The 72089-nt window shown below is 35.1% G+C and overlaps 1 protein-coding gene across 1 annotated transcript; it reads left to right on the top strand.

The window, feature by feature from the left end:
* Positions 1–33130: 33130 nt before the first annotated feature.
* On the top strand, positions 33131–33743 carry LOC122735270 (microsomal glutathione S-transferase 3-like). The gene has a single exon (XM_043976653.1). It carries the CDS (start codon positions 33169–33171, stop codon positions 33625–33627), a length of 459 nt encoding a protein of 152 aa, XP_043832588.1. The 5' UTR covers positions 33131–33168; the 3' UTR covers positions 33628–33743.
* The last annotated feature ends 38346 nt before the right edge of the window (positions 33744–72089 follow it).

The following is a 72089-nucleotide window of genomic DNA, read 5'->3' as shown; positions in this document are numbered from 1 at the left end:
GTGTTTTCTCCCCATCTTAGAATGAGTTCTCCCAAAATCAGGGACTGTGTCCACTTTCCTATTTGTATTTCCAGAATTTAACACAGTGCTTAATAAATAATAGTGCTTAATAAATGCTTTTTCATTCATTCATTCATTCATTCATTCATCATTTATTCTTTCTAACACTGGAGTTCTATACTTTTTTGTTGTCAGGAACTGCACTGGCAACCCGGTGAAACCTGTGAATCTCTTCTCAAAATAAAGGTTTTAATTGCAAAAAGTTCATAGGATTACAAAGGAAATCACTTGAAATATAGTTATCAAAATATTTTTAAAAGAAAAAATGTTCATGAGCACTAAGTTTAGAACTTCTATTCTATCGGGATAGGCAAGCTACAAACAGCATTGAGGTAAAAATATAATCAGAGAAAAAAATTGAGCATAAGACCTTAAAATGCATTTCTTAAATGTTAAGTAATGTGATCAAAACTAACTTATCATCAGTCTTTCTGGTATTGTTACTTAATGGTATTGTTCACAACATTTGACTGGCTTCATTTGTTTCTGTTTTTGCTTTCTTTCAATTAATGCAGTTTTCTGAAGGATGGATGGTATTTACATATCATTTCAGAAATCAAAGAGTCTTACTGTTGTTTGTGTCTTGCATTTGTTTCACAGTACACAAACTATTATCCATGCTTTTTCATGAAATAGCGGTCCTTGGAGCTCTTCTTGAGGACAGCTTTGGTTTTGAACTCAAGAGCAGGTTGAAAGGATGGAAACAGGTGACGTGAAAGAAGTGGATGAATCATTGAACTATTTCATGGGACCTGCATCTAGGGGAACTATACTTTGTAAGGATGCAAACAGGAATGAAGAGTTCAAGGAAGGTTTAGCTGAACATCTACTTATATAGAAGAGAGGACTGCTGATCATAAGCAACATTTTCTTTATGAAAAAAGATGCCATATTTTAGTCAAACCCGGTGTTGGTTGTGGAAGTGAGAGATCATCACAGTACCCTCCTCAAGGGGTCACTGCTACTGAGTCAAGAGCAAAGACCCGGAATCCTGGCAACCACACTAATTATTTTAATTACATTGTCATCATAGGTTTTAGATGAAAGTATTTGAATTTCAAAGGGACATGAGAAACAATTTAATCTGACTCCTATGATGCAGTTAATGATAATATCATTATACTACTCCAATAATGGAAAGACTACTTGATCTCATCAACATGGGTAGTAAATTCACTAGGTTAGATCACAAGTCATTCTTTGCTGTACATCCTGAAAACTCTTCCACCTTTTAAACCTATTCATTTTCCATGACGTGACCTTTCCAGGATGTTGGACAGCTTTGTTAAGTTCACTTTAAATCACAAGGTAACTAATAAAGCCCAAATATCCCCGCTGTATATCCCTCACACTATCCATGTACTCATTTGGTTTCTGAATTGCACATTTCCTCAGCAATAACCTTTATGTCACTTTTCCTTTGTGATTCCTTCTTACTGTGGACTGCTCAGTCCACCAAGGCCCCTTTCATTCTACTGCAGTTGATCTTCAATTTCATTTCCCTGGAAATGGATATTCCATGGCTCATTCATACTACTACAACTTGCATTAACTTACTCTTTAAGTTTTGTTTTTAATTTTTTTAAAAAAATATTTATTTGTTTGTTTGTTTATTTGTTTATTTATTTATTTATTTGGGAGGGTGGGCAATGAGGGTTAAGTGACTTGTCCAGGGTCACATAGCTAGAAAGTATCAAATGTCTGAAGCCAAATCTGAACTCAGGTCCTCCTGAATCCAGGTCTGGTGCTTTATCCATTGTGCCACCTAGCTGCTGACACTTTAAGTTTTCTTTTCTTTTCTTTTCTTTTTTTTTGTGTGTGAGGCAAATGGGGTTAAGTGACTTGCCTAGGGTCACACAGCTAGTAATTGTTAAGTGTCTGAGGCCGGATTTGAACTCAGGTCCTCCTGAATCCTGGGCCAGTGCTCTATCCACTGTGCCCCAGACATTTTAAGTTTTGAAAAGCACTTTCCTCACAACAATTTTGAATGGGACATAGGTATGGATCATATGGTTAAGTGGATACTTCCAACAGGAGGGACTACTGAGTGGAATTTCCTGAAAATTTCTTTTCTTAGCTTTCAATTTGTTCATCTTCCTCATCCATCCCAGTGGAGTGAAAGACATGTAGCTGCCTGCCCTGCCCATGGATACCTTCCTAAAAAAAAAAAAGAAGGCCTCAAAGGTTGAAGGGACCTTCTGCAAAGTATGTTTATCTTGCCCTTTAGAAAATGTCATTCAGTATGGCTCTTAAAGTCCTTTGACTGGTCAGAAACATTTGATATTTTATCTTTTTACATATCATCTTACTAATATGTCAGTCAATTCTTTATCAGTTCCAGCTGTTTTTTAATCCTATTTTAATTGTTTGTTGGTGAGATATCAATATACCAGAATTTAGATCAAGAAAGGATAGTCTTAGTTATAAATTCCAAATCATTCATTTTATGATCAAAAACTCTAAAATACCCAGTTAGGGGAAGCGATTTATCCAAGTTCACTTAGGTCATTTGGTCAGTCAACAAGCATTTACTACATGGGTAGTAAATAGTAGAGATGTGATTGTAAACCAGGTCTATTGTAGAGCCATAATTCTTTGCACTATACCATTCTGATTTTCACTTATCAGTTTAGGGATTGATTTCAACATATTTGAGGGAGTCCTTGATACAGAATCTATGATTATTCTGTATTTTTTAGTTTGGATTCATTGAAGAGTATGCTTATATGTATACATACACAGACATTGTTGTTGTTTTGAGTCATTTTTAGTCATGTTTGATACATTGTGATCCCATTTCAGGTTTTCTTGGCAAGGATATTGGAATACTTTGCCATTTCCTTCTCAAATCATTTTATAGATGAGGAAATTGAGGCAAACAGGGATAAGTGATTTACTCAGTGTCATACAGCTAGTAATTATCTGAGGCCACATGTAAAATCAGGAAGAAGAGTCTTCCTGACTCCATGTCCAGCTGCACCTTACACATACTCACATATTTTTAAAAAGCCTTGTAGGTAATAAAAAAAAAATAACCAACACTCATAACAGAGACTAAATCATCAATATGAGGCTAAATGATCACTCAGTCTTGCTTATTATTGAGAAGCACATGTCACAGTGGAAAGTATGTTTGATTTTATATGGGGAAGCCCAGGGTTCAGCTATTATTTCAGAAACTTACTATATGATCTGTGGCCACTTAGTTAATCGTAGTTTCCTTAACTGTGAAATGGGAATAATAATAGTACTCACCTTAAAGAGTTGTTGTGTGGATCACGTGTGATAATAGATAAAGAGATTATGTGATATATCAGTTATCTTATGACTTAGCAAATTACTCAATATTTTATTATTATGTAAAGTTAAAAGTTTTCCAAGAATTTTTTTTGCAAGATATCATTTGATCCCCACAATGACTGTGAAGTAGGTGCTACAAGGGAGAATAATGTTTTCTCTTAATTGTTTGAATGGTGTTATAAAGAAAATCCACTTATATGGAATACTCTGTTGCCCAGCAATGTCAGAATAATGAAGAGCCATAGTACTAGGTTTTGATGTCTAGAATATAGAAATGACTGTGCGGTTTTTATTAGAAACATTAGATTCCATGTGCATAACACCACCTCACAATTTACTCCAAGGTATTCTTTCTGACAGAAGACTGGAAAGCCTATTTCTTTTTTTTTTTTTTTTTTAGTGAGGCAATTGGGGTTAAGTGACTTGCCCAGGGTCACACAGCTAGTAAGTGTTGTGTCTGAGGCCGCATTTGAACTCAGGTACTCCTGACTCCAGGGCCGGTGCTCTATCCACTGCGCCACCTAGCCGCCCCATGGAAAGCCTATTTCAAGGAAATTCTTATAAAAAACAGTTCATGTCAATAAGGTGTCAATGCTAAAAGAGTTGAATTTTCAACTATTCAGTTATATTTCTCCATGATAGACAATGCTGGATGACTGAAGTGTTACGATAAATTGTTTACTATTTTTTAAAGAAAGACATAAATAGTGGGCCTTTCATTTCATTAGCATAAGTAACACCATGGTGAGGGAGCTCCTTCCCTCAAAGCAGATCTGGACCTTTTGTTTTTAGAGAATTACCTAGAGTAATGAGAAGTTATGTAATTTTCCCAGACTCATTCAGTATGTGTCAAAGTGAAGACTAGAACTGAATTATTTTCAACTCTGAGGCCATTTCTCTATTCCCTCTTCCATGCTGTCTCTTTTTAAAAAAAATTAATACAGCTCTGTTTTTGGTGGCTAAGAATTGAAAGTCAAAGAAATGTCCATTGTTTGGGGAATGGCTAAACAAGCTGTGGTATATGATGGTGATGGGATATTATTGTGCTATAAGAAATGACAAGCTGGATGATTTCACAAAGTCCCAGAAAGACTTGTATGAATTGATATATAGTGAAATGAGCAGAAGCAAGAGAACATTGTGCACAGAGAGCAATATTGTTTGATGAAGAATCGTGAATGACTTAACTATTCTCAACAATACAATGATCCAATATAATCCCAAAGGACTATTGAGGAAACATACTATCTACTTCTAAAAAAAAGAACTGATATTGATGGAACACAGGTTGAAGCATGCTATTTTTCACTTTCATTTTTTTCTTTTATCAAAGTTTTCTTGTACTAAATGACTAATTTGGGAATCTTTTACATAATTGTACATGTACAACCCATATATAATTACTTACCACCTCAGGGAGAAGGGAGAGAAGGAGGGAGAAAAGTTGGAATTCAAAGCTATAAATAAAAATGTTTAATTTTTTTAAATAAAAAGAGCTTAATAGATATTCACCAAATTATGATTATTTTATGATAATCAGATAAATCAGCTGGACTATTTTTTTGTTTGTGTGTGTGTGTGTGTGTGTGTGTGTTCCAGGGCAATGAGGGTTAAGTGACTTCTTGCCCAGAGTCACATAGCTAGTAAGTGTCAGGTATCTGATGCCGGGTTTGAACTCACATCCTCCTGAATCCACGGCTGGTGCTTTATCACAGTGCCACCAATATGGCCCTGGATTAGCTCTTAAAACACAATTTCCCAAAAGGCCTGTACACTGATGATGCTTAGAGATGTCCTTTATTGGATATTGTAAGTATAAATGATAAATTGATATAAGTGATTTTGGAATACAAATATACATGTTTTATTTGTCAAAAATCCAAATTCAAAGCACTAATGTAGATGAAAATTTGGGGGATGATTTTATGACAATATATTTTAATATAGTGTCTTCAAAAAATTTTATCCATTTGTATTTTTCTTCTACAAAAGAAGTAACCTTATTTTTATTCATGATAGAAATCGACAAAAATCCCCTAATTGGCACTGGGTTCATTTTTCCTGTTTTTCTGGTAATAAATTAAAAACTAATTTTCATGTCCATTAATGTAAATTAAGGAAAATGTACTTTAAAATACCTAATAGCATTTTAATGCTTCATGTTATTTTTCTCCTTAATTACATATGTACATTTTTAAAATACAAATCATTAGTAAACAATTATACCAATATTTTTTTTTCTAGCTCCATGGGGTACAATGGTGGCAAGAACAGAACTCTCAAAAGAAGAAGGCCATGTCTTTCCTTGCTTTAGAACTTCTAAGAATGTGATCTTTGAATAAAACCATTGTTTTCACATTATTCTTTTCTGTGAGTGAACAACTTCACCTTTTAACCTGTGTGTCAGAGGATCAGGCTTATTATTATTATTATTAAAGAAGTGTGCCAAACCTGGCCATTTATCACACATTTTATTGATAATGACTGTATTCATAAGCCACTTCTATATGATGAATAACAAAGATTGAAATGCAGTTAATCTAGGCTAGTTTAAGGACCTAATTAAATGTTGCTTTGACTCTTCAGAAGTTGGTTAATTATATATTTAAAGAAAAAAAAGTCTAGGCTAAAAGAAGGATTCATTAGATTTTCTAATTTTTAATTCAATTCAGTTTGACCGAAATTTATTGAATCCAGTCTGCACAAAGCCCTGTGCAGGTACTAAGCACACAGGATCAAAATTGATATCATGGGGCAGATAGGTGGCACAGTGAATAGAGCACTGGCCCTGGATTCAGGAGGACCTGAGTTCAAATCTGGCCTCAGACCCTTGACACTTACTAGCTGTGTGACCCTGGGCAAGTCACTTAACCCTATTTCCCTCACCAAAAAAAAGAAAATTTATATCTCTTTACTTAGGAAACTTTCATTCTATTGGATTCAACACGTGCATAAGTAAGTAACTATAAGACACTTTGGACTGGGAGGGAACCCTAAAAATTGGCCTAAGATGAATTAAGATAGACTTTGAATAGGTGATACCTGATTAATCTTTGAGGAAGATTAGGGTTTCTAATATTTGGCATGAGGGATACTTCATGCAAAGAAGCAAAGATGGAAGATGAAATGTCAGTTTCCAAGAATAGCCATTTTGTCTAGAATACAGATTTTGTTGAGGATGAAAACATGAACTGTATGGAAAGGTATGTTGGAAAAGCATTATGGAAACCTTTAATCAACAGATTAAAGAATTTGTACGATATTCTAGAAGCAATAGTGAGTGAGTCAGCTGTTTTTTAGTAGAGGAGGTACATGAACCAGCCTTTGTTTTAGGAGAGTTATAATTTTTAAGCATTGCAGTGGAATATTTGGAGAATCTAATGACTGTGAAATAGAGTGTTTACAATAGCAAACCCAGGTGAAAGGTGATGAGGTGCTGAACTAAGTGTTATTATGTGGAGAGAGAAAGTCAGGAATGTGTAAAATGTTGTGGAGGTGGAATTTACAACACTTAGTAACTAATTAGGCATGGAGTGGTGAAGCACTATAGTCTTTTCACATAATTTTTTTCTTTTTGTTTGTTTGTTTTTGTTTTTATCTTTCAGCCATTTTAATTTTCCCCAAGGCTTATTTCATTCTTTCTAGTAACCTGGAGAACAGAAAAGAATTAATCATGCCCTTTTACCTTCTTTTTTAGAAAGGTAATAAATTACTCTTTAAGTATATACTGTCCTTCTGTGAAGAAGGGAAAATAATTTAAAAAAATGTCTTCTTACTATTCTCTGCAATTATTTTCTTGACTTTGATATTTGTTACAAATTCAATTCTCATTCTTCAGAGGTCTGGCAATCTTGTTAGTAGCTAGTATAGGCAATTCCCATGTCATAGTGTCCAGAAAATAGTTATACATAGAGTGTATTCTATGCAAGTCAGATTTAGTTGTGCTGAGAAGCAGAGCCAAAATGGTGGAGAGAAGCTAGGAAGTTGCCTGAACGCACCTGAATTTCTCTCAGAAACAACATTAAATAAAGCCTCTAAATGGATTCTAGAGCTACTGAATGGACAAAAGCACTCATTGCTATGAAAAACACTGGAGAGAATAGGAATAAATGGAGCTTTCCCTTAAATGATAGGTAGTATCTAACAAAGACCATTAGCAAACAATATATGTAATGGAAATATGTTAGAGACATTCCCAATAAGATCAGAGCTAAAACAGAGATATCCATTATCACTTCTGTTATTTAATATTGTACAAAAAAATGTTTCCTTAACAATAAGAGAAGAAAAAGGAATTGAAGGAATTAGAGTATGCAAGGGGAAAACAAAACTATCCCTCTTTGCAGATAATATGATGCTATATGTGGAGAATCCCAGAGAATCAATTAAAAAACAGTTTTTGCAAAGTTACAGGATATAAAATAAATCACATAAATCATCACCATTTCTATATATGACCAACAAAACTCCTCAGCAAGAGATAGAGAAATTACATTAAAATAACTGTAGATGAAATAAAATATTTTGGAGTCTATCTACCAAGGCAAAGCAAGGAATTATATGAGCACAATTACAAAACACTTTTATGCAAATAAAATGAGATCTAAATAATTGGAAAAAATGTTCACAAATAGGCCAAATTAATATAACAAAAATGACAATTCTACCTAAAATAATTTATTTATACTGAGCCATACCAATCAGACTACCCAAATTATTTTCTGAGATAGAAAATAGAATGACAAAATCCATCTGTAAGAACAAAAGGTCAAGAATATCAAGGACATTAAAGAAAAAAAATACAAAGGAAGGTAGACTAGCCATACCAAATCTGAAGCTATATTATAATGTGTAAGAAATGAAATGGTAGATCAATATTATAGGTTAGGCACAGGAGAAACAGTAGTAAATTATTTTAGTAATGTACTGTTTGATAAACCCAAAAACTACAGTGTCTGGCATAAAAATTCACTATTTGACAAAAACTACTGGGAAAACTGGAAGATAGTGTGGCAGAAACTAGGCATAGACCAACATCTTACACTGTATACCAAAATAAGGTCAAAATGAACACATGATTAAGATATAAAGGGTGATCCCATTGGTAAATTAGGAGAGGAAGGAATAGTTTATCTCTCAGATCCATGGAGAGGAGAACAATTTTTGACCAAACAAGAGAGAATATTATGAAATGCAAAATGGATGATTTTGAATACATTAAATGAAAATATTTTTGTACAAACAGAAGCAATGGAGCCAAGATTAGGAGGAAAGCAGAAAGCTCAGAAACAATCTTTACTGATAAAGGCCCAATTTCTAAAATACACAGGGAACTAAATCAAATTTATAAGAATGCAAGTCATTCCCCAATTGAGAAATGGTCAAAGGATATGAACAGGCAGTCTTCAGATGAAGAAATCAAAGCTATTTATTACCATATGAAACGATGCTCTTAATCACTACAGATTAGAGAAATCCAAATTAAAACTATTCTGAGGTACTACCTCACACCTAGCAGATTGGCTAATATGATAAAAAAGGAAAATAATAAATGTTGGAGAATTGGAAAAATCTGAACACTAATGCATTGTTAGCAGAGTTGTTAACTCAATTCTGACCATTTTGGAGAGCTATTGAGATCTATGTCCAAAGGGCTATGGGGCTATGCATACACTTTTAACACCATAATACCACTTCTAGGTCTACATACCAAAGAGATCATAAAAGGAGGAAAGGACCTACATGTACAAAAATAGTTATAGCAGCTCTCTTTGTGGTGGCAAAGAATTGGAAATTGAAGGCATGCCTATAAATTGGGTAATGGCTAAACAAGTCATCATATATGGATGTAATGAATACTATTGTGATATAAGAAATGATGAGCAGGCAGATTTCAGAAATAAACAAACACATGGAAAGACTTAAGTGGACTGATGCTGACTGAATTGAGCAGAGCCAGGAGTATATTGTGCAATGTAACAGTAACATTGGGTGATTATCAACTGTGATAGCTTTAACTCTTCTCAGCAAAATGATGATCCAAGCCAATTCCAAAGGACTCATGATGGAAAATCAGATTTCGATCAGACATCTGCTTCCAGGATGAGATGATTAAGCAAAAACACAAACAAACAAACAAAACCAGCAGAAAATATACAGCTTCTTTGTGGAAAAAGTAGACCAGAGTACAGCTTCAGAAGAAAATAATAACAAAGTCAACGTGCCAGCATGCAAAGGTTCCAAGAAAAATATGAATTGGTCTCAGGCCATGAAATGGCTCAAAAGGGACTTTGAAGAGAAATTAGGAGAGATAGAAGGAAGATTTAGAGAGGTGGAGGAAAGAATGGAAAAAGAAATGACAGCAATGCAGGAGTCATGAGAAAAAAGTCAACAGTTTGAAAAGCCAAATGGAACAGGAGATACAAAAGTGCTCTGAAGAAACTTATTGCCTAAGAATTAGGAGTGAACAAATGGAAGCTAGTGACATTATGAGAAACCAAGACAGAGTAAAGCAAATCTAAATGAATAAAAAATAGAGGGCAATATGAAATATCTCCTTGGAAAAACAACTGACCTGGAAAATAGATCCAGGAGAGATAATTTGAAAACCATTGGACTACCCAAAAACCATGACCAAACTAAAAGTTTAGACAGCATCTTCCAAGAAATTGCCAGGGAAAATTGTTCTGATATTCTAGAAGCAGAAAGTAAACTAGAAATGGAAAGAGTCCACCAATCAACTCCTGAAAGAGATCCCAAAAGGAAAACTTCCAAGAATATTATAGCTGTTAAGGGCTAAAATTCTAGCTAGTCTGTCTAAAATATTTAATGAGTGGTCGCCAATAAATTATAAGCTTTAGCAAGAGTTAGACTTTTAAGCATTTATTAAGGAGAATAAGAATTTGGTAAAGAGAGAGAAAGGCCTAGATTCCTATCTATTAAAGGGAGAGCACATTTCTAGCTCCGCTCTCCACCCGAGTCCAGAGAAAAAAGCCCCAGTCTCTTCCTTCCTCCTCCCACTAGCCCACGTCACTTCCTGACTCCTGGTCTTGCCCTCAAAGACCTTCGCTTCATGGGCAGAACTCTTCTACAGTGTCTCCAGCAGGTGGTGTCATTCCAATCGTTACATAGCCAAATTTCAGAACTCCCAGGTCAAGGAGAATATATCGCAAGCAGCTAGAAAAAAGGAATTCAAATACTTTGGAAGTACAATAAGGATAACAGAAAATCTAGGAACATCTACATTAAAGGACCAGAGGGCATAGAATATGATATTTCAGAGGTCAAAGGAACTGAGACTACAGCAAAAGATCACCTACCCAGAAAAATGGTGTATAATCTTTCATGGAAAAAATGGGACTTCAATGAAGAAGAGGACTTTCAGGCATTCATGATAAAAATTCCTGAACTGAAAAGAAAATTTGACTTACAAATACAAAACTCTAGAGAAGCATAAAGAGTTAAACAGGAACAAGACATCATGAGGAATATTAAAAGATTAAACTGTTTACATTCCTACATGGGAAGATAATTCTTTTAACTCATAAGAAGTTTCTCAGTATTAGGGCAGCTGAAAGGAATATACTTAGAGGACACACAGGTCTGAACTGAATATGAAGGGAAGATATCTGTAAAGCATTTATTTCTTGTTTATCCTTGTTTTTTGTGGGTCAGGCAGGGTAGGGTGGCTTATGTCTGGGGCCAGATTTGGGTTCAGGGCCTTCTGAGTCCAGGGCTGGTTCTTTGTCCACTATGACACTTGGCTAAACCATGCTGGCATCTTTAAAATAAAGTTAAGGGGTAAGTGGAATGCACTGCAAGAAAGGGAAAGGGAGAGGTAGACTGGGGAAAAGTAGCACACATAAAAAAAAAAAAACAAGAAAAAAGCTTTCGGTGGTAGGAAAAGATGGGGAAAGAGTGGAAAAGAGAGTGAACCTTACTTTCATCAGAGTTGGCTCAAAGAGGGAAAAACAAACATACTCAAGTGGGTATAGTCATTTTGCCCTGAGAAAAAGTGGTAGGGGAAGGAAATGAGGGGGGAAGATGCAAAAGAATGGAGTGCATATTGGGAAAGGGGGCAGTAAAATGCAAAACACATCTGGGAGGTTGAGGGTGAAGGAAGATTGAAAATAGATTACATATCAAGAGGAGGGAATTTGATGGAGGTTAATACAGTTAGCAATAGTAATTGTGAAATAAATGATGAGCAGGCTGATATCAGAAGGATGTATGAAAAATGCAAACCATCAACAGACAAGAACTGATGGTATCTGAATACAGATTGAAATATAATTTTATTTTTAGCTCCTCTTTATAAAGGTATTTTGTCTATTTTCTTTCACAACCTGAATAATGAGAAGATGTTTTGCATAATTGCATATGTATGACTTATATTGAATTGCTTGCTTTTATAGGGAGGGTTGTGGAGTGAGCGAAGAAGAAAATTTAGAACATGAAGTTTTAAAAAATCAATGTGAAAAGTAATGATGAGTAGCAGCTAGGTGGCACAGTGGATGAAGCACCAACCCTGGATTCAAGAGGACCTGAGTTCAAAATCCAGCATCACACTTACTAGCTGTGTGACCCTGGGCAAGTAACTTAACCCTCATTGCCCTGAAAAAATAGAAAAGAAAAGAAAAAGAAAAAAGAAAAAGAAAAAAGGGAAAAACAAGTAATGATGAGCAGGAGGAATTCAGAAAAAACCTGGAAGGACTTACATGAACTGATGCTGACTTAGAGGAGAAGAACCAGTAGGACATCGTGCATAGTAACAGCAACATTGTATGATGAACAATGGTGGTAGATAGACTTGGCTCTTTTATGCAATGCAACAGTCCGACACAATTTCAAATAACTTCATGATAGAAAATGTTCTTAACATCCAGAAAAAAGAACTGTGATTTATGATTGCAGATTGAACCATACTGTTTCTACTTTGGGGCTGATTTTTTCCCCTTCTTTTTTGAGGTTTTTCCCTTGTGCTCTTATTCTTCTTTCACAATATGACTAATGCAGAAATATGTTTAATGTGATTACACATATATAACCTATATCAGATTGCTTTCTGCTTTGGGAAGGAGGGAGGGAAGGAAGGGTGGGAGAAAAATTTGGAACTGAAAATCATATGAAAACAAATGTTGAAAACAGCCCTTATATGTAGCTGAAATATAATAAAATACTAAATAAGAAAAATGTAAAAATAAATAAATTAAACCCGATGTCAAGGCAAAGTCAGATGATTTAATGTAACATAATTTTATGTTTCAAGTATAGATTGTACTAGATAACATTTGGGGTCTACTCTAACTCAGAGATTTTGTGATTCTGCAGATTCACTAGTATTGTAATTTGGAGACTTCTTTTCCTTTTTCCAGGTGAATTTTTAGTGATGAAGACTGCATTGTTGGGAGGCCTAATAATTCTGTTTCATAAACATATCTTTCTGACTGCTTCTCATGAAAATGCTTTCAGCATCTAGTGAACTATGACTATGCTAATTACCACCCTATTAGAAGGGCATCTGCTCTTCTATCTTGGGCAAATCTACTGAGATAAGGCCTTCCTGAACTACCCCAGTAGTTTTCCTCTAATGGTTACCTAATTCTCCACACTATTAACTCAGAAAGAAAATTACATTGAGAACTTCATTAATTTAAAAAAAGAGTATATATTTATATTTGAATCTTTCTCAAAAAAAAAAGACAAAAAGACATAAATGTCATTATGATTTTACTCCCATTGTCTATTTGTCATCCCTTATATTGTATCTGTAACTAAACTTCCACCTTCTTCCATTATTCATGTCTGAGATGAAATGCTTTGAATTACATCTAATTGCTTATAGATGTCATCATTGGTAATAGATAATAGCCTGCCTATTATGTTCCATAAATGTCTCTTAATTACCATTTAGTTCACCTATATCTGTTTCTCCAGAGATTGTGGTGTTTCCTAATTTATAGCCATATCATTTTGCCAGAAGTATATTGGTGTTTAAAAAAAAAGCGTGCTTGGAATTTAAAAAAATGGTTTTAGGGAAATTCTCCTCTTACAAGACACATCGACCATTAATATTTTAAGATCATACAATATTCCTTAATGGATGTAACAATGATGTTGGTTTTTTTACTATCCTTTGACTATCAATTTCAAGTGAAGCATAAAAGAAAATTATGTATGATCATCAAGGTATTGTCCATTGTCAAGTCAAAATTATAAATATGAATATTGAAAATGTAAGCAGTATGTTATGTGGTATCAGTGATGGGGAGACCAAAAAAGAGAATTCAGAGATAAAAACTAATGTGGAAAATTAGAAGGTTTTCCATTTTTATTTTTAATATATGGAATAACACTAGAATTCCCATAACATAGTACAGTAAAAATTACTGCCCAGGACATTCCAGCTATCAAAAAATACTATGCCATTAATATTCAGAGAATCAAAACTTAAATCAACTTTGAATTCATTGAAAAATCAAGTATCAGATTGGCAAATGATAAATGAGGGAATTAACAAATGTTAGAGGAGCTGTGCTAAAAGAGCTACCTACAATAGTGCACTGTTGATGGAGGTATGGTTTGGTCTAATATAATGCAGAACAATCTTAAACCTTGGTCAGAAAGTTACCATTATGGCTATACTCCTTGACCCAACTATGTATCAGTGAAAGAGGAAAATATTCTAGAAGGCCAAACTATTTATAACAGCTCTTTTGTTGTCATCAGTAATAGAAAACTAAAGAGGTGTCCCATTAGGAATGGTTAAAAAATTGTGATATGTAAATGGAATGAAATATTATTGTGCCTCAGGATAAAATGGATTATTTCAGATCAGTTTGTATGTATGTGTGTGGGGTCATTAAGAACTGATGCAAACCAAAGTGTTTGCAAAGCAAACATAGATACCATAAACAATATTTTGATTGCTTTGATCCTCATAATTGAATCTGCAGTGTTGTATGATAACATCTATTTATATAATATTCTTACACAACCTGAAGAAATTACCATTGATGGTGTGAATCCCCCCCAAATATGGTTATTTGTAAATACTCTTATTTATGTATACTCTTTAAATACTTTTATATATACTCTTAGTGGTATATGACAATTCAATCTGTTAGAAATATATCTTGAGGGGCAGCTAGTTGGTGCAGTGGATAGAGCACCGGCTCTGGATTCAGGAGGATCTGAGTTCAAATCCAGCCTCAGACACTTAACACTTACTAGCTGTGTGACCCTGGCCAAGTCACTTAACCCCAATTGCCTCACACCAAAAAGAAAGAAAGAAAGAAACGTATCTTGTTCTGTTCCTTCTTTCTTATTACCTCCCAAACAATATTTCAATAAGGCACTTCCACAGAGCCATTGATGCAATGTGTGATCCTCTAGGAAGTTTTTTTTTTTTTTGAAGAACACACACAAGTATCATTAGAATAGGACTGTATGATAAATAAAACAAGTAAAATTTACAGAATTATAGAATCAATATAGAGAAAAAATAACAAAGATTTTAGAACTCTAATCAGCACAATAATAAATCATGAAACCTTCCAGTCACATGATAGAGAGCTGATTAACTTAAAATTCAGGAGTAAACATATATTTAATTTTGGACATGCTTATTCTGTGAATTTGTTTTCTCAGATTATGTAGATATACAGAGAAGGATTTTTTGTTGTTTATAATTTCCTTAATGATTGGAATAGTAGAAGGTACAGATATATTTTTGAAAATCTGTTGCTTATTTTTGAATAAAAGAAATATATCTGAAAATGAATACATAATATTACAGATGCATTTGGATATAGCAGTGGTTATAGAGGATAACTAACTAATCTATATTATTTCCAACACTTACAGGATAGGGAGAAACCTTATAAACTTCCTGAATCATGTCTTAATATTTCTTTTCTGGGGATAAAAAAACTGAAGAGTGTTTATTTAATATTAAGATCCATTGTTTAGGGGACAGCTAGGTGGTGCAGTGGATAAAGCACCAGTCCTGAATTCAGGAGGACCTGAGTTCAAATCCAGTCTCAGACACTTGACATTTACCAGCTGTGTGACCCTGGGAAAGTCACTTAACCATCATTGTCCTGCAAAAAAAAAAAAGAAGGAAAAAAGAAAAATAAATATAATCCATTGTTCAGATAATGATAGCTAAATATATATTAAATACATTTTTGTAAATAACCTTCAAATTTTAGGGATCATTTCTTATAAGTTGATCCATGTTGTCAAATATCATAAAATATTTATAAGTATAATTATAAACAGACTTTTCTAAGACTTATACATGGAATTTGTTTATAGAGTTCACTAGTATTCCAAGAAAAGAAGATTGAATATATATATGTATATATATACACACACACTAAGTTGAACACATGTTAAAATACATTATTTCATTAACAAAGTAGTATATATTTTCTTGAGAGGTACATACTACTCCTTAGTAATTTACTTTCGGTTATAGATGGCTTAATCAGAAGAAATCTTTTCCCCATTTTTTTAGGGTTTATGCAAACATGGATATCATTAGCAATGTTTTGATTACATTGATCCTTATAATGGATTCCATCATATTCTAGAACAATTCTTCCATCCTATTCTTACACAATTTAAAGATACCACCACTGACAATGAATTTACCACAATAAAATATGGTCATTGGTAAATGCTCTAGTAATAATACAGTACTATTAACAACAGAAAAGTCTATCAGGTTCCTGTCCTCCTATCCTCTGCCCTACTCAAAAATATTCAGAGATGCACTTTCAGAAAACCATTGCTGTATTATGTGATGGTTTCTCTAGAAAGAGTTTTTTTTTAAACACATATTATCAGAATAAGAAGGCATGAACATACTATAAATGACACTGACACTGATGAAATGGTATAGACAAAAAATTTTCAGAAAATATTAGTAAAACATGTTTTTCCCTTCAAATAAACTGACATTTTGAATTTAAAAATAACTTTTCTGAATTGAAAAGCAATGCATTAATGATAAGTCGAGTGCATATTAATATTGTTATTATTGAAAGATATTTTGTACCTTTTGGATAAACTTATTATGAAAAGATATAGTGAAATGCCCATCCTAAAAAGAGAAAGAATGTATCCTAAGCAGTATGTAATCATAAAGTTCAACAAAACACATGACATTTTATTTTTATTTTTATTATTTAGTTGGGAAATATATGTTGATATCATTGAGAGTGGATGCCTGCCATGTGGCTTGGTAGTTAAGGAACTCTTCCTCTATAGGAGCACCATTGCTTTTTCTTTATCCATTTTGGCAGAAAATCTATCACCAACTATTTGGGTTGGATGTTATTCTAGGTTATGAGAATGCAAACAGAAATGTTGTTTTAGTTGTTTGTCCTTCATTCTTTAAGAGGAGCATGTCATTGCGTTTTTGTCATGGCTTTCAGTAAATTGGATTTAAGTGAAGGAGGGATGGGCAAAGTCATCAACCTCACTCTCTCCTTCAGAGCCATATGGGTCCCACTGGCAAGATATCAAAATGACTGGAGATGACCCTGTATGTTTAAGATAATTGGGGTTCAGTGACTTGCCCAGCATCACACAGCTAGTACTTGTCTGAGGTCGGATTTTAATTCAGGTCCTCCCAATTTCAGGGCCAGTGCTCTATCCACTGTGCAAATTAGTTTACCAAATCTCCATGGAAATGAATAGTGTATTATTTGAAACTCATCAAGACTAAGATCATAGGGTGATTTATTTAGATGTGCAAGGGACCTTACAGAGATGGCTGTTTTATTTTACAGTTGAGTAAACTGAGATACAGAATAATTAAGTGATTTTCCCAAAGTCACACAATTCAATGACATAATATCCTCATCTGGAGGGATTTTGAAGTTCAAGTCCCACCTTCTCATTTTACAAGTGAGAAAACTGAAACCAAGAGAATTAAAATGATTTTCCCAAGACCACAGATAGAATAAGAATCAGGAGCTGAGGTCCTTTGACTATGAATCCAATGCTCATTCAAGAATAGATCTAGCAATGTTCCATAATTTTTGTTTCTCTAAGATTGTAAAAGTAATTATTAGCTACTGCCCGAGGCTTAGAAATTTCTTATCTGTACTAGGCACTAAGGCTAGCTTACATTTGATAAACAAAACTGAAACATAGAAGAGAGTCAGAACTATGACCAAAGAGCTATCAAACTGTGTACATCCTTTGATCCAGCAACCCTACTGCTAATTTTATATCCTAAAGATATCCCCCCAAAAGCGAAAAAAGACCTATTTCTACAAAAATATTTACAGCGGATCTTTTTGTGGTGGCTAAGAATTAGAAATCAAAGGAATGCCCATCAATTGGGGAATTGTTAAACAAGCTGTGGTATATGATGGTGATTAAATATTATTGTGCTATAAGAAATGACAAGCAGGATGATTTCAGAAAGTTCTGGAAAAAAAAACTTGTTTGAACTGATGTATATTGAAGTGAGCAGAACCAGGAGAACATTGTGTACAGTGACAGCAATATTGTTTGATTAAGAACTGTGAATAACAACTATTCTCAGCAATAAAATGATCCAAGACAATACCAAAGGACAGATGATGAAACATACAAACCACCTCTGAAGAAAGAACAGATATTGATTAAACAGAGTGAAGCATGCTATTTTTCACTTTCTTTCATTTTTTTCTTCTATTTGTTTTCTTAAAGAAAGTGACTAATAATGGCAATGTTTTATATAATTGCACATTTGTAACCTATATCTTATTGCTTACTGCCTCAGGGAGGAGGGAGAGGGGTGAGAATGAGGGATAAAATTTGGAATTCAAAACTTTTAAAAAAATGTTTATTATTAGAAAAGAAGAAGAAAAAATAAACGAAAAAAAGTTCTAGCTAGGCATTTCTTGCCATGACTGGATTGCCATCAATTTTCCATGACAGGAAAAGTCAAGTTAGGTTGTTAGAAAAGCTGAACCCTAGGAGGGTAAAACATGTCTTTTCTAAGATGATATTGTTAGGTCAATCAACAATGAGAGAAGATGATTGTGGAATTTGTCAGTCAAAATGTGATAATATAATGGGGTACTATGAGACCCAGAGAGCCTGGCCAGACCTTTCTTACAGAGAATTTCAAAGGAAATGGGTTTGGACCTTGGACTGTGAATAGGGATTAAAACCACACCTACCTGAAGTTATTTTTTTTTTTTCTCTTGGAAGGCTCGCTACTCTGACATCAGCACACACTCTGATGGACCACCTTCAAATCCAGTAAAACAATAGATTTGAATGATGCCAGCCAATTAGCTTTGAGTAATATGTAAGGGCGGGTTCTCTTCAACCTGCAAGAAGCTTACACAGTCACCCACTCTCTTTACTCTGGTGCAGCCCATCCAAGTGGCCCACTCTCAGGGGCTCTTGGCTTTTAATGCTCAAGGAGGAAGGCCGCAGATTTTTCTCTCTCCCCTCTATTCTAGGTATTTAGGGCTTCTCATCTTTCTCAGCAATGTACTATCTCTTTACTAATATTTAATATGCTTTAATAAATGCTTAATGCCAGAAACTGGTGCAGTAGACTCTAATTTCTCAGTAGCTACATATAAGAACCCCAGCTAAGTTTCCCTAAACTTGGGACAGTATATAGGGCAAGCCCATATAATATTTTCTATATAAATATTTTATTATTTTCCAGTTACATTTAGAGATAGTTTTCAACATTTGTTTTTATAAAATTTCTAGTTTCAAATTTTTCTACCACCCTCCCCTTCCTCCCCCCTTCCCAAGACAGACTCCAAACTATTTTATATTGTCACCCATTAATTTAAATGGAATTTCTCTTTCTATCTCTTGCTGCTGGATTTTGTTGGTCATGTATAGAAATGCTGGTGATTTATGTGGCTTTATTTAATATCCTGCTACTTTGCTAAAGTTGTTAATTGTTTCAAGTAATTTTAGAGTTGATTCTCTAGGATTCTCTAAGTATACCATAATATCATCTGCAGAGAGTAATAGTTTTGTTTCCTCCTTACCTATTCTAATTCCTTTAATTACTTTTTCTTCTCTGATTGCTAAAGCTAACATTTCTAGTAAAATATTAAATAATAGGGGTGATAGTGGACATCCCTCTTTCACCTCTGATCTTATTGGGAATGCCTCTAACTTATCTCCATTACATATAATGCTTGCTGATGATTTTAGGTAGATACTGCTTATTTTAAGGAAAGCACCACCCATTCCCAAGGTCTCTAATGTTTTTATTAGGAATGGATGCTGTATTTTTTCAAAAGCTTTCTCTGCATCTATTGAGATAATCATATGATTTTGACTAGTTTTTTTACTGATTTGGTTATGTTAAGAGTTTTTTTTTAATGTTGAACGAGCCCAGCATTCCTGGTATAAAGCCCACCTGGTCACAGTGTATTAACCTGGTGATCAATTGCTATAATCCCCTTGCTAATATCTTATTTAAGATTTTTACATCAATATTCATTAGGGAAATTGGTCTATAATTTTCTTTCTCTGTTTTGGCTTTGGCTGGTTTTGGTATCAACATCACATTTGTGTCATAAAAGGAATTTGGTAGAACTCTTTCTTCATCTATTTTTCCAAATAATTTGAATACTATTGGAATCAATTGTTCTTTAAATCTTTGGTAGAATAAGGCATACACACTACATGTATATGTATATGTGTATATATCTGTATATTTCCCAAATATCACTGATTTTATCACATTTTTAATTTTATTTATAATAAAATGGATTTAATTAAGTCTAGAGATTGTTCCCCTTTCTCAAACATGTTCAGATTATCTATCTTCAGCCAAGTAAAGACACTTCCTTGAAGTATCAGAACTTCACCTGGCACAAATTATGTGGGGATAATTGAAAAGATAGTGGAGTGTGGCAGGGCAGATAATGTTTCTCACTTTAGGGTGTAGGACATCCTAGGATGTGACATCTTGTTCCATAAAAATCCTTTAGGGGTGATTGTACCCATGTCTCTGGATGATCTGAAAATGAAGTGGGGAAGACATCTCTCTGTTGAGCAAATTACTAATTTATCAATATAACAGTCAGAATTAAACTATGTATTACAACTAGTCTAGGACATTCAAATTATTTTAAATTGCGCCACTATAGTGGTCTTTAATTCCTTACATTTTCTCTTAACATTCCAATCTATACATTAGACATTTTTATAGGAAATATGAAAATAAAGTAAAAATTGAATAGTTCTGTATTTTCCTTGTCACAAAATCACTGAATATTAGACTTCAAAGAAAATTTAATGACTATCTGTAATTATTCATACCAGAAAAGAATCCCAATTATAACAGGAACTTTAACTGGTCATTCAGCCTCTGTCTGAAGACTTCCAATGACGGAAAACACATAGCTTCCTAGGAAACTTGTGTGTTACCTTTGGACAATTTTAGTTGTTAAGAAGTTTGTTGGTTTTCCAGGTGTTATTTTTTTCTTCAGGGCAATGGGGGTTAAGTGACTTGCCCAGGTTCACTGAGCTAGTAAATGACAAGTGTCTCATGCCAGATTTGAACTCATTTCCTCCTGAATCCAGGGCTGGTGCTTTAACCACTGTGCCACCTAGCTTCCCCACCCCCATGTTAAATTAAAATCCGACTGTGAAACTTCTACCCATTACTCCTGGTTCTGCTGAATAGTTCCGAATTGGACAAATCTAATCCTTCTGTCTCATGGCAATATTTTAAATACTTGAACACAGATATCATCCACGTCCCTCCCCCATCCCCATAACCATTCTTCCTTCTTATCCACAGTTCATTCACATGACTATCATTTGACCATGTGAAGCTGGATCCTACTCTGGATATTTTTTCAGATATCCCTGGAAACACTGCTAAATTCCCTTTGAATTTCTAAGGATTGGGGAAGGCAATGGTTATGTTATAGAGCTTCCCTTGGGTGATGTTTCTGTGCCTTCCCAAGAATACCATACTTTAGGAAGGCAGAATAGGAAACAATATGGATTTAATGTAGTTTCCATTCTGCCCCCCATTTTAGGAATCTTGGATACTATGGCTATGGTTAGTACCATCTCATTGGCAATTGTCAGCCTTCTGGTACTAGACAGAGTTAAAGATTATAAAACATTTTTAGATGGTTGAGATATGCATCTTTAAGGCACTATTGCTTAGTAAATCTGTCCTATCAGTATTTGAGAGCTGAGAAAGTAACAGACACAGAGCTGCCATTATTGGAGATGCAGTCCTATGGGGGTATTTTCCCCTCTAGAGTCATGTGAGAAGTTACATCCTTGAGACAATAATCAATACAGGGATCTATCAAAGTAAGAAAGTCATTTCAGAGTAACTCCCACCTTTTGTGCAAGAAATATATGAGGATTAAATGTAAAACATTGGGCCCAAAGGAAAATATACAGAGACACAGTCAAAGACAAGGGAAGTAGCAAAAATCAGACAGATGGAAAGTCTATCACCAGGCTTGTTCTCCTGATTTGAGACTGAACATTATCATTTGCAAGGGCTCATGTCTGGAAATCTGGTCTAATTACTTGGCTAACTCACTTGATATTTTTGTATTATATCAAGGTGTCAATATGGGGTCAATGATTTTTTTTTAAGTATCTTAACTATATTTCAATAAAATTGATTTTCTTTTTACTTCCATATATTTTATTTTATGTATTTAAAATGTTACACTCTCAAGGGGTTCACAGGCCTGTTGGGTTTCTGCTAAACAAAAGATTTAGGGACTTCTGGCTAAAAGATATACAGTAAGCTGATTGAGTCAAGTATTTCTAGAATCATGATAACCAGAGACATTTTTCCCTGAAATCATGTGAATTGTCCCCTTTTTATCTATTCAAGTGGCTTCTTGTCATTCATCTAAAACACAGAAATTCATTCATGTGTTCCAGATTAATTTCTCTTTGTTTTCTACAAGAAGGCAGAGAACCTGACTCAGGTACAGTTTGTGTGTTTTCATGAGTATACAGAAAGAATGATTGGCTTCATTTGGTAAGAATAAGAAAGAAATGAGTGCTGATAAGGATTGGTTGCAGATCAAGTTTGTTTGCCACTTACATAAGTGTACAAATCTCTGGTCTTCTCTATCAATACCTTATAAGTATAGCTAAGAAATTGAGCCCTTGGATATGTGTTATTTCCAAATATTTGAGTGTTTGACATTGCATATACTACAGTTTTCATTTCGCATCTTTGTTTTGCCTACTAATCACCTTTCCTCAGAGTTATCTCAAGGGTACATGCTCTAGGTGACAGCCTGCAAAGCAGCCACATTTGCCACCCTAGTACCAACTCTGTTTAAAAAGCCACTTTCATCTAGCGAGTGGCTCCCGTTTCAGTAAAGTCATTCAACAAATCCATTTTACAAATATTTGTTGAGTACTCAAAATATGTTCTCAACTAGAAAGAGCTGAACTCTGGAAACATTTTCAATACTTTGTTTTTGGCAGATTATCAGTTGTACCACTGCTGACTGATTTGTTCTTATTCATTCAAATATTCCTGAAAAGTAGGAACAACTACTCCTAAATCATCCCATATATAACCTTCAGGAAAAAAAAAATGATTAGGCATGGTCTATAAACACAGTAACATAATTAAAGCACCAATAGTCCTGGATCTTTGTGCAAAATGCTGTCACAAAGATAAAATCTATGCTAATTAACTAACTAGCTGAAAATAAAGGGTCCCTAAAGCCCATAGGCTCCAAGACTTTGGGGCCTTTCTCTATGATTTATAATTTACATTCATCTCAAAATGAAAAAAAAGTAATTATATCATAATGGAAAACTTTACTCCCAAATAAGCTCAAAAATGGATAATAGCTTTGCTCTATGATTTTATGTATAAGACATTTTATCATTTTAATTTAAACATTTAGATTCACAGATAGCAATTATATTTCACAAGAGGAAGAAATATTAAATTCCTGTTTGCATCTTTTCATAACTTTCTTCCTAGACCTAGTTTTTGTAAGTGTTATGATGCTTCAGGTGACACTGCAGACTCCATGGTTCCTAAGTGAGTAGATTTTCTTTCTATAGGTGAGTCAAGGGAGGGTGAAGTAAGTTCTGAGGAGAGCAGCTACAATTTGGACAGGGGAGGATTTTGTATAAACTTTTAGGATGGTAAGCACCCAGTGACTCCCTTAACTTTGAAATAATCCTTTTTTGGTGAGATCTCCTTACCAAACAAGATGTCTCTTCATTAGGCTTTGAATTGAACTGCTTATCACAAAGCATGCCTTCTGATTCATGTATAAAAGGCCACATCCTTGAACCTTGGAATTCTTCACTCCTCCTCCTTTTAGGAGTGGGCCTTTCTCAGTCCCCCTTTCCCTCCAAATTGCTTACCTACCTTTGTATAAACTGTATACAAACCTGCACCATCTATTACATGGTGTCCTTTTCAACAATAGGCTGGATAGTACTCATAATCATGGTAAATTTTCTTTTCTTAATAAAACTTTTCTTCAATTTTCACAGGCATTTTCTTTCTCTGCTTTCATTCCCTTTTAGGAAGAAGGGGATCTAAATCTCAAGAACTGGACTTTGTGTTCACTAGAGAATTGACCTTTGTTTTCACAAGTCTTCCCATTTGGGGAAAGAGAGATCTAAATTCCATTAAAAGAGCATTTGCCTTGGTTTAAAAGACTGCCCAAAAGTAAGAGAGGTAGCTAACATGCCTGGTAGCAAAGATAAGATCCAAAAGAATCTTGACATGTGAGAAGATAGGGCTGACTCTATTAAGGAGAAATTAAATAGGGTTAAAGTTAAATTCTTACACTTGTAAACAAAAGGAAAATCAAGTTCAAAATAATAATATAAAATATAACAGTCCTGCAAAAGATTACAGGGTCTTAGTAGACTGTAAAATTTAATATACTCTTGTTATGGTAGTCAGAAAAAAACTAATGCAATCTTAGGCTATATTAAGAAGAAATATAGCTTATAGGAATAAGGATGTCATAGTCTAACTGCACTCTTCCCTCATCGTTAGTCAACTGGAGTATTGCATTTGGTTTCAGGGAGGAGTATTCTGGAGGCAGCTTCTCCTGCCTTGAAGGAATCAATCATTAAACTTTAACGTAAGGATTTATGTCTCAGAAACTGCAAATGTTTAAAATAAGTGCACAATTTATTGTTTTGTTGATTGTCTAGACTTAAGAAAGGAATGGGAAATTTCAGTAATGTAGATTCAACTTAATCTGTCTGCCCTGTACATTCTTCTCCCAGCCCCCAGTCAACTGTTAAACATTTACCAGCACAACCTCTGATTCTGGATGTCCTTATTTTAAAAAGGCATCAATAAAGTAGATATTGACCAAAGTAAGGCAACCAAGATTGTGAAAGGGTTTGAATCACTATTAAAATAGGATGATTTGAAGGAATTGCATAAGTTTAGAAAAGAAGAGAGAAGACTCAAGTAGAACTGGCATATGTATTTGAATTATTGTTGTCATGTGGAAGAAAGATGAGACCCGTTCTCTTTAGTTCCAGAGAGTAGCAACAGGAATGATGAGTAGAAAAGTTGCAGAAAGTAAAATGAGGCATGACTTTTTAAAGGTGGGTTGGAATGTCTTAAGAAGTAGTGGCTTCCCTCTTAGATGTCTTCAAGCAGAAGCAGGACTTTACTGGTCAAGTATGTTATGGTGGAGAATACTTCCATGCATTGGGTCAATAGCAGCTGATATGGTTATTAACTCTCAGATTTGTGATGCTGTACTTATGCCTGGACCTGTTCTGCCACTGACTCAGTAGCACTTTACTGAATAAACTAATCGCAGTCCTATAAATTCTGCCAGACCTTCATGCTTATTGCAAAGTCATTTCAGTTCTATATGTCATTAAAATAAATAACTACATTCCTGGAGGGAAAAAAGAAAATATGTCTGTCTTGCAGATCATTTAATGTCATTAAGCTCATGCACTTGACTTTTATATGATATCGCCAAGCTCTCAGGGATGGAATTATTTTTCTGCAATTCATGTGTTGTTCTCTACATTAAATGAGTGACAAATGGATACTACCTCAAAAATGTCTCAAGGGCATCCATGAAGAATAGTGTTTGAAAAACTATCGAAAATTACTTGGCCTTAAATGCAACTTGTTATTTGAATTCAGGGTCCTAATCAGCTGCAAATGAATGGTAATCAATTTTAACTGACCATCAATCATTTCCAATTGATTAGCCTTGTAAATTTTTGGCAAAATAAAATGTCCTGCCCAATGTCAATCATGGTGAAATTTTGGATTTGAAAGTCAGTTTTTTTTAAAGTGAACTGGGTTATGACATTTATAATGTTGCTGATGGCATCATCTCATGACATCTCCACCCAATGAAACTATCTTGGCTCTTTTTATAACTCCAATGTGAAGCAGTGATAAAGTTCAAATGATTATTTTTCCTTGCATTTGAGCTACATATGAAATGCCATCATGAATTAGTGAAGGCAAAATTATAGTTCTGATTTTTAACTGCCTTCTCTGAATATCTTTCACTGGGTGTGGACATACATCATGTTCAGAAATATTCTCTCAAAACCAAACTTCATTAACTTACATCTTAATCATATGTTCATACCAGCCATGGTAAACTGCCTAATTTAGTCCAGATCCCTGTTTCCTCCCAATTCTTAACAAATATGGAATAGTTGGGGATCTACATAAGGGGTGCCATTCTTTAATGAGCACACAGCGAGGAAATTCCTCGTTTTACTTATTTCAGATGGGCAGATATCAAGGAAGGTAAACAAAAAACACAGGATCCTAACATGTAACTAGTAAGGAATTACTGAGGTAATATGGTTCTGTTTGAGTTTTTCACCTATCAATCCAATAATTAGGAATGGGGAACAATACAATAGAGTTATAATGATAGAGATCAAATCACTAGCATTTGAGAAAAATCTCTTTGTGTGTCTGTGTGTCTGTCTGTCCCTCTTTCTCTCTCTTTCTCTTTCTGACACAAACACACACACATAACTATTTATTCCAAGTCCTTAGTCTCCAGTAAACCACATTGTCTGGAAATCTCTAAAGGTTTTATTTCTTTTTTTCCTTAGCAAAACTGCATAGGAGTGGTCTTTAAAGTCATCAGTGTTTACCAGGGGTCAGTTGAATGAATTGTAATTTTCTGGTGACTTTTTATTTTCAATGAGTTATCTTACCTAAATAGGATTGTGAACTTGGGATGTGTGATGTTAAAATTATTTTGCAGGATGTAACTCTGTTGATTATATTTACCTTATCTTAAGTACCAAAAAACTTGTACACCCCTGACAGGTTGTTTACTCTTCTTGTAATTCTAAAATAATATGACTCCCCTCATCCCCCAATTGGCGGCACATTAAGGACAGGCTCAAGTTTTTCCATATCTTCAGTATGCTGTCCTGATCTATCCCAATGAATGGAATTTCTCATATCCCCTTTTTAAGGGTTGGGAACATCTACAATTGAGCAGTCAGAAAAATCCGATATTGGACATCTTGTTCATCTTTGAATTGAGGAGGTTTGGAAAGAGGTAAAGCATGTCGGCCTCAGGTGGTTTGTGTTTGGAGGGCCATCAATGGTTTGGTGGCTTCTTTGATCTTACTTTGTGACTCATTGCAATCCAAATAGTCTGTTTTTCTTCTTTTCTTCTTCCCACTTTCCTCTCTCCCTACCTCTCTCTCTCCCATCTCCTTTTCCCTTTCCCTTTTTCTCCTTTTTAATCCCTTTTTCTCTTTCTTTATTTCTTCTTACATATATGTATAAAATAAACACATAAAACATATAAATTACATGTACACATGCATATCTGTCATACAATATATGTGCAAGTGAATGTATAAATTATTGGTTAGATTTTTCCAAGATGTAATATAATTCTAAAAACAGATTAAAACCACTAGTGAGGCCTTACACTATTAACAGATAATTAAAAACAACAAAAAAGCATCACAAGCAATTATTTTTTTGTGGGGCAGTGGGCGTTAAGTGACTTGCCCAGGGTCACACAGCTAGTTAAGTGTCAAGTGTCTGAGGCCAGATTTGAACTCAGGTACTCTTGCATCCAAGGCCAGCACTTTTTCCACTGTGCCACCTAGCTGCCCCCCACACGCAAAATTTTAAAGCCAGCAAAATTTACTAAAATATTTCTGTGACCATGAATCAGTGAGAAAAGAGAGAGTAAAGTTATTAAGACAAATAAAATGACAAAAATTTAATACTAAAGAAAAATTAATGGACTGCTAAAATACTAGGATGGCAAATTGCCAAAAAAATTGTACACCCCTAGTAGGTTGTTTACTCTTCTTAAGAATAAAGAAAAAATAATAGAGAAATACTAATAAGAAGATAGCTTAATGCATATAAATATTCCATGGATGTCAAGAATATAGGTTAAGACATTCTGTATACAGAATGCAGTTAAGCCAGTGTCCCATGCTGCTTTTAAAGCTAAGACTAAATCACCTCTAATTCCTAATCAGTATGATGAATGTTCACAGCTTTCACATTTTCAAATTCAAATTCCTTCAATCTACACTTATTAATCACCCATTTATGTGAAGATATATTTTCAAGTGGAGTGTGCAGATGCAACTGTGAGAAGAGTAATCAACCTGATCACACCTTTTCACTAGGTGATTTCACTGCTTGCACTGTATCCTAACAACTTTCATACCTTAATCATTATCTTACTTGGACCCTGGTTCTTCAGTATAAAAAGATGAAGTTGGACTTGATTATCTCAAGGGGATTTTCTAGTTTTAAATCCATGGTCTTATGTTAATAAAAACGAATATTTAAAAAACTAGTGGATCTGTGATCTACTCAATGTAGGCATTTCCTTCAAAAGTGTACATCAGAATTGATCCCACCTTTTTCTCTTGTCCCAATCTTATTTATATCCATTCCTATATCCTCAGCAAGAGGACAAGTTTGAGGCCTTCCTCTAGAATGCTTAATAACAAATGAATAACAGTAAAACATTTGATCCTCGAATCTCAGGTCCCTTGCTCTTGCTATATGAATAGTTCATCTTCTCTTCCAGTTTCACATCTCTGAGAATATCTTTCATGCTGCTTTTTATAAGCAGTTCATAATTGTTAATATCTTGAAGTCTGTTTGTACCAAACAGATCTTTTCATTGTTATTTCGGTCATCTGCATCTTCAAGGTTTGTATTATTCCATAATTTGCAGTCCTATGGATGTTCACATGAGAAGAATATTAATAATAAAATATGCATATTTGTTTCATAGCCAGTATTGAATCCATAATTATTATTAAGCACTAACTCTTTGTAATATGGATAGATGATAAATATATGATTGATAGAAGGCTAGGCATACATGCATGCATATGCATATATATGAACCTATTATGAAAGTATTTATATCTGAATAAATGAGTATGTGTGTGTGATAGAGACAGAGACAGACAGAGATAGAGAGATGAAACCTATAAGGATCTTTTAGAGAAGGTGAAATCTAAGCTGAGGTTTAAACCATGCAAATAAATTAAAAGGTTGAGGTGAAGGATTCTAGGCATGGAGAACAACTAATACAAAGGTGGAGATATGGGAAATGGAGGTTGTATTTGAAGAACAACAAATAGGCTATTGTAGCTGGATAGTCCAGTGTGTGGGAAGGAGTACAGTATAAAAAAAGATTAGAAATATAAGCAGTGGACAGGTTATGGAGACTTCAAATGTCAAACAAAGGACTTTTATTTCATTCTAGAGGTCATGGTGAACCACAGGAGTTCTATAAACAGAGAGGTGATGTGGTCAGACTTTTAAAAATTATCTTGTCAACTGATTGCAGGATAGCTTAATTTGGGGAGAGGCTTAAGGGAATGTGATCAGTTAGAAGGTGATTGCAATAGAAGAGGTAGGAAGTAATGGAAGCATGAATTAGGGTTGAAACAAAGTAAAGAAACAGGAATATATTCAAGAGATGGTGTGAAACTAGAAATGACAAGAATGAACTACATATGGAATATTTGGGGTGAATGAGAGTGAGGAGTTAAAGACAACACCAAGATATCAAGCCTGGGTGACTAGGAGAAGTGGTGACCATGATCATAAAAGGAAAGTTTAAAAAAGGAGAGGATTTAGACAGGAAAGATGAGTTCTGTTTTAGATACATTGAGTTTAAGGTGCCTACCAAACATTCCATTGGATGGTTGTGATTAACAGTGTTAAATACTACAGAGTTCAAGGATGAAGATTAATAAAGGCCATTGAATATGTAACTTTGAAAATAGAGATTGTTGTTGAATAATGAGTATGGAAACCAGATTTCAGGGGATTTAGAAGGGAGTGAGAAAAGAAATGGAGGAATACAGTGTATGTAGATTGCTTTCTCAAGTTTAGTCATGAAAGGAATGACAATATAGGATAATAGTTGATGGAGTAGGGTGGGGTTATAATTTAAAAGGAGGGGGATATGCAAATAAATTAGTGTATATGTAGATGAAGGCTGTTCATTCACCTTTGTTGTCCACCTGGCACTCAGCTTCCATTTGTGGATGCAAGAAGCATGCACAGAGCCCACACTCCGGTAAAATTGTGTTGCCAGACAAAATAAACCATGCTGAAGGTAATCAACAGGCCACAAATCCATGAGTGAGTTAAGCGGGGAGGGGTTGTCTATCCCAGGTATGTCAAGTCTTCTCCCCGTGGAATGGGCAGATGAGAACCATTTATTTTACTGGCCATGAAAGTGGATGGTAAGACATGAAAGATGCCAGGGTCATCCATTGCATCCCAGGCTACCTGAAGTCCTGAATTTCATCTTGTCACTGGACTTTGATGACTGTGGAAGAGAGAGTGAGGATGACTTTGTGAACTCTGCCTCACTTAAATCCAATTCAAGTGCATGTAAAGATATAATCTTGTGATGTCATTGTTACTCTTTGTAAATGAAGGACAAACAACAGTTTTCAGGAAAGGAAACAGTAATAAATGGAGAGATGGTAGGGGAAGGAAGAAAAGTTACATGTCGAGGAGTTGGACTTGGCAAGGAGCAGGGCTATGACTTCACCTGAGATTCTTGATGAAGATTACATAAATGAGGAGGAAGAGAATACCTCAGTCATGTGAGATGAGGAGATAGGGAGGAGTTCTTGAAGAGCATACTCTCTTTTATCAGGGAAGCTCATGGAGAGGCTTCTAGTCATGTATAATTTCCTAAATTAAGTCCATCAAATTCTCTTCCAACTTTAATACTGCCTAATTTACCATCCAGATGACTTGTTTGTCCAAAGTATATGTACAGATAGATCGGCCCATACAACAATAAATACAACTGAATATCATATCACAGAAGCATATAATTTTAGAGTGGGAAGGAACCCTATCAGTCATCTATTTAAGCACATAGCCAGTAAAGAATCTCCCCTATGATACGTCCAACCAGAAGTCATCAAACCTGTGATTAATGACCTTCAATAAGGGAAAATCCTCTACATCTAAGGACAACTGATGCTACAAAGATTTTTTTAGATTTTTTTGCCCTTAGAAAAAGCCAAATGTGCCTCTTTTCCCTCAATTTCTACTCTTTTTTTTGGTTCTATTCTCAGGTCAACAAGCAAGATTTTTTTTCTCAAGTTGGCTATCTGAGTACCTGAAGAATTTAAATGCTACCCCCTAACTTCAATTAAGTATTCTTTTTTCCAGGCTATATATTTCTTCTCCTTCTCCTTCTCCTTCTCCTTCTCCTTCTCCTTCTCCTTCTCCTTCTCCTTCTCCTTCTCCTTCTCCTTCTCCTTCTCCTTCTCTCTCTCTCTCTCTCTCTCTCTCTTTGTGGGGCAATGAGGGTTAAGTGACTTGCTCAGGGTCATACAGCTAGTAAGTATCAAGTGTCTGAGGCCTGATTTGAACTCAGGTTCACCTGAATTCAAGGCTGGTGCTTTATCCACTGCGCCACCTAGCTTCCCCCGGCTATATATTTCTTTCATTCTTTTTTTTTTTTTTTTTTTTTTTTTGCGGGGCAATGGGGGGTTAAGTGACTTGCCCAGGGTCACACAGCCAGTAAGTGTCAAGTGTCTGAGGCCAGATTTGAACTCAGGAACTCCTGAATCCAGGGCCAGTGCTTTATCCACTGCGCCACCTAGCTGCCCCAGGCTATATATTTCTAATTGTTTAGACTGTCTTATGACAAGTACTCAAGGCCCTTTATCATGTTAGTTGCCCTCTTCTGCATGCTTTCAACCTCATCCATGGCTATTCTAAACTGTGTCACCAAGAACAGAACACAATGCTCCAGATAGTGCTCGGTAGTCTGAACATACAAACATGCACTGGGATTATTTCTTTCTTATTCACGTAACATATATCTCTCATGTAGTGTTCTACCATTAAACTACAGACTCATATTGATCTTAAAGTCCACTAAATGTCCCCAAAATAAATAAAGAACAAATAAAGAAACAAACAGGTATAATAGAAATATAAAAAAATAGAAACAAAAATCATGCTTTCTAGACTAACCATATCTGTCATATTTGTGAGAATTATCTTTTGAAACAATAGGACTTTTACATTTAGCACTGGTGAATTGTCTCAGTGCTCTAGACTATCTACACTGCCAACATCACAATATTGCTGTCCTAAAAGTTAGCTATCCCTTCCTCTTTTTTTTTTTTTTTTGGCAAACTTGATTAGCAGTCTATCTATACCTTTATATAAATGACTATTTTTTTCAACAGAACAGAATGAAACTTGTGAGCTACTACATTGATGACCTTCCATTAAATTTGATATGAAACCAATAATGATTACTCACTGAGTCTGACCATTCAACGAAGTGAGAATTCATTAATATAATTGTATTATCATCTAGTTGACATTTAGCTATTGTTTCCTAATCATTTTAGGTATTTTCAAATGCTTTCCTAAAATCTAAGTAAACAGGAGGCACAGAAATCCTCTGGTCCACTAGGTTAGAAAAGAATAGGGACTAAATATACTATTTCCTTGCCAGAAGAAATTCTTGTATGAGTAAACATTTTATAGCAATGCAAGTTAATGTGTTCTATCTTAACAAATCGTTGTAGTGTACCCACTACTTAGAATAGCAGTGGGGTTTATACTTTGCTTTCAATCCATTGTACTATTGTGAATATATATTCTCCTGTAGAATTCCATTTGCAGAAACTCCCTGATCCTTTTCATCCCTTCACCAAGACTACCCTTGATGGGTGGGAAATAGTCAAGTGGACGAAAAGAATAGGATGTAGACCAAGTGGGTCTAGGGGTGCTAGGAAGATATGAGAGTGAACTTTCCCATTGTTGTTTCCCCTAAGGAAAACAATCCCTCACCAATCCAAAAATTATCTATGGGGAAGGGGAAGAAGAGCCAATGGAAATGCTTATCCTAAAGTGTTGATGATCCCATCCTATTACTCTGTGCATACCATTATCAGGCATTAATGATATTTCCTCACTTCTCTTTTTTTTTGGGGAGTAATAATTTCTGCACTTTATTCCAAGCATTTCATATCCTACTCTCCTTATAATATTTTGATAATCTATCATTCAAGCCCTTCAAAATCGTGTTGTTTCCAACACAAACCTTTTTCTAATCTAGCTTCATTCTTACCTTTATTTTCCTTAGTACCATTTCTCCTTCCCTACTATAGCACATTGAGTGTTATGCTATTAGAATCCAAATGCTGCACAGCCTTCTCCTCCTCCTTTTTCTCCTCTGCCTATTTGTCCAGGGAGAGTACTCTAATACATACTTGGATCTCCTGGCAAGAGTGAGCATTGTTGGGCGAAGGTAATTTAGTGCCAAGATGGCAGTCCTCTCAAAGGAATATGGTTTCGTGGTTCTCACTGGTGCCGCCAGTTTCATATTAGTCACTCATCTTGCCATCAATGTAAGCAAGGCCCGGAAGAAGTACAAAGTGGAGTATCCTACCATGTACAGTACTGATCTGGAAAATGGGCACCTTTTCAACTGCATTCAGCGAGCCCACCAGAATACATTGGAAGTGTATCCTTCCTTTTTGTTCTTCCTAGCTGTTGGAGGCATTTACCATCCTCGTGTAGTTTCTGGTTTGGGGATTACGTGGATAATTGGACGTGTCCTTTATGCTTATGGTTATTACACAGGAGAACCAAGCAAGCGGAATCGAGGCCTGGTGGGTTCCATTGCTCTTCTACGACTGATGGGGACAACCGTGTGCTCTGCTTTCCAACATCTGGGTTGGATTAACCAAGGCTTGGGCCATGGGCCTAAGAGTTGTCATTGAAGAAACAAAGGCTTAACTATCTCCTTCTTTTGGATGTTAAACCTTTATCATTTAAGTGTGTTCTTTTTTCTTTTTTTCTAAATACAATAAACCTATTTGGCATTAGCCTCATACCAAAAAAACCAAAACAAAACAAAACAAAAGAATCCAAATGCCATGACTCTATGGGTACTTATGGAAAAAAAAAAAAACCATGAAAGAAAATGGAATGTATCTCTACAATCATATCCATAGCTACCTTACTCATAATCATTAAAAATAGAACCAACCCATGTTTAAAAATCAATATAGATGAATAAATTATATTATTCTGATGCAATAGAATAATATTCTGCCATAAAAATGACAAATATGAAAAAGTATAAAGAAGTATGGAAAGAAACAAAATAATGCAAATCAATTTAATCAGAATAAATAGTCTACACATTGACTCTTGCCATTTTAAAATTTAGAACAAAAACATATTTTTAAGTATGCAGTAAGAAAAAAAGAAGAAAAGATGATTTGTAGAAAAATAGTCATTGATACAATTTTATTAAACATTATTTTGTTTTCAATGCAAATATAAACTTGAGGACAATTATTTTGGGGGGATTGACTCTATTCCATTTGCTCATTTCTATTTGTTGAAACGTTTTAATCTAACAGAAAACTGAATTCATGGACAAAGCTATGTGAAGCTTTCAGGCTATGGCATATGCCTGAAAGGTAAGTAGAACTTCAAGCCCATACCCAATCAGTCAAATACTCTCCCCTTTCATTTTGTTGTTCTTATTATCTCTTTTTTTTAATGAATCAGAAAGCCAAGGCTGAGAGAGGTTAAATAATTTATCCAGGAATGGCCTTATTCTAGCCTTTGTATTTGCAATTTCTATTACCAGACCTTGAATATAGGAATCAATTAAAAACAAAGAAACAAAACAAAACAAAAAACAAAATACCTCACTTGTTTACTGAACTTCAGCACTGGGCTTCAGTATGATATTAGAGTGAGATATGAAACATAAGGGAAATAGATTTGTTTAAAAACAAACAATCCAAACTCCTTTAATGTTGAGAAAATCCTGCCTCAGGAAGGTGGATTTGGGCTGACTGCTTATAATAGGTAAGTTTCTGGATTGTGAGCCAAGAAATCTTGTGTACAAATTCTATCTGTGATTTTTTAAGCCATGTGACCATGAACACATCCCTTCATCATGCTGTGTTGTAAGTAAAGACCCTCCTGATCCAAGAATGGGTATAATCTTTTATAGATTTTTATGTTCTTGGGGGTGGGAAGAACTCTTCAGGAAACTCATGTTCTGAAGAGAAGAAAAGTCATATCATTACTAGATCATCTAGAAAACTGAATATCCATGCTTCCCTCATCTGAGAACTGTTTATGCCTGGTTCTTTTTTGGGTCTGCTTTCCACAGGTCCATTGCTATGTTCCCAGGACTCCTATCCCTCAGGTGTTCCACTTTTTCTCATTAATTGTCATCTGTTGAAACTGTTCCTTCTACCTTTATTCCCTGGGTATATAATATCAAATTTGAGTGGTTCATCCTTCTATTCACTATCAGTTATTATCAATGATAAACTGCAATGTTATTTTTTCTTTGCTCTTTCATCCTTAAACTTGATACAATTTTTAAAAAGCAACACTTTTTTTTGGTGATTTTTAGCATTAATTACCTGCTTCAGCTAGTTCTGAAGATTTTTATTTCAAACACAATTCTTACCATAAGAAGAGTATTACTGGGATTTTACTTTAGAATATGAGGATATCATGATATATACATTCTGAGATGAATGAACAAATGAATGATTTGTGTTTGGGGTATAATAGAAAGGAAAGTAACAGTATCGAAATCCTTTGAGGTTCATAATTACTATTACAGAAGAGGAGGGGGATAAGCCAAAGATGGGAGCAATTGGATAGAAATGGGGAAGAAAAGTAGGATATAATACTGCTGAAAACAAAAGAGGTGAGAGTCTTGAATGGGTATGATCAACAGTGTTACAGGCTACCAAGAAGTTAGTTTGAGAGAGGACTAAGAAAAGACTATTAGATTTAGCTTGAAGCAGGTTATTGATAATCATAGATAGCAGCTCCAGGTTGACAAATGCTTATCTTCACACAAGGAATGAGAGATGAAGAAATGGTGGAATGACTATCTGAGAACTTTAAGAACAACTTGATTGCGGCATCAATGGGACAGTAATTGAAAGGGATAGTGGAATCAAATATGTATTTTCAAGATAGATTGTAATTTATGGGACTGTTTATGTTGCATTTCATTTGTATATACTTGAATTTAGTGCAGTGTCATGTACTGAATCAGTGACTACCAAATGTTGGGGTAATTCTTGGAAAGAGAAGATGATTGTGGGAACAAATTCCATTTGAAGGACAGAGGGGGTAGGATTCAGGGCACAGATGGAAGGATCATTTTCAGAGGAAAGAAGAGTCATCACTTTCTTTGAGAATATGGTAAAAGTGTAATTGCCTACAAAAATAGACATCTATTAAGGAGATAGACAGATGGATATACAGAGAGAGACAGAGAGACAGAGAGAGAGAGACTAGGTAGTTTCTATTATCCATGTATTAAAATGGAAAAAAAATACTATATCAGAAAATTTCAAATGGCAAATAATTATGCTGGGGTCAGGGTGGAGAGAGAAAACAAAGGGAGGGGAATCAATATTTCTTTCTTGTGATTTTCTAGAATCATTTTCATGCCTGATTAGAGGGAAAAGAAAATATATGATCTCAGTTTTAGTAACAAAAGACACTTCTTTGGGAGAACCAGGAAACATCTACTTCAAAGGAACACCTATTAATCATTTTTTTTTGCATATACTGAATAAATATTTTTAGTGTTGATTACAACTCACAAGCTCTACTTGGTATAGACAATGTGCCTTTAGACTAATAACACTACTTTTTCCCCCGGACAAGATGAATTGTGTTTCTTCAATAAAATGATGGCATGAATGCTTTTTATGGATGCTTAGAATTAACTACCTTATATCCTAGTAGCAATAGAACAAATATTCTGTATAAGTATATTAAATATTGTGAAAGGCTGAAAAGACTTGTCCAGGGTTGTTGTTTATATTTTTCAATTATTAGAATTTTGTCATGTCTTTGCAATACATATTTTTGAAGAGCACATGTTATTTTCAACTCTTTTTCACTATAAGGATAAGTTCAATGAAACAGACCAGATAATCACACAGATAGTGTCTGTAAGTAGGCTTCTCTAATCTCTATTTGCACCTCAATTTTCTCACTTTTCCTGAAATCCATTCTTTTCAACCTCCATGGTTGAATTATTTTTCTTGCACTTAAAAAATAAAGTACCTTCTTCAAACTATTGGCTAATTACCTTCAGGTTCATTCCTAGAAAAATATTATGAGATAATTAAAAGTGTGGTTCACAAATATTTTCAAAGTGAAATAATGATCTTTATGATCTAAAATAGATTAAACATAATGAATATTTGACTAATCTTATCTCTAATTTTGACAGAACTATTTAGATTGGTATATTAAAGGAATACTATAGACAACCCAATACCTGGATTTCATTAAGTCATTTGATAAAATCTCTCATCATAACTCAAATTTAAAATTGAAAATACTTGAAAGGGTCAGCTAGGTGGTGCAGTGGATAGAGCACCAGCCCTGGATTCAGGAGTACTTGAATTCAAATCTAACCTCAGACACTTGACACTTACTAGCTGTGTGACCCTGGGCAAGTCACTTAACCCTCATTGCCCTGCCCCCAAAAATGTATATAAAGGAAAATACTTGGAAACCTTAAATTATCCACTTTATCATTTCACTAGGGCTATAACCCTAATTCATTAGACAATACTTAGAAAATTTCAGTGAGGGAATATATGATCTGAGCTGTTCAACAACGAACTAAGCACTCCTTTTTGAGTCTGTAGCATACACATTAAAGAAAGCATCCCACACAGCCCCAAAGGGTTGTGTGATTCAAAGCACTTAAACAAGGTGATCAAGTGATATGTGTACCAAAATTATTTAAATAGGAAATAAATTTGTCTTCCCTTTTCCCTGCTCCACACACACAGTGGGAATCTTCAGTCTTCATCAATGAACTCCACATCCGCAAAACACAGGTATTTAGTGTACTCTGTGTATGTTTGTAACATTAAATATAGCAAAAGTTTGATTAAAATTAAATGGGGCCTTTATGCACTAACCTTCTCCCCAAAATCCTCCTAGAAAAAAAGAAGAAAGTAAAAAAAAAATAAACAAAAACAAGAGAAGTGAATGTCTGAGTCTCTAATACAAGAAAGAGATAACAAGAAAACACAAGAAGGAGAAAGTCAAGATAAAACTTTCAATTGTTGATACTCTCTACTACTCCAGAGTAGTCTCTCATTCTCTGATCTCTGCCATCTGGGTACCTGGGTTGTGTGAATTTGAAGAATTGTCCTGTCTGCTTGACTTTTGTTCCCTTGGTAACAGAAGACTGTTTTAAGAGTTTAAGAGTGCCATCAATAAAAGAAATCCATGCTTCCAGCCATCATAACTATTCCTAAAAGTCTTAGCCCAATTTCATCTTTCTACTGCAGATTCCATTCATAGTCAACAGGAAGTCTCTGTCAGAGTCAAAGGAAGAATAAATAGGAAAGCCTGAGACTTCTCAAAGAGCAAACAGATGTTATCACTTCTCTATCCTATTACATGGCATCATATCCCTTGGGACTGTATACTCCTCCAAAAAAGAAAAAATAATGAGGTTAGAGGTGCAGGAGGGACAATAAATCAACATTTCTACTTGTTCAATATTTGTTATTTATCAATAAATATTTATCAATATTCATTAAATTAGTAATTCCATTAGATAAGAGGTCAGGGTGTTGCAGTAATCAGGTGATAGCATTCATATAGTTTATACTGAATTTTTGTCTTCTCTAGAGCTGAGCATGATGATTAGAATATGGTAAGCAATTAATAAATGCTTGTTGACTTGATTTGTCCCTCTACTAGACTATAAATTCCATAAGTGTAGGCATTATGTTTCAGCTAAACTGCAATTCATGCTGGGACATCAATGAAGGAGGCATATATAAATATAAGTTAGAAGAGTTTACCTGACTAAAGATCTAACTAAGCAGACTTTTGGACAAGACAGGTGGAAGTATAAGCAAATAGCTTAATTCTAACTATGTTGGCCATGTAGACTTACTTAATGCTGTCAGGATGTCATTTGGGTCATGTTCTTCTCATATTGGAATGGGCAAAATATGTGACCTTTGTCCCACCTATTTACTATAGAATGAGATAAATTGTAAAGCAACATTTATGTATGTGCAACCCAGTTAGCCTGGCCTCTCTGTTCCTCATTTTCCTATCTTTATTTCAGGCTAACTCCTATAAATGTAATGCCATCTCCACAACTCTACCCCCCCTCTAAAAATCACATTCTTCTTTCAAGATATAACTCAAAGACTTTTTTGTATGTGAAACCTTTCCTGATTCTCTTCCTCCAATTGCTGGTGGCTTTCTTTACTAACTACCTTGGATTTATCTATTATACACACATATACATATGATAGTAACACATAAATTCACATATATAGATATAAATATCTATTATACAAAAGCACAGAAAAAAATCCCCCTTTTTTGTCTTGCCTGATAAGTAGAAGCTCTTTGAGAAAAGATATTTCTTTATTGTTTGGATTTCCAGGACCTAGTATGATGCTTAGAACCTAGCAGGTAGTTAATAACTGCTTTTTAATTTGCTGTAGAAGTTGACCTGACTCTTACCAATGCCCAACAACCTTTAAATCATACTAGAGTCTTGATTTCCTATTACCCCTATGCACAGAGAAGCCCTGAGACTCCTATCACCCTAACTCACTTGACAGAAAGACCTGATCCCTTTCCTCATATCCTTATACCAATCTCTCTTTCTCCCTTTTCCTTTTCCCCTTCCAGTTGGACAATGACACCTTTCCTCATTCCTCATGCCCTTAGAACCTAGTGTTACCACTAGTATTAACAGCCTTTTCCCTATACCTTTCTTTGAAATAGTAATAGGCAGAGCCTTATTATCTTCCCCTCTCACTCTGTCTTCCTCACATAAGCCTCATGATAAAGCAAAGAAATTACTCAAAAACATCTGATAAAGTATCTATAGATTATGACAAATTTATGACTTCCCCACTAGTCTCCTCCCCTTCTAATTTGAAAAAGGGAGGCATGTTTCATTATCTATACTTTGGTACTTTCATTCCCTTCACCTTACGTATGAGGATATTATTTCTCAAGGAAGGAAAGTGACATGCCCAAGGTCATACCAAGACCCTCTGACTCCAAGTTCAGTGCTATTTTTATTACAACATGATACTTCTGACATTCTTTTTTAAGTATTTCTACATACTTATGTTGGCTGCAGGGAAAGAACAAAAAGAAATGATAATGAATAAGTAATTTGGATGCAATCCATCTGGCTCTTAGAAAAATACTTTATAATACCCTGAAGTCCTATAGAAGGTACACACTGAATGATGCAGGAAGCTTAGAATCTAGCTGCCAGAAATGTAGTTGTTCCTGTGGTTGTGAGTTTCAGATTTCTTTTTCTCAGCACAACTATAGGACAATGGATTTTAAAAGTGGAAAAGATTTTTGGATTCTTTCCCAGAGATGGAACAAAAGAAAGAACAAGATTCAAAGTAACAATAAGAGAAGGAGTTCGAAGTGACAGTTTATACAAGAGAGAACTCATGTTTAGGAGTAAAGTTAAAGGTAAACACCATTTTAGTTCCAGCCCCATGAGTTGTGCACCTCATGGATCAATGATGGACACCAGTCATGGTTGGCTGCAATAAAAAGGATTCTACTAAAAAGTCCTTCTATTTCCCAAACCTTTGAGTTAAAAGAAATGACCACAAGAGGTATTTTCTACTGTCTAAGCTCATCTTCTATAGAGTCTTCACAGACATATTCTTATATACCCCTTTCCCCAAGTCTTGCATGTGAATCAAGTATCCATGGATGGGCATACATTTACTAGCCACTCAGAAGATTCATAGGTCAGCACAAAGATATTTAACATAATAGGATGGTAACAAAAGCAACAACATATTTTTTCCTCATAAACCTAGACCTCAGTTTCTGGAAATATATTTACCCTAAGTATAAAGCAAACACATAGAACATACATATGTGTGGAACCCAGGTATTAAGAAAACACATGAGGAGGGCTCATTCATGACTTTGATTCTACAGAGTTGCTAATAGCTTCGGGTGTTCTTATCATGTATTTACCACAGACGGTTTTGCAATATTTTGAGAATCGCCTAATCTTTAGTAATTTATTCACTAGGGATACTGTAGCTAAAAATCTTCTCTCACACAGAGAAAGGCTAGGGCTGTTAGATAGCTCTTCTGTCTTTGTTAGACAGATCACCAATAAATACTAGGGAGAGGGGGGATTGTATCATTTCTTCAGGGAAGGATTATCGTTGTTCCTACTAGTATTTAACTTCTCACTGAACCTCAGTTAACAGTATTTAGTGGAAACATAATAATTTGGGGAGGATTGCTCCTCTTCTTCTTAAGTCAGTTTTCCTAATCCATAGCTACAAAATACTTTCAAATACCAATGTCAGCCAATGGCTATGAAGCTCTTTTCCTGTTTCGGCCTTTTCACAAGTTCCAGATGTTTAAACTAACATTGCATATCTTCTTTGAATTCCCTCTCTTCTTCTGGACCTTTCAGTTCAATTACAATCAGGTTTATGATGAGAAACTAATTTAAAGGCCTAGTCCTTGTTATGTTCCCCTTGCTGAGACAAATTATACTCAGGATAATATTTCCAGAAATAGAAAAATCTTGACTGAATCTGTGGTGAGGAAACTAGTTTTAACCCTCAACATTAGTGTCTTCTGTTCTATGTAAAATATATGTATGGGGGCAGAGCCAAGATGGCGGAGGAGAGGCTATGACTCCCACAAGCTCCAGATAAACCTGTCCATTCAGGCTCAAATAATGTGGTAAAAAAATCAAAACCCAGAACAGTCTAATGCACATAAGAACAGAGTGAGACTATTTCTCTGCAAAAGAGGGCAATTCTGATCACCTACTGATCAGGCTGAACAGCTCAGCACACAGTCCAGACCCAGCCAGGGACACTTCTTCCAGTGCATGTCAGAGTCTTCAGCATCAGCAGCTTCTGAGGCTCTGATCACAGACTGGTGAGGGGGTTTGGTGGTAGGCCAGGGTGAAGTGGAGGCAGTATCTACTGGAGTTGGGGCAAAGCACCCTGGGTCTGAACCAGTGGACTGAATTGACTGGTGGTGGCCCAGTGGGAGAGGGGCAAAAGCACACCAAGCTTCTGATCATAGAGAATCAGAGTTCAATCAGACTTCTGTCTCCGGGTCAAAGAGAAAAGGGCTGTGATTACTCACAAGCCAGGCAGGCTGAGAAGAAGCCTAATCACCCCCTAGGCGAAGCTGTAGCACAAACTATGTGTCCTGGAAGCAGTACTACACTTTAAGAAGAAGTAAAAAGCCAAGAAATAGTAAGCCAGGATGAGGAGGCAGAGAAAGAAGAAGACCATAGAAAACTTCTTTGGAGGAAAGGTAGACCACAATACATCCTCAGAAGAAGAAGATAATAACAGGGTCAGAGCTCCAACATCCAAAGCTTCCAAGAAAAACATGAATTGGTCTCAGGCCATGGAAGCTCTCAAAAGATACTTTGAAGAGAAAGTAGGAGAGATACAATGAAGATGTAGAGAAAGAGAGGAAGGAATGGAAAGAGAAATGAAAGCAATGCAGGAGAGTCATGAGAAAAAAGTCAAAAGTTTGAAAAGCCAAGTGGAAAAGGAGATACAAAAGTGCTCTGAAGAAACTTATTGCCTAAGAATTAGGATTGAACAAATGGAAGCTAGTGACCTTATGAGAAACCAAGAAACAGTAAAGCATATCCAATTGAATGAAAAAATAGAGGGCAATGTGAAATATCTCCTTGGAAAAACAGCTGACCTGGAAAATAAATCTAGGAGAGATAATTTGAAAATCATTGAACTATCTGAAAACCATGACCAAAACAAGAGCTTAGACACCATCCTCCAAGAGATTGTGAGGGAAAATTGCCCTGATATTCTAGAAGCAGAAGCTAAAATAGAAATTGAAAGAATCCACCAATCACCTCCTGAAAGAGATCCCAAAAGGAAAACCTCCAGGAATATTATAGCCAAATTCCAGAACTCCCAGGTCAAGGAGAAAATATTGCAAGCAGCTAGACAAAAGGAATTTAAATACTGTGGAGCTCCAATAAGGATAAAGCAAGATCTAGCAGCTTCTACATTAAAGGACCGGGGGGCATGGAATATGATATTCCAGAGGGCAAGAGAACTGGGACTACAGCCAAAAATCATGTACCCAGCAAAACTAAGCATCATCTTTCAGAGGAAAACATGGAATTTCAATGAGAAAGAAGACTTTCAGGCATTTGTTATGAAAAGAACTGAACTGAATAGAAAATTTGACTTTCAAATACAAGACTCTGGAGAAGCATAAAAAGATAAACAGGAAAAAGACTTCATGAGGGATATTAAAAGATCAAACTGTTCACATTCCTACATGGGAAGATAATACTTCAAACTCATAAGAACTATCTCAGTATGGAATTAACAGAGGACACAGGTCTGAACTCAATATGATGGAATGATATCTGTAAAGCATTTATGTTTTGTTCTTTGTGGGGTGCCTTATGTCTGGGGCTGGATTTGGGCTTGGGGACTCCTGGTTCCAGGGCCGGTGCTCTGTCCACTGTGACACCTAACTGCCCCTGGAAACACATTTTTAAAAAAAATGGTTTTTCCTCTTTGACAATTCCTCAATCTGAAGTTTTGGGGGGGTTTTGGCTGTTTTCTCTCACAATCTAGCTAATGTGGGAATGTTTTCCATGAGTATGCATGTATAACTTATTTTGAAATGCTTGAGTTCTAGTGGGTGGGGGGTGAGAATGGAGGAAAGAGAAGTTGGAACACAAATTTTTAAAAAATTTATGTTAAAATTTGTTTTTACATATATTTTGGAAAATAAAATTCTATTCAATAAACTGAAAAAAAATATATGTATGGGCTTCATTAGAGAAGACTAGAAAAGTTAGAAATTTATCCCAGGCTTGCCTCTCCCCACTCCCTCCAACAAATCTCATACTGTTTTTTTGCACATATTCTTCCAAGAACCAATTAGAGTCCCTAAACATACAACGTATAATATTTTAATATTGTCATTAATAATCTGATAAACATCAGAAATTAGCATAAATTTAATTGCAGATAATTATTTCAACTGTATTTCACATTATAATGTCATATTGTAGTGCATGAGCACTGACACTAAAGATATGACTTAATGCATAGTCAAAAGTATCTAAGTTGAGGATAGACATTTAGACCAAAACTCAGCTCTCAGGTATAGCCATACTTTGTGTGTATATGCACACACACATATATTCTTTAGCAGGTCTAAATAAAATGTTTTCTCTCTACCTCTAATATTCAGCAACTTTCTTAAAGTTTAGTGTTACTGTCACCTCCTTATTGAAACATGACTTGAACTCCATCCCATCACACAAATGCCCCATTTCCTAGGGTGCTCTCCCCAAATTACTATGTATCATACTTATTTGTAACTATATATTATCCTTCTAATAGATTATACTGTATCTTTAGAAATGGAGATGATTTTATTTTTCTTATCATTCCCATGAAAATTCATGTATGTGTAGATGGATAGATAGAGATAGATATACATTTAGCATATCTATCTATCTTTCTGTCATCTATCTAGAATATATACACACGTGTGTGTGTGTGTGTGTGTGTGTGTGTGTGTGTGTGTGTATGTATCAGGTAGGTGGTAAAATGGATAAAGTACCAGGCCTGGAGTCAGAAAAAAAATTATCTTCATGAGTTCAAATCTGGCCTCAGACACTTACTAGTTGTGTGATCCTGGGCAAGTCACTTAACCCTGTTTGCCTCAGTTCCTTGTTTATAAAATAAGCTGGAGAAGGAAATGGAAAACCACTCCAGTATCTTTGCCAATAAAATCCCAAATGGGGTCATGAAGAGTTAGACACTAGTAAAACAACAACAATATATACAGTAGCTCTATTAATTTATATACGGTCTCAATATCCATATATAACCATATGAATATAAAAACATATAGGTATTCATCTATCTAAATAAGCATATCTATATAGATATTATGGAAATATAGGTATGTGGCCATAGATATAGACATAATTCTCTCTATATATCTAAAGATATCGATATAGAAATAGGTATATACTTAGACATGACCATGGACATGGATCTTGGGCATGGATATGGACATAGAAATAGAGAAATACAAAAATATAAAAGGGCATAAGTCAAAGAATAAGGTCACAAGGCAAAAATGTATAGCTAAAGTATAGATAGCTAGATAATGTTTAATTCCCATTATTGCTCTGAGATAATAATCTATTCAACAAATATTTAAGCACCTGTGAATTAGAATTCACTGTACTACTTGGAGATAACAAAGAAAACACAATCATCTTTGCCTTTAATGGATAAATACTCAGACACATACATACACACATATATATGTATGTATACATACACATATGTATGTGTGTATGTACACATGCATACATCATACATAATACTGGAATGATAAAACATGATCACAAAAAGGTATGATGCAGGATAACTTGAGAGAAAAGCCTTAGGAAATGTGGAGGATAGGGTGCAGTTTCAAGTAAGGTTTCAATGAGGAGGTCAAAATTAAGCTAAGCTTTTAAAGAAAATAATGCTTGTTGGCAGTAGATATGGGAAAGGGGAAGGGAATAAGCATTTATGTAGTGCCTACTGTGTGCCAAACATTGGGCTAAGCACTTTAAAATATCTCATTTTATCATCACAACAATCCATTTAGGTAGCTTCCATTATAATGCACATTTTACAGATTAGCAAACTGATGATTAGAGTTAATTGATTTACATGGGGTTACAAAGCTAATAAGTGTTTGAGCTTGGATTTGAATTCAGATCTTCCTGATTCCATGCCTAGCACTTAATCTACTCTATGAACTAACTGCCTCACAAGAGGAAGAGAAACACTTTAGGCCTTTCCAAATGCAATGAGGTTGTACGTAAAATGCCATGTGAGAGAAATAACTAGTAATGCAATTTGATTAGAATGGAGAATGATTAAAGAGGAGAAATAAAACTTAAGCCAGCCCATGCTCCAAAAGAGAGTATTGCTCTTAATATCTTCGGTGCTAATTTTCATGCCTGGTATGTAAGAAGGTATTTAAAAAGTGTTTGTTGGATTTTTTTCTTTGAGGCTTGTTTTACTTTGTTTATAAGAGTAGTGCCTCTTTTCTCTTCCTGTGTTACATCTTAGAGATGGAAGGAAACTTAGAGGCCTTCTAGCCCAACCTTTAGCCCAATTCATACCTTTCTTCTCTCTTTCCCATATCAATTAGAAGCATCAATTACTATTAACCTGAAATTAATTTATAAATATCAAAACAGATGAACAGTTAATACCCAATATAACCAATTCAAATCTCTATTCAAGGAAAGGCAGAGAATATATTTAATAATGCCAAGGAGTGGATCTAATGCCAATTTTAAGATGGAAATACTGACAGAGAAATTTACTTTTAATTAAACTACTCAGGAGCTTTAAGATGAAAAACAAAACAAAGTTTCAAATAAACACAGAAGTTCACACACCTATATTTTAACAAGTGGAGAAAAAAAAAAGACTTTCCACCTATTTAGTGGTTATTTAAGCCATACAATTATACCCAATCACACTTAATTTTCTTTGTAAATCATGCTATTTTATGTATTTGATTAAGAATTGTTTATTGAATGGCTATTCTGGAAACGGTGTTACTCTTGGAAACAACAAAAAGGTACAAGGGATAGATCTTTTTCCTAAATAATCTTCTAATCTTGATGAGGAGAAAGAATTAAAACATGTGAAACTTCAGTTTTGAACTGAAGACAGGGAACTGAATTTGTCTACAATACCAATTGAAAGAAGGAAAATTTCTTTGAGGGCTGAACTTACCAGTAAAGGCTTCACTGAGGAAATAAGGAGTAATAGGTTGTTGAAAAATAACTGATAGGATCTTTGGAAGAAAATAATTATTGAATGATGAGAAAAAATCTGGACATTGTCTGATGTATAGTATAAATTTGGGGAAAATAGATTGCAAAGATTTCAGAAAAAGAGTTGCTAGGAATCAGTAGCCTAAGATTCTACATAAAAAGTTGGTTTAAGAATTAAAATCAGAAAATAATAGCCTGTAGGGAACACTGTAGCCTTTGAATGAAAGAACTATTCAATAGTCAGAACAAAGTTCTGTCAAACAAGTACTCATTCTCACCAGTTGGATGAATTGTTCTGCTTCAGTAGAAGCTAGGCACCAAGACAGCTAAATCCCCAGTCACTTTATTTCTCCTCCCTTTTGTGTGGGGTATTGCCCTTTTTCACTACTTTAAGGTTTGTATGTAGATCAACCAATCTGATCTTGACTCTCATCTCCATCCTAATTCTCCTCATTCCCTTCATTATTACATTATTATGTGTCTCACTGAATCACTTAGGAAAAACATAGTAAAAAACTTTAATCAAATTGTTTCCATTTTGAGTAATCATCCTCCAATCAGGCAATAACTCCAATTGGAAGCCAACCTAACATGGGCCCTGACTACACATCCAAGATGTTTCCATAGATTGCTAGAAAAATTGATTCAGGGTTTTTGTTCTTGCCACAAAAATGAAACAAACCACACCAAACAAATGAGCAGAAAATGCTGAAAGTTAAGTTTCCATTTTCATGAAATAACTGACTCAGATCACTTTTTTTAGATGTGTGTGTGTGTATATATATATATATATATATATATATATATATATATATATATATATGTATGTATGTATATATGTATATATATGTATATGCACACACATATATATCCATAATAACATTAATCCTATTTCTGGATTAATCCTGTTATAAGAGAAAAAGTCAGAGCAGTAATGCAAAACCTCAAAATAGAAAAAAAAAAAACAACAGCTCCCAAAACAAAAGAAATATTATGGTTCAATCAGCATCGATACTCCACAGTTCTTTTTTTTTTTTTTTTTCTTGGATTTGGAGATCCTATTCTATCATGAGTGCCCTGGAACTCTTCTGTACCATTGCATTGGTGAGAAGAATATAGTCCATCACAGTAGGTCAACACTCAATGTTGATGATACTGTGTACAATGTTCTTCTGGTTCTGCTCATCTCACTCATCATCAGCTCACGCAAGACCCTCCAGGTTTCTCTGAACTCCTCCTGCTCATCATTTCTTACAGCACAATAGTATTCCATTGCATTCATATACCACAACTTGTCCAGCCATTCCCCAATTGATGGGGACCCCCTCAACTTCCAATTCCTTGCTACCACGTAAAGAGCAGCTATAAATATTTTTGTACATGTGGGTCCCTTTCCCCCTTCCATGATTTCTTTGGAAAAAGACCTAAAAGTGGAATTGCTGGGTCAAAGGGTATGCACAGCTTTATCACCCTTTGGGCATAATTCCAAATTGCTCTCCAGAATGGTTGGATCAGTTCACAGCTCCACCAACAATAAATTAGTGTTCCAATTTTCCCACAGCTTCTCCAACATTTATTATCTTCTTTTTTTGTCATTTTAGTTAATCTGATAGGTGTCAGGTGGTACCTCAGAGTTGTTTTAATTTACATCTCTCTAATCATTAGAGATTTAGAGCATTTTTTCATATGGGAATAGATAGCTTTGGTTTCTTCATCAGAAAACTGCCTGTTCATATCCTTTGACCGTTTCTCAATTGGGGAATGACTTGGATTCTTATAAATTTGATTTAGTTCCCTATATATTTTAGAGATGAGGCCTTTATCAGAAGTACTGGCCTCAAAAATTGTTTCCCAGCTTTCTGCCTCCCTTCTAATTTTGGATGCATTGCTTCGGTTTGTCCAGAAATTTTTTAATTTAATATAATCAAAATCATCCATTTTGCATTTTATAATATACTCTATCTCTTGTTTGGTCAAAAACTGTTTTCCTTTCCAAAGATCTGATAGGTACACTATTCCTTTCTCTCCTAATTTACCTATGGTATCACCTCTTATGTCTAAATCGTGTATCCATTTTGACCTTATTTTAGTATAAGGTGTCAGATGTTGGTCTATGCCTGATTTCTGCCATACTATCTTCCAGTTTTCCCAGCAGTTTTTGTCAAATACTGAGTTCCTATCCCAGAAGCTGGAGTCTTTGGGTTTATCAAACACTACATTACTAGTGTCATTTACTACTGCATTTCCTGAGCCTAGCCTATTCCATTGATCTACCACTCTATTTTTTAGCCAGTACCAGATAGTTTTGATGACTGCCACTTTATAGTAAAGCTCCAGGTTTGGTACCGCTATCACACCTTCCTGTGAATTTTTTTTCATTATTTCCCTGGATATTCTTGATTTTTTGTTTCTCCAGATGAATCTTGTTATTATTTTTTCTAGCTGTATAAAATAATTTTTAGGTAGTCTGATTGGTATGGCACTGAATAAGTAAATTAATTTAGGCAGTATTGTCATTTTTACTATATTAGCTCTGCCTATCCATGAGCAATTGATATCTTTCCAATTATTTAGATCTGATTTGATTTGTGTGAAGAGTGTTTGGTAGTTGTGTTCATAGAGTTCCTGGGTTTGTCTTGGCAAGTAGACTCCCAAGTATTTTATATTATCTACCGTTACTTTAAATGGAATTTCTCTTTCTATCTCTTGCTGCTGGACTTTGTTGGTCATGTATAGAAATGCTGATAATTTATGTGGATTTATTTTATATCCTGCTACTTTGCTAAAGTTGTTAATTTTTTCAAGTAATTTTTGAGTTGATTCTCTAGGATTCTTTAAGTATACCATCATATCATCTGCAAAGAGTGATAGTTTTGTTTCCTCCTTGCCTATTCTAATTCCTTTAATTCCTTTCTCTTCTCTGATTGCTAAAGCTAACATTTCTAGAACAATATTAAATAATAGGGGTGATAATGGACATCCCTGTTTCACCCCTGATCTTATTGGGAAGGCCTCTAATTATCTGCATTGCATATAATACTTGCTGATGGCTTTAGGTAGATACTGTTTATTATTCTAAGGAAAGCTCCACCTATTCTTAAACTCTCTAGTGTTTTTATTAGGAATGGGTGTTGTACTTTGTCAAAAGCTTTCTCTGCATCTATTGAGATACATATGATTTTGGTTGGTTTTTTATTGATATGGTTGATTATGTTAATAGTTTTCCTAATGTTGAACCAGCCCTGCATTCCTGGTATAAATCCCACCTGGTCATAGTGTATTATCCTGGTGATCACTTGCTGTAATCTCCTTGCTAATATCTTATTTAAGATTTTAGCATCAATATTCATTAGCGAAATTGGTCTATAATTTTCTTTCTCTGTTTTTGCTTTGCCTGGTTTTGGTATCACCACCATATTTGTGTCATAAAACGAATTTGGTAGAACTCCTTCTTCACCTATTTTTCCAAATAATTTGTATAATATTGGAATTAATTGTTCTTTAAATGTTTGGTAAAATTCACCCGTAAACCCATCTGGCCCTGGGGATTTTTTCTTAGGGAGTTCATTAATGGCTTGTTCAATTTCTTTTTCTAATATGGGTTTATTTAAGGATTTTATTTCTTCTTCAGTTAACCTGGGCAGTTTGTATTTTTGGAAATATTCATCCATTTCATTTAGATTGTCAAATTTATTGGCATACAGTTGGGCAAAATAATTCCTAATTATTGATTTAATTTCCACTTCATTGGTGGTAACATCACCCTTTTCATTTTCGATACTGGTAATTTGGTTTTCTTCTTTCTTTTTTTTTAATCAAATTAACCAATATTTTATCTATTTTATTGTTTTTTTCATTAAACCAGCTCTTAATTTTATTGATTAATTCTATAGTTTTTTTGCTTTCAATCTTATTAATTTCTCCTTTAATTTTCAGGATCTCTAATTTAGTGTCTAATTGGGGATTTCTAATTTGTTCTTTTTCTAGCTTTTTAAGTTGCATGCCCAATTCATTAATCTCCTCTTTCTCTTTTTTATTCATGTAAGCATTTAGAGCTATAAATTTTCCCCTAAGCACTGCTTTGGCTGCATCCCATAGATTTTGGTATGTTGTCTCATTATTGTCATTCTCTTGGATAAAGTTATTGATTGTTTCTATGATTTCTTGTTTGGCCCATTCATTCTTTAGAATGAAATTATTTAGTTTCCAATTGATTTTCATTCTACGTTTCCCTGGCTCTTTCTTACATGTAATTTTTATTGCATCATGATCTGAGAAGGATGCATTTACTATTTCTGCCTTTCTACATTTGACTATGATGTTTTTGTGCCCTAATACATGGTCAATTTTTGAAAATGTGCCATGTACTGCTGAGAAAAAGGTATATTCCTTTCTATCCCCATTCAATTTTCTCCAGACATCTATCATGTCTAACTTTTCTAGTAATCTATTCACCTCTTTCACTTCTTTCTTATTTATTTTTTGGCTAGATTTATCTAATTCTGAGAGGGGGAGATTCAGATCCCCCACTAGTATAGTATTACTGTCTAATTCCTCTTGTAACTCATTTAACTTCTCCTCTAAGGACTTGGATGCTATACCACTTGGCGCATACATATTTAATATTGATATTACTTCATTAAGATGTAATTTCCTTCCTTATCTCTTTTAATGAGATCTATTTTTGCCTGCACTTTGTCTGAGATAAGGATTGCTACCCCTGCCTTTTTTACTTTAGCTGAGGCATAATATATTCTGTTCCAGCCTTTTACCTTTACTCTGTGTGTATCTCTCTGCTTCAAATGTGTTTCTTGTAAACATCATATTGTAGGGTTCTGGTTTTTAATCCACTCTGCAATTCACTTCCGTTTTATAGCAGAGTTCATCCCATTCACATTCACAGTTATTATTAATGACTGTCTATTCCCCTCCATTCTATTTACCCCCTTTGTACTTTTCCCCCCTTCTTTCACCCTATTCCTCCTCACCGATGTTTTACTTCTTACCCCTGCCTCCCCCGATCTGCCCTCCCTTTTTATCACCCCCCCTCTCTTTTCTTTACCCTTTTCTCCTTTGCTTTTGTCCTCCCTTCTATCAGTCCCCCCTTTCCCTTCCCCTTTCGTTTCCCTAAAGAATGAGTTAAGTTTCTTTATCCCAATGAACGTATATGTTATTCCCTCTTTGAGTCAAATCTAATGAGAATAGGGTTGAAACCATGTTCCCCCCTCCTTTCTTTCCCTCTATTGTAATAGGTTTTTTTCCACCTCTTCATATGATATAATTCATCCCCTTCCACCTCCCTTTTCCTCTCCTCCCCATAGACTCCATTTTACCCCCTTAATTCTTTTGTATCATCACATCAAAAACAATTTATATTTATACCCTCTATATAAAGTCCTTCTCTCTGCCCAAATACATTTACAGTTCTTAAGAGTTATGAGTATTATCTTCCTGTGTAGGGATATAAACAGTTTAACCTAATAGGGTAACTTTTTTTTTCCCCTCTGTTTACCTTTTTAAACTTCTCTTGAGTCTTGTATGTTGAGATCAAATTTTCTATTCAGTTCTGGACTTTTCACCAGGAAAGATTGAAAGTCCCCAATGTCATTAAATGTCCATCTTTTCCCCTGAAAGAAAATGCACATTTTTGCTGGGTAATAGATTCTCGGCTGCAATCCAAGCTCCTTTGCCTTCCGGAATATCATATTCCAAGCCTTGCGGTCCTTTAATGTTGAAGCTGCCAGGTCCTGAGCAAATCCTGACTGTGGTTCCATGATATTTAAATTGCTTCTTTCTGGCTGCTTGGAGTATTTTCTCCTTCACCTGATAATTCTGGAATTTGGCTACAATATTCCTTGGAGTTTTCCTTTTGGGGTCTCTTTCAGGAGGTGATCGGTGGATTCTTTCAATGATGATTTTATCCTCTGATTCTATGATATCAGGGCAGTTCTCCTTAATAATTTCCTGGAATATGGTGTCTAGATTCTTTTTCTGGTCATGGCTTTCAGGCAGTCCAGTGATTCTCAAATTGTCTCTCCTCAATCTGTTTTCCAGATCAGTTGTCTTTCCAATGAAGTATGTCACATTTTCTTCTATTTTTTCATTTTTTTTATTCTGCTTGACTGATTCCTGGTGTCTCATGGATTCCTTATCTTCCAACTGTCCCACTTTAATTTTTAAGGCATTGTTTTCTTCAGTGAGATTATGCACCTTTTTTTCCATTTGGCCAAGTGAATTTTTTAAGGTATTGTTTTCTTCAGTGAGATTATGCAGCTTTTTTTCCATTTGGCCCAATGAATTTTTTAAGGCTTTGTTTTCTTCAGTGAAATTTTGTGCTTCCTTTTCCAAGCAGCTGATTCTTTTTTCATAGTTTTCTTGTTTTGCTTTCATTTCTCTCCCCATTTTTTCTTCTACCTCTTGCAATTGATTTTTAGAATCCTTTTTGAGCTCTTCCAGGAAGGCTTTTTGTTCTTGAGATCAATTCACTTTCCCTCATGAGGCTTCAGATGTAGGCAATTTGAGACTATTGTCCTCATCTGAGTTTGTGTTGGCTTCTTCCCTATTGATAAAGAAGCTCTCAATGGAGAGGGCTCTTTTTTGCTTCTTACTCATTATTGCAGCTTATTTATTTATTCTTTAAGTTGAGGTCTGCTCTGGGGGCACCAGGTCCCTGTTTTGGGCTTCTTGTGCAGGTGTATAGGTACTGTGTGACCGGGTTTTTACTCTGAGGCCTTTATGGTGTGTGGAGATCTCCCAGGCTTCACTTCCTGTCTGATTGTGCTCGGCCAGCCAGGCGCCGGACCCCGGCGTCTAATCCCGCCTGACCCATTCGTGGCCCTCTCGGCCGGTACAGGTAGGTTTTTCCACTGTCCTTCTTGGCCACCAGATTTTTGTACCAGGTTCCAGGGGCCTCAGTTGTTCGGCTGTGGCCCGCAGCTCCTGCTGACTTGCCCTGACCCCCTAGGCGCTGGGTTGCTGCCCTGCGCTGGGCCTCCCTTTTGCCCAAGTCAGACCGACCTTTTCCTGAAGTCTTCTAAATTATCTCTGGTTGGAGGACTGTGGCTCTCTGTCTCTTTGCAGGTTCTGTAGTTTCAGAATCCGTCCAGAGGCTTGATTTAATGTTCATTTTGACGGAACAGAAGGAGAGTTCAGGCAGCTTGCTGCTTCCTCTCCGCCATCTTCCTTTTTTCAGATCACTTCTTTTTTAATTGCTATTTTTATTCTGAACTTAGGCACACATCAAAATAAAAGGCTATTATATGTTAATATCTACACATATGTATATATACACACATATATAGGTATATGTATATACACATTTTGATTTTTTCTGCTCACATACATAAACAGAAAAAAGTGAAGCTATTGTACCTGAAGCTACAGATAATAAACAAAAAAGAAAGAAAGAAAGAAAGAAAGAAAGAAAGAAAGAAAGAAAGAAAGAAAGAAAGAAAGAAAGGAAAGAAGGAAGGAAGGAAGAACATTTGTATAATATTTACCACGTGCCAGGCACTGTGCTAAGGGCTTTACACTTATTATATTTAGGCAAATAGAGGGTAAGTGACTTTCCCAGGTAGTAAATATGCAAGGCCAGATTTAAACTCATGTCTTTCTTTCTCTAGGCCCAGCACTTTATCCACTGTGTCATCTGACTTGATCTCTCAGGAGGTCCTGATACCTATCCTTTTCCTTTCCTTTCTGATAACTGTTGAGAGACTAATGAGTGTCTCATTTTGTTCCAATATAGAGCCTAGACTGTCAAGGGACTAATTGGAAACAGATCCTGAAGAAAATATCAGGTTAATAACCTTTGATCTAAAATCATAATTGATCACGATGTTGCTCATTCAGATCATTGCTGCTAGCCTCTTCCATGGCAGTATGGGATATTCTGCAAGAATGTGTCTCAGGAGAACTCATAAGCAGAGCCTTGATATTTACATGTCTTGATGCCTAATGCTTTTCATATGTACCAGTTTAGTTTGGGGCTCTTTCGCTTTCATACCAAACAAATTTTAATTAGGTTTAAGCTTTTCCTTGACTAAGTCTGACTCTCATAATACTTCCCCAAAAGTTAAAGGGGCACATTCTAGGCTTAGCTAGAAGCATTTTATTTTCTTCACCTCAGATGACACCTTCCTCTTTTCTTATTACCTTATACCCAAAAGTTATCCTCTCTCTCTCTGTCTCTTTCTGTCTCTCTCTCTGTCTCTCTGTCTCTCTCTCTGTCTCTCTCTCTGTCTCAGCATGTCCTTCAGAGATGTTATAAGCCCATTGTCTGCCTTTTAGCTGACTTATGAAGAAAAAAAAACCTGCCTAAAGGTGTCAGTCTGGAAGAACAAGGAATTTACTGACCAAGGCAGATAACTTTAAACAACTTCTAAAGAAGAAAGAAGCAAAGGCATATTATTTGAGGACAAATATGTAAGAGTAGCATGGTCCTGTAAGAATGTCAGATACACTGAAGCTGAGAATGTGCTTTGTGTGATAAATATTAAGGACAACAAAGAGAGCTTTTTAAAACTGTGTTGGGAGCCAGAGGCAGATCAAGAAAGACATAGGACTACTGCCCAGATTCTATGGAAAAATTAAGACACAAAGCAGAATTCCTAAACTCTTCTCTTGCTTCTATTTTCTCTACAAAGGAAAATTATATACACTCTGGGAAAGATAGATTAAGGGAACTAAATTCCACAAAACAGTAGAAGATTGGAGAGTTCCTAGACTGAAGTGAAGTTCACCTTTTCTGACTGAATGACATCCCTAAATAGTAAAAGAAACTGTCCTTTGTGTGTTGAATTGGTGTTATTAATCTCTGAAAAAAATGTGGAAGAATGGGAGAGTTTCAGGCATGGAGGAGAGATAGTGAAAATGTAGTATAGTGGTAAGATGGAGGGTCTCCTTTGAAGAAAAGGAGGACAGTCTGTGTCACTGCATGGCAGAGTACATGTATGTATGTGTGTTTGTGTACGTACACTTGCGTGCAGAGATTGAGGTAAGATATAAGAAAACTGGAAAGGTTGGAAGTGTCCAGGTTTTGAAGGACTTTAAAAACCAAACTGAAGACTCTACTTGATCTTGTAGGCCAGAAACATCAAACTTATCCCTGAAATATGCCACAAAACTCCCAGTACAGTTAGAACCAGATTACATGTAATTGGTATTTAACAAAATGAATATAAATAAAAATCAACATAAATAATGTTAATTTCTGGTTTTCCAATTTAATATGTGGCCCACAGGAATGTGTGTCTATTTGAACTTGATACCGGCTGCTAGAAAATAAGGAGCTACTGAAGTTTCTTGCATGGGGGAAGAGGGGTAGGAGGCAACATATTCCCACTTGAACTTCAGGAAAATCACTTTGGCATCTGAATTTGGGTGGATTGGCATGGGGAGTTGCTAGCATTAGGTAAACCAACTTACAGGTTACTTCAATAGTTCAGGGATGAGGTGATGAACTCCTATACTGGGGTGGTAACAGTGTCAAAGAAGAGAAGGTAACACATACATGAAAATGAGTAAAAGGTAGAATAGACAAGATTTGGCATAATATTAATTATGGAACATGGTGAGAGAGAGTTAAGAGCCTAGGAAAATACCTGGATCTTAAGCCTTGCTACCTGGCAGGATATAGTGGTACAGTCCAAAGACATAAGGAAATTGGGAAGGAGGTGGATTTTGAAGGAATAATGTGTTTAGTTTTCATCATATCGAATTTACAAGTCTTGATGTCTAATTATTTTCATATGTCCTATTTAGTTTTGGGCTCTTTCCCTTTCATACCAGACAAATTTTAATTAGGCTTAAGCTTTTCCTTAACTAAGCCTGACTCTCACAATACTTTCCCAAAAGTTAAAGAGGGCACAATTCTAGGTTTAGCTAGAAGCATGTTATTTTCTGAACATTTCTTCACCTCAGATGACACCTTCCTCTATTCTAGTAAGCAGTTGGTTATGGGAGCTGGAGGTCACAGAAGGAGAAAAGAGCAAGAAAAATAAATCTGAGAATCATCTGCTGAAGTAAGATAGTTAAATCCATGGGAACTGGTGAGATTATCAAGATAAATTGTATACCAATAGAAGAGGCCAAAGAACAAACTTGGTGGGGGGAAGGGACACAATGTTAATAGGTAATGAGACAGAGATAAACTGTCAGAAAAGAGTAAGGAAAACAAAGAGAGAAGTGTCAGAAAAACCTAGAAAGAAGACAGTATAAAAGAGAAGATGATTGACAATGTCAAAGTCTAGAGAGAGGTCAAAAAAGATGAGAACTAAGCAAAGACTATTGGATATCATGTTTGAGTGAACATTGGTAAATTGAGAGCAGTTACAGCTGGATTATGACATTAGAAACCAGACTGCAAAGAGTTAACAGAGAGCACTGGGAGAGGAAAGGAAGTAAAATCAATTATAGATGGCCATCCTGAGGAGTTAAGGCAAAAAAAGGAGAAGCAACAGGGGGTGATCCTATCAACAATGAATGGATGAAATTACTTTTTTTTTAGCATGGGGGAAACATGAGTATGCTTCTATGTAATGGGGTGGCAGATACTGGAAAGTTTGAGAATAAAGATAAGTGAGAAAGAAAAGACCATTTCTTGAAGATAATGCGGTAGAATTGGATCACTTATACAAGTAGAGTTGTTTTCCTTTGCAATGAGAATAACCATTTCTTCCCATAAGGAAAGAAGTAAGAAAGAGAAAGTGTCAGAAGGAATCAACAATATGAGATGAAGAGGAGAGGAGAAGAGGGGATCATGGAAAAGAGGACTTTTTAGAAAAAGATGAAGCACATTTCTCATCTGAGAGATTATAGGATTAAGGAACCATGATAGGTTTACAAAGGAATAAAAAAAGATTTGTGCAAGTTGTTATGGTAAATGGAATAACAAGTTAATAAGAGAGATTAAAAAAATGATTTCCTTGTAGTTGCTATTGGGAAACCCTAGAAGCTTTTCCATTCCACATATTCATATGTGTATTTATATTTAAAATAGGTCTAATTTGCCTATGCTTTTGAAGATCACTAGTCTGAATTTTTTGTTCTATCATCGGTTTTTTCTTTCTCTACATTACATTTATATATTCTGTTATGTTGCTTTATATAAGATAATTTATATGAATATCCTTTGTAATGTTGAATCGTCTTTATATTTCTGGCACACATTCAACTTGGTCATTTTTTTCAAAGCAGCATTGTAAATAGAAATAAGCAGTCTCTGAAATCAAAGAACCTGGATTCAAATCCCATATCAGAGGCCTTTTATCTTGTAAACCCGGGCCTCCCTTGAGCCTCATAATACAAACCAAGCCCTCACTACTACAAGGCAATTGAAGGCATTAAAATAGCTATATCTCTAGGAATATGATCCAAAGATATTTTTAAAATATATATATATATATACATATATATATACATATATATATATATATATATATATATATATATATATTTTAAATAGGGATCTGGCAAATATAAAATGTGCATCATCATGCATGGCTGCTTTAACATTTTGCATTCAAGAAAATCATAATGATATGGAATTCATGGTATACTGGTGAATATTTAACAACATGCTCTCCCTCCCCCCAAAAATACCTATGGAAAACTTTTTTTGTTTAATCCAAATTCTTAATATTATCTCTGTCACATTATTATATTATATCTTGAAATTCTACAAAAGAATACATAACACCCAGTTTTGTAGTATTTCCCAGATTGTCAAGGTATGAAATCTCACAATGAAAATTTGATAATTGCCTCTTCTTCTTTGTGGATATGTTATATACATATATGTTTGGATATATATGTATATTTATGTATATATAGTAAATATGTGTATATATACACATAAACACATAGATATACAGATGTAGATTTATGGATTGATCGAGATAAATGGATTATATATGGATCAGTTAGAGAAAAATCTAGAGATAGAGAAGATATGTGTACATTATATAGAGAAATAGGTGACATATAGATATGTAAACTGATATATGTATATGTTTATGACTATATGTGTGTATACATATATAGATTTAGATGTGAGTGTTCACTCCATCCCATCAGAGATCTACAAGGCAGGTACCCATTGTTTAAACAAAAGCTGACTGAAATCTTCCAGATTATATGCTAAGAGAAGTTTATTTTATAGGAGATCAAGAATGCCTCCATTATCTTTCTCTTTAAAGTACAAGTAAATTGGTTGGCCTGTGACAATCATAGCATGTGTGTATGTATGTATGTGTGTTGGGTGATGTCTCTCTCTTAATCATTGCCAGCAAGATTCTTCTCACAGTCCTCCTTAATAGGCTGATCCTTCACCTGGAAGATAATGATCTACACAAAGGCTTCAGAAAGGACTGAGGAATGATCAACATGGTTTACTGCTCAACAACTCCAGAATAAATGCAGCAGAACAGAGGTCTATGTCCAGTGTTCATTGATCTGACAAAGTCTTGAAGGGTTATGGACAATCATGGTAAAATATAATTGTCAGAGAAGTTCATCAGTATTGAACAGGAATTGCATGATGGTATGCTTGTACAGGTTCTAAATAATTGATGAGGCACTTGTGTTTTCCCAGTTACCAATGGAGTGAAGCAATGCTTTGTGCTTGTTCCTTTGCTTTTTAGCATGGTGTTTTCTATGATGTTGTCAGATGCCTTCAAGAACAAAAATGACACCAAAGTTAGCTATCACACTGATGATAAATTATTTAACTTAAAAAAGGCTACAAGCCAAGACTAAAGTGGAGGGAGAGTCAGTCACAGATGATTGTGCACTCAGTGCAGCTTCTGAGAATGAGATGGAAGATTTCATGTTAATTCTCTGCCACTGAAACTAGTTTTGACTTAGTAATTAGCACTAAGAAAAAAAAAAGTGTGTTCCCACTAGCCAGTACTGTATGATTTGTCCATGGAACTATCAGTTACAACAAATGGAGAAATTGTGAATGCTGTGGATAAGTTACTCACCTTGGCAGTACACTTTTCTAGGAATGTCCATAGAGATGATGAATTTATCACATGCATTTTCCAAATGAACTCAGCATTTTGGAGACTCCAAAAGAAAATATGGGAGAAAAGAGGTATTATGCGGCCTAACAAACTGAAGGGCCATTGTGCTGATATAATTGTTTTATTCCTGTGAAACTTGTGCAGCACCATGCCAGAAAATTGAACCTCTTCATTTGAATTATCTTAGATCGATTATGAAGATCACCTGGCAATATAAGTTATCACACACTGTTGCAGAGAATACAACTGTAATGGACTATCCATCTTGTTTGAATCTGAATTGTTTATATTTATTTATTGACCTAAAAGGCTATTTTACAAAAAAACTCACACAAAGTGAATGCTCATATTGAGGTCAGAAGAAGTTTTATACTCAGGTTCTCACACACACACATGTATATATAGAAAATAAAGAAGAGTAGAATCTTTCTCTATTCAGATAGATAGATAGATATGTAAATAGATATGTAGATATATGGCCATATCTATATAGATATTTATCTATATAGAGTGCATTTTATGCCTCAATTTTTTGGTGGGGCAATGAGAGTTATGTGACTTGTCCGGGGTCACATAGCTAGTAAATGTCAAGTGCCTGAATCCAGAAGCGGTGCTTTATCCACTGAACTAACTAGTGCCACCATGCCTCAATTTTTGAGATTAAATTGTATACTGTGATAAAACAATGGGCTTTGGCAGATGACCAGGGGCATCCACCTGAAGATTGACTTGGAATTGATGGAATTGGGTGAGACTGAGAGACTGAGAACTTACTTAAGGATGATTAAATTGAGACCATACCTGACTGGCCTTGGGTGGTGTGTTGTTCTCAGAGGTTGAACTTACTTAAGGCTGATTAAATCGAGACCACCCTCAACCAATCAGCTTGAACGACCTCCCCTTTTGGAGAGGGAGACAGGAAGTAGGAAGGGAAGTTGGCTCATTAGCTATTTCTTTTCTTGTCCAGTACTTTGGTTTGGTGGCAGACAGAGAAAAAGGACAGAAAAGTACATAGACTTTGTTGGCATTATGTGGTTCCATGTATTATCTTTACTCTTTAATAAATACTTGAAAGCCTAAACTTTTGCTGAATTTATCAGTAAATATTAGTTAGTTGCCCCTCAAAATGGGGGGGGCAGGTAAGGACACACATTATATTTTAAACATTACAATGCTATAAGAATCACTTCATAAACATTTTATTTCACATCACCTCTTTTTGGAAAAAAGATCAGGTGATTCTGAAAAAATATTTTCATTCTATAGTATTCCCCATTTAGAAGATGTAATATATTATTCAGATCTAATTTCTCCAGTTGTTTGTACATTTATATATACATATATATTTTTATCTTTCTATTAGATTTATCCATCTCTGAAAGAGGAACAGTAAAGTCTTCAACAGTTTTTCCATTTTATAGATAGATTTTATAGATAGATATTATTCCCTTGTATAAGATGCCTTTAGTAATAATAAAATTTTTCTATCACTCCTTCTTTACATGGTGAATTTTCCATTTTTATTTGTCTGATAGCACGGTCACAATTCCTGGATTTTTTTTATCATAACAGTATTTTATTATCTTCCAGCTACATGCAGAGATAGTTTCCAACATTTGTCTCTATAAGATTCCCAGTTTCAAATTTTTGCTCCATCTCTCCCCTCTCCCCCTCCTTCCCAAGACAGTAAGCAATAGGATATAGGTTATATATGATGTACAGTCACATTAAACAAATAATCAGAGCAAAAAGAATTAGGGAAAAACCTCAAAAAAGAAAAACAAAAAAATAGAAATAGTATAGTTCAATCTGCATATAGATTCCACAGTTCTTTTATTCTGGATTTGGAAAGTATTTTTCATCATGAGTCCTTTGGAATTGGTTAGGAGCACTGTATTGTTGAGAAGAGTCAAGTCTATCACAGTTGGTCAACACACACTGTTTTTGATACTGTGTGCAATGTTCACCTGGTTCTGCTCATTTCACTCAGCATCAATTCATGTAAGTCCTTCCAGGTTTCTCTGAAATCCACCTGCTCATCATTTTTTACAGCACAATAGCATTCCATTACAGTCATATAACACAACTTGTTCAGCCTTTTCCCAATTGATGGGCATCCCATCAATTTCCAATTCCTTGCCACTACAAAAAGAGCAGCTATAAATATTTTTGTACATGTAGGTCCTTTTGTCTTTTTAATGATCTCTTTGAGAAAAAGACCCAATAGTGTTATTGCTGGGTCAAAGGGTATGCACAGCTCTATAGCCCTTTGGGCATAGTTCCAAATTGCTCTGCAGAATGGTTGGATCATTTCACAGCTCCACCAACAATGCATTAGTGTTCCAATTTTTCCATAGCTTCTCCAACATTTATTATTTTCCTTTTTTGTCATATTAGCCAATCTGCTAGGTGCCATGTGGTACCTCAGAGTTGTTTTAATTTGAATTTCTCTAATCAGTAGTTATTTATAACATTTTTTTTTTCATATGGCAATAGATAGCTTTGATTTCTTCATCAGAAAACTGCTCGTTCATATCCTTTGACCATTTCTCAATTGAGGAATTACTTGGAGTCTTATAAATTTGATTTAGTGTCTGATATATATTTAGTAATGAGGACTTTATCCGAAATACTGGATATAAAATTTGTTTCCCAGCTTTCTAATCCCTTCTAATTTTGGATGAATTGCTTCTGTTTGTACAATTTTTTAAAATTTGTTTTGTATTTCATAATACTCTCTCTCTCTCTCTTGTTTTGTCATAAACTATACTCCTTTCCATAAGTCTGAGAGGTAAACTATTCCTTCCTGTCCTAATTTACCTATGGTACCACAATTTATGTCTAAATAATGTACCCATTTTGACTTTATTTTAGTATAAGGTGTAAGGTTTTAGTCTATGCCTAATTTCTGCCATACTATCTTCTAGCTTTCCCATCAGTTTTTGTCAAATACTGAGTTCCTATCCCAGAAAGTGGAGTCTTGGGTTTATCAAAAAGTGCATTACTAAAGTAATTTGCTACCATGTCTCCTGTTCCTAACCTATTCCATTGATAATCCACTCTCTTTCTTAGCCAGTACCAAATAGTTTTGATGAGTGCCGCTTTATAGAAAAGCTTCAGATTTAGTACAACCTGTCTGTGCATTTTTTCAATAGGTCCCTTGATATTCTTGATGTTTTCTTCTTCCAGATTAATTTTGTTATTATTTTTTCTAGCTCTATACAATATTTTTAATTAGTCTGATTGGTATGGTACTGAATAAGTAAATTAATTTAAGGTAGAATTATTACTATCATTATATTAGCTTGACCTATCCATGAGCAATTGATAATTTTCCAATTATTTAGATCTGATTTTATTTGTGTGCAAAGTGTTTTGTAATTGTGTTCATATCATTCCTGAATTTGTCTTGGCAAGTAGACTCCCAAGTATTTTATATTGTCTGCCATTACTTTAAATGGAATTTCTCTTTCTATCTCTTGATACTGAACTTTCTTGGTCATGTATAGAAATGCTGATGATTTATGTGGATTTATTTTATATACTGCTACTTTGCTAAAGTTGTTCATTGTTTCAAGTAGTTTTTTTAGTCAATTCTCTAGTATTCTCTAAGTATACCATCATATCATCTGCAAAGAGCGATAGTTTTGTTTCCTTCTTGCCTATTCTAATTCCTTTAATTCCTTTTTCTTCTCTTATTGCTAAAGCTAACATTTCTCATACAATATTAAATAATAGAGGTGATAATGGACAACCCTTTTTCACCCCTTATCTTATTCTGGATTTTTTAATCACTAAAGACATATTAAATGTTATTCCAGTATCCTATAGTCATTCAGTATATTATTATTATGTCTATAGAAATTTGTTTGGCTTCATTTTCTTATCAATCATTCTATTTGTTTTTGTTTTATGACACTTGTGTATATATTACTTATATGAATTTCTTCTATTAATTTTATTGAAATAATCTTTATCATCTGCATTTTCCCTTGTTAAATTTTATGATTTGATTTGTATTCTTATATTAAAATGACTTATGCACTTCTTTTTGGATTTTTAGCATATAATATTGTTCTAGTTTGTCAAAAAAATTTTGGCTCTATAAAAACAATTTGGAGTTTGGTGGCTTCCAGATTCTTAGTGGTATGTAAACATAACTCACTTTGAAACAGAATTTAACAAGAGTGGAATACCTGGGCTTTGCACCAATGTATCAGTTATTGTAAGGTAGGGTTGAGCCTTCTATTCTGTAGCAAATGCTTTTCACATACTACCTCTATTTGTTGTCTATGAGCCCTAATATCATGAAGTGCAGCCTTCCTTAAGCTGTCCCCCAGGGTCACTTTGATATGTCACCCAATCTCTTGACATCTACTTTACTCTATGAATACTATTCAGCTTTCCTTTGTACTGCCACTATGTCCCCTTCCCCAAATAAATTTGTCCTGGGTAAAATAATTGCTAATTATAGCTCTGATTTTGGGTTTAAGTAATGCATTAATTGTTTATCATAAAGTGGTAATTTCTCTATTGGTCTCAAAAGGAAAATTATTTCTTAGAGGGGGCACATAATTGAATAACTTTTATCTGTGATGCAACTGAATTTCAATTGGGTTATATTTTCTCAAACTAATATAATATTTTTACATTTCCCTTAAGCTTCTTTTTAAATTATATTTGTAACTTCATTCCATCATCAACCTTGAGCATACAGTTGAAGACTCTTATTACTGCTTTCAATTTCTTTGCTATTTACTTAATAGCAGGTTTCAGTTGATGTGACCTTTTACTTGATAAAAAAGAAAATAGAGCATCAATAGATTGCTACCATCAATAGGATACAATTAACTAGGTGATGATTTAATGAAAGAATAATGTCAGAAGAACTGTGGCGGGAAAGCTATTTTAAGAATCGAGACAATTTTATGCAAAAAGTGCATGCAGAAGGTAGTGATTTCATTAGCATGCATTTAGCAGTTGACAGTGTCTTTGATTTTATCCTCTTTTCTATAATTTTATGCTTAAATGATCATCGAGGTAAGTGATGTGGAATAGAAAAGGATTTCTTTTGTTTCTGGAATTGCAAGTCATGACTGGGATGGTTGTAGCAATCCTCAGTGAACTGCTTGACTTCTAAAGACACTGTAAGTCACCAAATAATGAGAGTTGTGACCACTATTAAATCTAATCAAATCTTCCACCCAACATACTTCCTGCTTCATTCTATGTAATATGAAATAATAGCTGACAGGCTCATTATTGCATTGGCTATAACTGCTTTTAGTTTGGATTTGAACATTTAAAACAACACTTTTGATAGTACAAAGTAGAAATGTTATCTGTTATTATGAATGAGCCTCAGAATGGTGTGTCTATATCATTACATCTTTTTAAGTTCTTAAATTTGCCAGGTCAGTTTGCAGAAATATGTAATTGATTAAGGCACAACTTTGTATCATTTATTCTGAAATCTATAGTATTGCAACATTTCTTAAGAGTACAACAAGGGGCAGGTAGGTGGCATAGTAGATAGAGCACCGGCCCTGGAATCAGGAGTACCTGAGTTCAAAACCGACCTCAGACACTTAACACTTACTAGCTGTGTTACCCTGGGTAAGTCACTTAACCCCAATTGCCACACTAAAAAAAAAAAAAAAAAAAAGAGTACAACAGACCAGAGGGAAGAGGTAAAACTTGAAGTACAGTTTACCTGGCTCTAAGACAAGGTGTTGAACCTCTATGCAATGCTGCCTTTATTAGAGGATTTTATTGTCAATAATTTTCCCCAGATACTTGTATCCCTAATAATTTTAACTAAAGTTATTTTGTATAAATCCTTTTCATAATCAACATTCTCCATTTTATCATTTATGATTATCGATTCATTGGGTGAGAATAGCTAGTGCAAAGGCATCAATATGGGTCATGGTGATGAGGTGAGATAGTATTGAGACAGAAATGACAACCCGTGGCAAATAATTGGATAAGGAAAATGTACAGATGTGTGGATAATACCAATGAGGGTTTATTTTTTTTCTTGAAACTCTACCTTTGAGACTTACCAAAAACTTTACATATTTCCAGGAAAAAACACACACATACAAACAAAACAAACAAACAAAAAAACTAGTTGTAGTAACTATAGTTCTTACCAGGCCACACATTCAATGGTAATTGATCTTTTGTCACCCATTCTTATGCTATATTGGTTAAATTGGAAACTCTATGCTGAGAAAAAAAAAACTGTTTAACCTTTGTCTAAGAATACTTTTCACATGATAGTTGAGGGCTCTAATGCTATTCTGAACATGTGAGAGAAAAGAAAAATATTCAGCACATTGGCAAGTTTTGGGGAGAAAGTGGGGCAAGAGCCCAAAAGGATGGAAATGCACAAATGGGTAATGTTCTGGATAGTGGAAGGGAACACTTCAATCCATGAGATTATGGATACATATTGAGTATTCCCAGTACCTGACACTGCATTGAAATCCTGTCAATTTTAGGTGCTAAATTTTGTAAATTATTTTCCAATTTTTGATTACTTAGTTGAACTAATAATGAGAGGAGACCAGGAGTCAGATGATTTGTGTTCCAGCATGACACTTGCTAGTTATGTGATCTCAAATAAATCATTTCTCACTTCAGACTTCTCCATGTGTAAAAGATAGGAAATGATGTTTGTATTACCTGCCTCATGGGAATTTTGTAAGGTTTGACTCCCAGACTTGAAATTTAGAATACCAGGTTTAAAATTATATGGGACTTGCAGCAGCTAGGTGCCGTGGTAGATAGAGCACCAGCCCTGGATTCAGGAGGACCTGAGTTCAAATCCAGCCTCAGACACTTGACACTTACGAACTGTGTGACCCTGGGCAAGTCACTTAACCCCAATTGCCTCACCAAAAAAAAATTATATGGGACTTCAGAGATACTCTATTTATATCCCTTCATTTTAAGTATGATAATGATGTTTTGTGATCAGTGCCCGATCCTATTCAGTAATAAAGACCGGGTGTGTGATACTAATCAGGTACTCATCCTATCTGACATGTGCACTCCTTAACATCACAGGTTTCTCTAGGCTATCAGTAACAATGTCTGGAATTTCAGGCTTACTTGTCCCCACTATGACTGCCACGTCCCTACCTTTCCATAGGCACTCTCTGAGATTCTTCTATATGTCTAGGAGCTGGTGATAATAACTCAGTCAGAACATGACTTACCCATTAACAAAATTTTCTCATTCTTCATACCCTATGTTTCCTTGATCACTTACAAAATATATTGTGTCAAACATTTATCAAAATACGAAAAAATATATCAGAGCATAGTGAGAACAGTGAACTTAAACCAAGTGCCCTCAGTGGCAGGAAGATTGTTTTCTTGCAGTTGTCCCAAGAAGGAAATCGACAAGATATTTGCCCACACGTTTGTTTTCTCGTTGTTGTTGTTATTGTTTTTCCTCTTACAGCAAACCTTCAGTAGATCCTTGCTAATTCTATTTTACAGAGAAGCATGAGCTTTTTGGTTAAAAGTCTGCTCCACTAGTCTCTCATGCAACAACTGTAATGTTTATTGTTTTTTTTTTTCCTCTTTACTCAGGGGAACTGTTTAGGTTATATTTTTTTTACTCTAAGGCAGAGACAATTTGCATATCTTCATATCGTCTGTCTGTAGTTAGATACTATAACAGTTTCAATTAGCAAGGAGCTAATTTTTTTTTCTTCTATTACCTTCTAAAGTCCATCACTATCCCAAATCTGAAGTTACTGTCCTTCTGTCTGCAATCCATTATGGCAAAATACTGTTTGCACACAAAGTGAAAATGCAAAGCTATTGACAGAGGTCTCTATTTGCCTTTTACTTTCACATGAGGCAATAGCCTCAGAAAAGGAAATTTCTTCCTTAGGGTCTTTTGAGAAGGTAGAATTTATAGATGTACAAGATCTGTCTTTAGAACCCCAGAAATCTGGGTGTAAATTTTTCTTCTTTACTGTTTAGCCACAAAGTAATGGGGCTTGCAACTTCCCAGGTCACCTTTTCATTTCTTATCCCTTAACTTCTTTCAGAAACTGAGAGCATATAGTTTTCAATGCTCAATTTTAAAGTATGCAAAATGCTTTGGAGTTGCTTAGATGTTAAATATTGAAATATTAAAGCAATAAAGACCCTTTTATTCATCTACATGTGACCATTTTAGGTACAAGTGTTTCCTGTGTATTATCATTTCATTTTCAATCTGTACTACATATGAAATTTCATGTGTTTTGTCCATTTTTCAACCACTATGATATACTTAGAAAAATAGGAATGATGAAACAGAGGCCTTTGGCAGAATAAGTTAGTTTCTGCAGTCACTTTCCCATCAAGTCTGTGATCCAGTGACACTGGGGTCCTTATTCCTCACACAAGGCACATCATCTTCTGACTCAGCCTTTTTTACTGTCAGTTTCCCATGTCTAGAATTTCTTATCTCCACCACTTGGCTTCCCAGATAAATTTCCCTATCTGCTTAAAGATACCTTTCCTGATGTACCTGAATAATGGTCCCTTCCTTCTGTTAATTATATGCATAAATATGTATATGAATATATATGTGTGTGTATCTATATATACACATGGGTATATATGTCTATATAGGTATACATACACACATTTATGGATATCTATATCTTTACATATATATATATATATATATATATACACACACACACACACACACACATACATGTGTGTGTGTTTACATATTGTCCCCTCCTTTAAACTATGAGTTTCTTGAAAGTAGAGATGCCATTAGATATTCTTTGTCTCACCATAGTAGGCATTTAATAAATGCTTATGGAATGACTTATGCATAGGGGTATTTGTATAAAATTGCCCAGGGTCACACAGCTAGTAAGTGTTAATTGTCTGGGGCCAGATTTGAACTCAGGTACTCCTGACTCCAGGTCCGGTGCTCTATCTACTGCGCCACCTAGCTGCCCCTCAATTTTATATTTTTAAAACAACAAGACTGAAGTTCTTCTAAGTTTACAATTTAGAGTATGGAAAAAATTGCTATGCAGAGGTTTTAAAGTTGTTGTTTTTTAACCTTAAAGCACCACATACATATTGATAGTTCTCATTCTTTGACTTCATCATAATCATTTATCTTCTTGGATAGGACTCGTCATAATGCTTGAGTTAATAAATGTTTATTGATTGACTGTCTATTGAATACACATTTCATATGTTGTACAGAAATGAGTATTCCAGACAATCTTAATATTTGATAAACAGTGCCTTAGAAATCAGAGCTTCATGGGATCTATCCATGGTCCTGATTTTTGGACAGTTTTTTTTCTTTGGAGAGCTGGATAAAAGAACTTTCCAATTTACTGAGATGCTCTCACTTTGGGTGTATCCTATTATACTAAAACTTTGTCGTCTTACTACAATTGGTTTTAATCTTCTTTGGCCAATCAAGGACTATTGTTGGGATAGTTTTGTTTTGGGTTTTGCAGTGCAATGAGGGTTAAGTGACTTGCCCAGGGTCACAGAGCTACTAAGTGTCAAGTGTCTGAGGCTGGATTTGAACTCAGGTTCTCCTGAATCCAAGGCCAGTACTTTATCCACTGCACCACATAGCTGCCCCTGGGGTAGTTTTTATAAAAAATCCTTCATAGAGCCAATTTAGATTCTTCCCTCCTTCCCTTGAAAATAATTTTTCTATCAAAGAATTGGAAATTGAGGGTTGCCCATTTAGTTGGGGAATGGCTGAACAAGTTGTGGTATATGAATATAATGGACCACTATTATGCTGTAAGAAATGATGAGCTGGAAGATTTAAGAAAAAAAACTTGAAAGACAAATATGAATTGATGCTGAGTGAAATGAGTTGAACCAAGAGAACATCATAAACATTGTCACCAACACTGTGTGATGATAAACTATAATAAACTCAGCTCTTCTCAGCAATACAATGATCCAAAACATTGCCAAAAGACTCATGATGGAAAATTCTCTCCACATCCAGAAAAAGAACTATGGAGTCTGAATGCTGATTGAAGCATACTATTTTCACTTTTTTCTTCTTTATTGTTTTTTCCCCTTTTGTCCTGATTCTTTTCTCACAACATGACTAATGTGGACATAAGTTTAAAATGATTGTAATGTATAACCTATATCAGACTCCTTGCTGACTTGGGAAGGGGGGTGTGGAGGGAGGAAGTGAGAAAAATTTGGAACTCAAAATCTTACAAAAATGAATGTTGAAAACTATTTTTACATGCAATTGGAAAAAATTAAAAATAATATAAAGATAATTTCTTACACCTTAAAATGTAAAATAAATTTTCTTGTATCTATTCTTTTTATTTAACTTATCTTCCCTAGTATCACTCTCAAACACATGTATTTCACTCCCTTCTCCTTAGCCCCACTAGGGTATATATCATATTTATCTTTTTCTTCCCTGCTTGATTGTGAGATGCAAATTTAGGGGTCAACAGAGAATTTATGTCTTGATAATATATTTGAAAATCATTATCAAAGAGATGGTAATTAAATATGTGAGATGTAATGAGATCTTCAAGTAGTACAGTGGGAGAAGGGAGACCATGACCAAATTCTAAGGGTTAGAGAGAATTATATTGGAGATGATACAACAAAGGAGACCCAGAAAGAGTAGGTAAATATTTAGAAGGAAAACCAAGAGAGAGTGATGTCCTAAAAACCTAGAAAGTATCAAGGAAGAGAAAGTTATCAACACTGTCAAAGGCTGTAGAGAGGTCAAAAAGAGTGGGAACTGAGAACAAGTCCCTTGGACATGTCAAAAAAGTGGTCATTAGTAATTTCTAAGAGAACAGTTTTTATGGAATGATATCATCAGAATCCTGATTGTTAAAACTTAAGAGGGGCAGGTAGGTGGCACAGTGGATAGAACACCAGCCCTGGATTCAAGAGGACCTGAGTTCAAATCCGGCCTCAGATATTTGACACTTACTAGCTGTGTGACCCTGGGCAAGTCACTTAACCCCAAATGCCTCACACAAAAAAAAAACAAAACCAAAAACAACAAAAAACCCTTCTCTTCCTTGATACTTTCTAGGTTTTTAGGACAACATCTTTCAATTTCACCCTTAAAATATCTCTTGAATATACCCACTTGTCTCCTCTGACACTACCACAACTATAGCACAGGGCTTCAATACATCACAATTTAATTATTTCAACAGCCTGCTAGTGGGTCTGCCTGATTCAAGTCTCTCCCTACTCTGTTCTATTCAGCCACTAAAGCAATTTTCCAAAAGTGTAGGTCCAATTATATCACATGCCCCACCACTCAATACATTTAAGTGACTTCCTGATTAAATATCAAATGTTCTGTTTAACATTCAAAGACTATTCATAATCTCATCCCCTCCAGTGTTCTTATACTGTACTCTTATATATATACTATTTGATCCAATGACACTGACCTCCTTACTGTTTCACAAAGAAGACCCTCAATTTCTATGCTCCAGGCATCTTCTATAGGTGTTTCCCAAGCATAGAATGCTCTCTCTTCTGTTTCCACCTTCTACAAGAAAGCTTCTATAAGAAAGCCCACTTAATCCTATTGCCTTTCTTTTCTAAATTATTTCTTAAATATCCTGAATATATTTTACTTTGCATATATTTGTTTGCATTTTTCACTCTTATTAGACTGTAAGTTCCCTGAGGGCAGAGACTGTCTTTTGCCTCTTTTTAGATCCTCATCACTTAGCACAGTGTCTGACACTGATTAATTAATTACTGATTAAGCTGTTGATTATACAGTTTGAAATAAATATACTTCAAGGTGTTAGAAGGAATCTAGCTATATAATAGAAGCAAAGATGGTAGAGTTTCATCATCTGATAATGCTTTACTTTGATAAGATGAATATTCTCAATACCATAGTGTCCCTTTTTGGTAATAAATGGTAAAGGAGAAAGTGAAATAAGGAGAATTGATTTTCCTCATTAAGAACCATAACTTTTGCATGCACCTATTTGTTCCTTCCCAGAATTCCTTTATGCCAAGCTCCAGGCCTAGACAATAAGTCATCCAATGACAAGGTCCCACCCTGGCTCAGTTCGTCTGTGGCAAGAAGCATGGAGAGGAATGGTCTTGTTCGTGACAGCTTTGCCCAGGAGTTTTAGCCCAATGTATTCTACACTCAGTAAGTAATGTGCTTAGAAGCACTGAGAGAGTATTTTTTTTATCAATTAGATTAAGATATGATATGGTTGAATGGCTAAAGTACTAG

The sequence above is a fragment of the Dromiciops gliroides genome, chromosome 1 (assembly GCF_019393635.1).
Source record: "Dromiciops gliroides isolate mDroGli1 chromosome 1, mDroGli1.pri, whole genome shotgun sequence".
Taxonomy (NCBI): Eukaryota; Metazoa; Chordata; class Mammalia; order Microbiotheria; family Microbiotheriidae; genus Dromiciops; species Dromiciops gliroides.
Note: the sequence above shows the minus strand (reverse complement) of the source record. Positions and strands in the feature narration are given on the sequence as shown.

Excerpts from the sequence above, each read along its gene's own strand:
- LOC122735270 (XM_043976653.1), top strand. The coding sequence starts at position 33,169 with ATGGCAGTCCTCTCAAAGGAATATGGTTTCGTGGTTCTCACTGGTGCC.